This window comes from Stenella coeruleoalba (assembly GCF_951394435.1).
Source record: "Stenella coeruleoalba genome assembly, chromosome: 17".
NCBI classification, from domain to species: domain Eukaryota; kingdom Metazoa; phylum Chordata; class Mammalia; order Artiodactyla; family Delphinidae; genus Stenella; species Stenella coeruleoalba.
The window spans coordinates 16,466,277-16,538,365 of NC_137163.1; the positions used below are offsets into that span (position 1 = coordinate 16,466,277).

General features: G+C 36.6%; 2 pseudogenes across 2 annotated transcripts; both read left to right on the top strand.

Annotated features, from left to right (window-relative positions):
* The first annotated feature begins 5,045 nt into the window (after nucleotides 1–5,045).
* LOC307176062 (metalloendopeptidase OMA1, mitochondrial-like) lies at nucleotides 5,046–46,595 on the top strand (annotated as a pseudogene). Its single transcript has 2 exons — nucleotides 5,046–5,132; nucleotides 45,857–46,595. The product of its transcript is annotated as a metalloendopeptidase OMA1, mitochondrial-like (transcript).
* Nucleotides 46,596–46,983: 388 nt separating this feature from the next.
* On the top strand, nucleotides 46,984–47,717 carry LOC307176063 (metalloendopeptidase OMA1, mitochondrial-like; annotated as a pseudogene). The gene is made up of 3 exons: nucleotides 46,984–46,988; nucleotides 47,047–47,158; nucleotides 47,280–47,717. The product of its transcript is annotated as a metalloendopeptidase OMA1, mitochondrial-like (transcript).
* The last annotated feature ends 24,372 nt before the right edge of the window (nucleotides 47,718–72,089 follow it).

The following is a 72,089-nucleotide window of genomic DNA, read 5'->3' on the forward strand; positions in this document are numbered from 1 at the left end:
TCCGGATGTAATTTATGATATTTTATAATCTCATTTATAAAAAGTTCAACAGCAGGCAAAACTAATATACAGTGTTAGAATTCAGTATAACAGTTATATTTGTGTGATAGATATTAGGGAGATGGTGACAGGGAAGGAGCATGACGGGGACATTTGGGGTATTGGTCATGGTATATTTCTTATTCTAGGTGTGTACACAGTGCACACCTAGAAATAAATTCAACATTTATTTCTTACATGCTTTTTATATATGTGTTGAATTCTAATATATAATCTTATAAAAAACAACAAGAATGTGAAAGGGAATGGGTCACTGACCAGTTGTAATGGAAGTTATTTTCAAAAACTCAAGTAAACAATTATCTTTCTACTGCAAGTCACAATAATACCTAGAAAATTAAAGGGTTAAATCCAATTTGAAAGGAAAACAAAATATAGGTAGATATTTGACTAAACCTTATGGAAGTAAAAATTTCTGTGTAGAAATGTGATAGAAAAAATTATAAAAATATGCATATATTTAACTAAATGTAAACTTCAAATGTCACTACAACAAGATAATAATGAACAAATTAATTGTCCACTTCACACTGGGAAAATTATTTGTCAAAATCATGATAAATTAACACTTTAAGATATTCTTATTTATTTAAAAAAGAACTAATATGAAGCTTTTAAGTAAGGCTAAAAACTGAATAAACCATTATCTTTCATTACTTGGAGACTTCCATTCTCTTGCTCTCATCTGAGCCAGATGCTTCCAGATGGAATATCTATTTACTCTTCTTACTGTTAGACAGATCTTACCTCTTCTTTTATTATTGTTTTTCTCTTATTTCTTCTTCCCTCATTTGCTGAAACACATCCTAGAGTACCTTTCTTAAAATAGGTACGTGTGAGATAAATCTTAAATATCTGAATGTTTAAATATATATTTTGCTTTCATATATTTTCTTACACGCAAATCTCCTGCTAAATAGTAGCCTGGCTGCTAGACTCCTATATGAGTAGGTAAAAAGTAAGCTTGCGTGTTCTCGTACACGGACTTTTACCTGCTATCTCTGTTTCTACGCATGTTTAACTTCCATTTCCCATTTCATCTGTTGCTTTCAAAGTGCAGCCCTTCCTGCAATCTCTAGCGTGCATCACCTCTCCTTTCATACACCTTCTTCACTACATAAGTTCCAGTTGTATAGTTCTCTCTGTTCTGCTGCATCTATGAGAGACCCAGCAAGAAACAGATGGATTTTACAAAATTAGATCATTTGAAGAGGATCTAATAAAATTAACAAAGCTGTGGGTACAGTGTAAGGAACCACAAAAGATAGGCGAGACCCAATCGAATGGAGGAAAAGAGTAATGAGGAGAAACCAATAGGAGAGAGGTTTTAGGGAGGGTTGTCTTAGATGTAGGAATGAGTCAGTCCATAGCAACCCCAGAGGGACAATGTCAGGGAAAATAAATCCCCTAACCCTAAAAATTTCTTTCTGAGACTCCCTATTGGATGAGCCCTACCAGAAGTCAGGGGACAAGGGCACTCTTTGATTTAGTCCATGAAAGTCAGGTCCTAGAACAGAGATCAGAGTGGGAAGAGGTAGAAAGTAGATTTGCAAGGGCAAAAAGAAGACATCCAACACATCTGCTAAATCAATTATCACTCTTTTATCTGGATTCTTTCTTTAAAAAAGGAGTAAATATTTCTCATTTGATACTATCCTATTCCTCTAAATAGTTTTGTTTATGGGAGAAAAAAATAAAGGTCTTTAATCAATCATCAGTCACCTAACCCATTTTCATTCTTCAATATATGTTTTATATTTTAGTAAATCATTATGTAAAATAAGATACGGTTCATTGTTATCTATTCCAGTCCATTTTTTTTTTTACCCCTGAATAATGTTCCAGTAGTCCATTTATTTAGCATTTAACATGATACCAACACAATGTAATATATTTGATTTTATAAATAGTCTTCTTTCTAAGATCTTTATAATTATGTAGGCCTTCTTGTAGGCATTTCAATAGTCCCCCAGAGATGCCTGTGGGCTAATCCCGGACCTGTGACTATTACCTTACATGGTAAAAGAGATTTTGAGATGGAGAGGTTATTCTGGATTATCCAAGTGAACCAAATGCAATCACATGGCCTCTCATAAAAGGGAGGCAAGAGGCTCCGAGTCAGAGGAAGAGATGACAAGACAGTGGAATCATATGTCAGAGTGATGTCATTGTTGGCAGGGGGCCATGGGTCAAGGCATGCAGGCAGCCTCTAGAGACAGGCAAAGGCAAAGAATGGATTGTTAGCTAGAGCCTCCAAAAGGAATTCAGTCTTGTTGACATCTTGGCTTTGATCGCATAAAGACATAACTTTGGACTTCTGACCTCAAAAACTGGAAGATACATTTGTTCTCTTTTAAGCCACTAAATTTGTGCAAATTCGTCACAACAGCAATAAGAAACTAATACAGGTTTTCTTCTTTTTCTCCTTCCTGGGTGTGTTAGCTTTATGGTGAAGTTAGAATCATATACTAAGGTAACCATAAAGCCATCTGAAGGTCCAAACCCTCATCCCTGTTCTCAAGGGTAGGCAGTATGTCTGCTGCCTTATTCTTTTGGCTCACTTTGTGGCCCACTCACCTGCATGCTTGATGGTGTAATTCTAGTCTTCTTAGTGACTAGAATTCAAACATTTCACTTCTTTATCATATAAGGGTTTTCACACACAATATCCTCTCAATCTGAAGCTTTTCTCTCAACTGTTCATTCAACTGCTTCTTCAATTCCTCAGGACTCAGGTATATATCTATTCTCAGGGACTCTCTTCCTCTCCTCCAAGGTCAGGTTCCCCACTCTACCCTATCCCACCTATTTTTCTTTTCAATCTTATGAATTTTTATAATTAAAATGGCTATATTTGTATACTAGCTGAGAGCTTTTGGCATGCCTTAACAAAGTGAGCTTTAATTTTTATCAATAAAATCATAAGTGCTCATCTCATGGGAATATTAGAAGAAAGAATTGAAAATGTATATTTAGATTAATTCTCCAAACACAACCAGACCGTGCTGAACCTACTCACGTTTTTCTCTCAATTTGTGAATGACTCAACCCTTTTCTTCCTTTAGTTTCAAATGTGATCTCTTTAGAGAACAGGTGTCTTGGCTGGAAACAGGAAAGGAGAAGAATTCACCCAAGAGTAGAAAGAAATTCCAGCCACCTGACCTATCTCTCAGGTCCTGTGTAGGGAAAGTGAGTAGCAAGATGAGGAGGTATCAGAGGACCACTTCCTGGCAGCTCTGCTGGGGAAACAATAAAGACTCAGTGAGTGAAATGGTTGTACAGAATGACCAGGCAAATGGGAACTCTACCAAAACATCACTTCGCGCCAAACACAGTACAGAAGCAACAGAAAAAAAACTACAAACCCCCAAAGTGCCATAAATTTCAGACAACGGTAATCCTCAGGCTCTACCCAGACCAGGGCTGAGGACCATAGTGCTGTCCCCACCGTGACCCAAGATCAGTGGTATAACTCTAGAGACATAAAACCCTGGGAAGACCTGAGGCCATTTTCTTCCAGCAGAATGGGACTTGGAAACAAATATTAAGCTCTAGAAAATGAAGTTCTATTTCTTAGACAGCTCTAGACTTAGCAATAATGCCCACTAAAACTAGCTTATTGTCTTTGTCTCTCATGAGAAGTTTTATGATAGCTGGGACAAAAGTTAGCCTGCCACAGTTTTCATAAGTTAATCTTCAATAAAAATTTTTAGATGAATGACTAGAGAAGCTATTTATTAAGCTCTTATCCCATAGTAAGCATTTGTATGTTAATTTACACTATACTTTCCACATAGAAAAAAGAACTTTAGAATTATCTTTGCCTTGGACTTGAACATTTGTTTTATATATTTGTGTGGAGGAGAAAAAAGGGAAAGAAAAAGATTTAGTAAAAAGGTCGAAATTCAAACATGTTTTAATCAAAACGCTTTCTTCCTTGGAAGTGAATCTGAAATTTGGTGTACCAATATATAGTCAAGGCCAACTTATATTGAAAATAATATTGTAAGTTGTGTCTGAGCTCACTGACAATGAAAATATGGCTAGAATAAAAACAGCTGGACAGAATTAAGTTTGTTTTCTTCCACGGCAGTAAAGGAGGTCAGGCTCTGGAGTAAGATACTATGCCTGGTTATATTTAGTCAACCTGATGAAATGCCTCCAACCCTCTTCCCAAATACTGGCGGTCTGAAGGGCTTTACTGCCCCTCGTCCATTAATAAAACTGCTTACCTAATAAGAAGGACATATAGTGACTGACTATTTGAAAATATGGGGTCTTCCAGAAACAGAGTTAAAACAATAAATGCATATTTAAACAACAACATGAACAAAAGACTTTAAAACTGTTACTTCGACACTCCCATTTGATAGATGAGGAAAGTGAGGCACAGAGAGTGATCCTAACATGAGAACTAAGGGTAGAATACAGTCGACCTTTAGTATCTGTGGGTTCCATGTCTGGATTTAACCACTCCGCATGGAAACCAGAGCCAGTTTACATATAAGAAACTTGAACATCTGCAGATTTGGGTATCCAGCGGAGTCCTGGAACTAATCCTCCATGGATACTGAAGGACGAATGTATATATCTTCTAAATTGCAACCCAAAGACTTCTGCAGAGTACTGCTTCTTCACTTCATAACAAGGAAAAAACTATGTGGAAGATTATTTGTATCTTTTATCAGTATTGCAAACATCTCTGCACATCTATTGTTTGGTGGAAGATTTTGTGGTTAGGAGCAAGCCTGGGCTGAGAGCCACATTGCATGGCTGAATAGAAACCTGAAAATATCTTTAATTGTACCATTTTTAAGGTAAACAATTCAGTCAAGTGTGATTAAAAACCAGAACAAATGATTGCATCTTGATGTGGATCTGGCTACGAAAAGGAATGTTTCTCTGTGTGGGATTAGAAAGAAAACCTTCTTTCATTCTTTCTCTCCCTCTCTTTTTTTAAAATAAAATATTCCTCCACAGACGAGATGAAGGAACTCACGGAGCCTGATTGCTATGATTTCAGAAGAAAGGAGAACCCTGAAGTTCCTGACCTTTCAGGAAGTGTACCGGATGTGAGGGATAGTTGGCGGAAAGAAGCTGATATTTAAGCCAATATGAAGTAATTCTTAATTTAGACTCTAGAGGTATTTAGAATAATTTTCAATTAGTTATGGTAATATTTCACAAAGAAGGTTCAGACAGGAAAGTGGGAAAGAGAAGGTCAGAACAATTTTTGAGAAGGATTAAACTGAAAGGAAAACTTGAATACTGAGTTTAAGTAGGCTTCGGTAACTACAAATATTACCTACACAATAGAGGAACATAGTTTTAGAAACCAGAAACAACCCTCCGAAAGGGATATTGAAAGAAATTATAATGGACATAAAAATATAAAACATAAGGGGAAACCTTGATAAATTTAACCACATTAAATTCAAAAACACAAACTCTTAATCACCAAAAGTTACCACAAAGAGAGTGATAAAGCCACATGCAGGAAGAAGATACTTTTAATGCATAGAGTTGACAGAGAGCTCCTCTCCAGAATATACAAAGAATTTATGGGAAAGAAGGAAATGAAAATAAAATGAGAAAAGACACAAGTGGACATTCCTTAGAAGTAGAAACACAAATGACCATAAACATACAGAATATTGCTTAATTGTATTCTTAGAGAAATAGAAAATTTAAACCGCTAAGCCAGTATTTCACATGGACCAATTTGGTAAAACTATGCAGGTGGATTATAGAAAATGTTCATGAGGCTGTGGAACAATGGGGGCCTATTACCCATTGCTAGTGGGGCATACATTGCTACAAGTCTTCTGGGGAAAAAGTGGAATTACCTAGTGAATTTGAACATGTACATGCCATGATACACAGCAGCTCCTCTCTTTGGTACATATCCTGGGTAAACTTGCAGGGAGATTTTTTTTTCATGGATCAGGAGTCAGGTATCCGAATAGTCACAGCAACAGTGTCATTATTAGTAAATACTGGGAAAACCCTAACTGCCCAGCACTGCTAAATGAGTAAATAAACTGAAGCGTTCGTGAAATGAGATAGTAATTGCAGGAAACAGGAATTTATCTATTAGTAGCAGGAATGAATCTCAAACATACAATGGCTAAAATAAGTGTGTAAGATCATCCTACTTACATAAAAGGTTAAAACCAACCAAAACTAAATAATTTATTAAATACAAATACATATTAAGTGGTAAAACTACAGAGAAAAGCCAGGAAAAGATTGAGACAAAATTCAGGATTAGGGTTACCTCTCGTAGGGAGGAAAAGAGATGGATAAATGTATCTTAATGGCTACAAAACTGTTGGCTTGGTATTGGCTACACAAGTATTTGTTTTATTATTATTATTTAACCATTCAAATGAGTCCCATATACTTTTTAATTGTTGATATCTTTCAATATAAAAATGCCCCCAAAGTCAGTAAGGTGGAGAAGAGAAAGGACAGCACAAGTAGTAGATTGGGAAGATAAGACTTTTATATATCCTACTGGATGATGCAAGCATCACTCCGCTAACTCAACTGTGCTATCTCTCAAGGATGCGATATCTCTCGAGGAAGTTGCTATCTCTCAAGAAAGTTCTTTTTTGGCCCAGCCATCCCGTCATCCCACTCAGCCCCAGTCCACACATTTCAGGTTAACAACATTAGTGTTTCACGAGAAACCATGGCAAATAATCAGACTCTCCACTCTACTGTTTCTAACCAGCTCATCGTGATCAGTTTCACTAGTGAGAATCACATGTATTCATTCAGTGTACCACACAGGCACAATTATGGCTAACGCAGATTATATGGGAGATAACAGGATCAGAATTCATTTCGCCTACTCTGACCATCAGAATTTTGGTCGTACCTGTTAGGAAGATGGGTTTGAATCTGGATCCAATGCTAATTTGCTATCTTATATTTGGTAGTTTAATCTACTTATGTGAACTAGAATCCTCATTTGTAAATGGGGTTTCCTAATTCCCAACTCTTAGTGCTGTGGTGAGAATGCAAATAACACCACAGAGCACGTTATCTGGCAAAACTTAAATCACAGCTTTAAAAGGAACTGTCAGATGAGTCCCAACTAGCCTGTATATACACAGTATGTTTCATGGGGAGATTTTGTTACTTTAGATTAATTGAACTTCACACTGTGAGTTGAGATTTTTATAAACTCTAGTGTGTGTGTGTGTGTGTGTGTGTGTGTTCACAAAACAAAATATAAATGATATATAGTATTAACAGTTTCAAATTGCTCAGCACTAAGAATTGTAGCCCCTTTATCTTCTACTTTGCATATTCTGCTGCATTTCCTTGTGCCTCAGTTGTTTTTGCATTTCCAGTGCTGTTTTTATGTGTTAGAGCACATATCAGGGATTGCAGAGAATACTTAATCCCCTAGTTTGCAATCATTTGAAGTTCAGTCCTCATTCTCTGTCTTTAACTACTCTGGAGTCTTTGTTTAAAATTCACTGAATTTAAGAAGGTTCTCTCTGTCCTCAGTACATTCGGCAGCATGTCTGCTGCCAATTACTTATCACCAGGGAATTGCATTTACTTGTGTCTGCTGCACTGATCTGCTCTCTCTCTTTCTGCATTACATCTTCGTCTCTTAACAATGACCCCTCTGTTCTGCTTTTGAGCCAGGATGACTGGTTGAAGTTTATATCCATTCCTTTTGGCAGGAAAAAAATCTAAGAACTCTTCCTGTTACAGAGAATAAAACTGGTAGACCCAGTTGTATACCCTTTAAAAACTGAGGATTTTACTTTCTAAATATTTTATAGTAATGATAGTGGAAGAAAAACAAGTACAATTCAGAATGACCCAAGGATTATTATTCTTTTCAAGTAAAAAATTAAAATTTGATTAAGCTCTGTAATCCATACCTCCTGTGCCTGGCGCAGTGTTTGCTATGTGGTCTGTTGTAAGGCAGCTATTTAATAGTATCCATTAGTTTGAATGAATTAATACATTTGCATGAATTAATAAAGTTAACACATGTGTGAAGGGCAAGGGAAATATTTTATTCTCAACCTTGGCATGACCCCGAAAGCCCTGATTATTGAGAAAAGGTATGAGTCCCTAGGAATTCCGGTCAAGATAATCTTTTCAAAAAACTTTTGATTTGAGGATAGGTTTGTATCTGCAGAAAAGTTGCAGAGATAGGACAGAGTTCACATATAGCCGACACCTTATTTTCCCTGTTGTTAACATCGCTCATGAGTGTGATGCACTTGGCACAGCTAATGAACTTATATTCATACATTATTACTAACTAAAGTTAGCACCTAATTTGGATTTTCTTCTTTTTTAGTTAATATGTTCCAAGATCCTACCAAATGACTCCTCCTTCAAAGGGACACAGTGATACTTTGATTCCTATTTCATTGGCAAAAGCCACCTTTGCAACCATACCCTACTCTGGAAAGACAGAGGACTGCAGTTTTACAAAGCTTATGAAAGAAAAATATTTTGGTCAACAGTATTAAATGGTTACTATAATTAATAGTAATTCACATATATACGGCATTTTTACAGCTCAGAAAGTTGTTCCAGGATGTTTATCAACATCCATTTTAAGGTCAGAGATAAAGTAGCAGAGACTTTGGAAACAGAAGAATCCCAGGTTAAATAGCTTATCCAGAGTTACACAGCCAACAGATAGCCAACCAAAATTCAAACCCAAACCTTTTGACAATGATCGATAAAAATATTCTTCCCAGTAAACCACAAACGCCTCCTGCTTTTGTTTGCAACTTCTTTCTTTTTTTTTTTTTGCGGTACGCGGGTCTCTCACTGTTGTGGCCTCTCCCGCTGCGGAGCACAGGCTCTGGACGCGCAGGCTCAGCGGCCATGGCTCACGGGCCCAGCCGCTCCGCGGCATGTGGGATCTTCCCGGACCAGGGCACGAACCCGCGTCCCCTGCATCGGCAGGCGGACTCTCAACCACTGTGCCACCAGGGAAGCCCTGTTTGCAACTTCTGATTCTCATTCACCTCGCCAGAAGAAATCCAAGGCCCTACAGCAGGGATCAGTGAACTTTTGCGTGCAGAGGCAGACAGTAAATTGTTGAGGTGGTGCTGGCTACGTGATCTCTTCCAAGGCTATTCAATTTTGGCATTGTATATCAAAAATAGCAATAGAGAAAACATTAGCAAATGAATGTGTCCCAATAAAACTTTATTTACAAAAGCAGAGGGTGAGCTGTATTTGGAACACAGACCATAATTTGCCAACTGCTGCCCTAGAAGCTGGAGGAATCTACACAACAATCTGTGATATATTGACATATACAGTCTGTGATAGATACAATTCAAAAGTGGTCGATTTGCTCATCTCGTTGTTCTTTAAAACTCTTTCTTCATGAATGCTTTTTAAATTAAGGGTTGCATCATAAAAAATAGTTTCTGTTCTTTGTTAATCTCCTGTTAACGTCATTCTGTATCTCACTGTTACTTATGATTTTCTCTGGCCTAACAGGATTGCTTAGTTGCTCCTTAAGAAAGAAAGTATGTGCAGATCAAAGTATTGGGCTGGCCAAAAAGTCCGTTCGGATTTCTCCATAACATCTTATTAAACACCCGAACGAAACTTTTGACCAGCCCAATATTTTTGCAGCCACACTTAGGGATACAGGAAGTTGAAATAAGATAGATATAGGGCGAGGGTCAATTAAAACTACAAAGGATTAACAATGCACATGGCTGAAGTTTCCAAAAAATACATCATAACTCTTAAAGTCTTTCCATACTGATCTGTGTTCTTTTTACCCAAAGACGCACTCCGTGTTTTTGCTAATATACCCTACACTGAAATATTTCATAATGTGGCACTTTGGCAAAAAGCATCCAACCTTTCCTTTTATATTTTTATGTGATTTTAAAAAATATATAGATATAAATCCTGTGTGGTCTTTATCATACACATCATATCAACAAATAATGGGAGAAGCCAAAATCCATACTATAGGGGATTTTTGAAAGGCTTTCAGGCTGTATTTATATAAATTACTTTCCCCTCTATGTAATCACAATAAAGGAGTTGGATTGAAACTTTAAAATATTTTTAACTATGGGAATACATTTATATACAGTTTGTGAATAACAGTATGCTTATATGTAAATAATACATGTTTATATATTTCTATGTATATGAGTACCTACATATCTATACATAAAGTTAGGAGTTTAAAAGGAAACCGGTTGGTGGGGTTTAAAACCTAAGATTTCCAAGTGTTTCCCATATGTGTAGGGTGCACCTAACATGACAAAACATTTTATAATGATTAATGAACAGGAGAATATTCACTTTTTAAGGAGTTTCCTTGACTCACTAAGGGTTGTATTTAAGCTCCTCTTATATTCTGATACTTGTTCAAGTGACTGAATAGAGCCCCTTTAGGACTTGGTCTAAAAATCCAACTATACAATTTGGTGGATCAAAATTGGCCTCAAGTTCTTTGCAGCTCCTCACAAGAAGTCTCTTTTTCCAGCCCTTGACTTTGGCTTGACCTTGTGATATGCTGTGACCAGTAGAATATAGTGGAAGTGATTTTGTACAGCTTCTGAGAAGGGCATCAAGAGTCCTTGTAGCTTCTGCACTTGCGTTCTTGGAAGAGTGAGACCATGTGGAGAGAGAGGCCAGACATCACTTAGCCCCAGTCACCAGACATATGAGTGAAGCCTTCTTGGACCATCCAGTTCCTGGTAATTAACTAGATGGCTGAAGTCACATATGTGACCCCAGGTGACCCCAGCAGAGGAACCACACAGCAGACCCATCCCACTGAATGGTGAGACATTTGTTTTTGTTGTTTTAAGCCATATATGTTGAAAAGCAAAATATGATATTTTGAGAAAACCCCTAAACATGATCGGTTTCTGAATTAAGAATATATGAATAGGTGAGTTTGTGTTTCTATGTTTGTATGTATTTGCCTACAAATACATGGGTATTATGTGTGACTAAAAATAATGGAGGAACACAATTAATATTTATTGAACACCTGATGTGTGCAAGGCATTGTAAGATATGTTTATTTAAACCACTACATTGTATGTGTCTATTCTGATTATGGTATCAGTGTTAACCAAAGAATGAGTAAATTTCCCTCTTCCACTTTGGCACATGAACTGTTTAATTTTCTGTGTCAACCAGAGAAGATAACAACATGAAAATAATCAAAAGAAAATATTTACCTTCATAAAAAGTTTGTAAAACTATTGCCAAACATAATAGGCAAAATTAAATGATAGATAAATTAAGGGGGAATATTTGCAACTTGTATCTCAAAAATCCAACGTTCATGGCTTTTAAAATTTTTTCTGAAACGATAGGTGAAATTCAAACACCCAGTAACGTGGAAAAATGCTACTACTAAAATTACAACATACTGATATCTCATGAAGGATGTGCATTCAAGAAAAAAAATCTTGAAGCCAAAATTGACATTATATATTTACTGACAAGGACTATTTTGTTAATGCATCGATTCATTCAAATGACACTGTACAATGCTAATATCAGGAAGTTTGAAGTGAGCAAAACATAATTCTTCCCTGAATTTGTCCAGAGACAAGTTGGAGGACACAGAAAAACAAAATAATCAATATAACATAGTGGGTTGGTACTAAACTGTTCAGCTATGCAAAGAGTATTAAAGAATTTGAGAAACTGCGAGGAAATAACAGAGAAGGCTTCTTACAGGAGACGAAGCCAGCATTTTCTTAAAGAACAAGTTAGAATTTTCCAGATGAAGGAAATGCCAGGGAAGGTAAGGAAGTTATTTGAGGAGAAGTAGTGATCATATGCAAAGGCTAAGAAGAGAAATAGCATACTACATGCAGGGTAACATAAGAAGTGTGATAAGAAGCAGAGCTGAAGAGACTAGAAGTAAAACTGAAGAGATGTGCTGTATACATTCAGTATAGTTCCATTCTAAAGATTCTGGATTTAACCTGAAGGCAGGTGGGGGACTAGGGAAGGAAGAGCAACCAGCAGGTCTGTGACATGTTAAAACTGGATTTTAAATAAACTTTGTTCTCTGGAGGATGATTTTTAGGAGTAAAATTAGGAGCTAAGAGACCAATTCGGAAACTGTGGCAGTAGTCCAGAGAAGAAAGGTATAGATTTAAAAATGATGCTTGAGTTTAGAACTTAGTGTATCCATACACAACCATGAACCTTTTATTCCTTATAGTGGCAGACAGATCTGGATGATATCCATGATCTCTGCCTCCCGGTGGTTACAGCTTTGTTCAATCTCCTCCTATTGCATTTTGGGAGGGACCTGTGATTTGCTACTAATCAATAAAATATGGCAAAAGGGATGAATCTGACATCACTCCCATGATTATGTTAAAATATATGACTCTACTAGTCAACTGGCTCTAGATATTCTCCTTGTCAACTTGATAAATTAAAAGGTCAGTTGGAAAAACCCACATATCAAGGAACTATGAACAGCCTTTAGGAGCTGAGGACAGCCTCCAGCTGACAGCCAGCAAGAAGCTAGGGCCATCAATCCTACAAAAGGAAATACATTCTACCAAAAACCTGTGTGAACTTCTTCACAAAGTGGAAGAAGTGGATTCTTCCCCAGTCTTTCCTCCAGATGAGAATGGAGCCCAGCTGACACCTTGATTACAGCCTTGCAGAAAATCCAGATAAGCTGCGCCCAGACTCCTGATCCACAGAAACTTTGGAATAGTAAAAGTGTGTTGTTTTAATCCCCTAAATTTGTGGTAATGTTTTTTTGTAACAGTAGATTACTAATGCAAGTATTTATTATAAAATTAAATGCATTTCTCTGTGTGGACAGGTCAGGTTCTTCAGAAAACAAAGTATTCCTGTAATCAATTTTTTAAATTTATATTTGCCCACTTAACTTCTAATGGTCTGCATAACTTGCCTATCTTTTGGCCCTCCGTCATGGTTTGGCAACTCAAATCCAATTTATGGAGATTGCCCTCAGCAATATATTTATGTACTTTTGTTTTCAGTGCCAAAATCCCGAGTTCTTGAGTGATATTTCTGGGACTTTGGCTTAGTTGTCAACCAAAATGCCTTTTCTCTATTGCATTGATCTCATGCCAAGAAGGTAAAGGTTCCAAATTCCCCTGAATGCTTTGATAGATGTTAATTACAGTGAAGTCTATTAACATAAATCTAAATACCATTTCCAAAACAGTGTTGCCAAGCATTATCAGAAATCTCTGAGATATGTAGAGAACAAACGTATCGACACCAAGGGGGGAAAGTGGGGGGTGGGGGGGTGGGATGAACTGGGAGATTGAGATTGACATATACACACTAATATGTATAAAATAGACAACTAATAAGAAAATGCCATATAAAAAAATAATAATAAAATAAAATTAAAAAATAAAAAGAGATCTCTGAGAATCCAGGGGAAGTGTCTTCCAAAGGCAAAGTCCATTGAATGGACGTCTTTGTCAGTCAGCACCTTCTCAGGCAGCCTCTTTTTATATCAGCTTTGTTCAATCTCCTCTGAGTGGCATCTCTTCAGCCTTCTGATATTTTGTCCTAGTTGTGAAGCTCTTCTAAGCTTCTGAGAAGATTATGAAAACTCAGATGCAAGACCACTATCATTTAATACTCACCTGTATCAAAAAGCTAGAAAGACAGAAATCTGTAGAAGGGAAGAAAAGGGGACACATATAGAACTCATTTCTCAGAAGGTTACCATCTCACTATCCTTGGACTATTACAATGACCTTCTCTTAGAAGTGACCATACCCTAAATATCTCTGTAGCCCTGGTCCAAGGCACAATAACTGATAATAGTAAGCAAGCTAGTGTTTCTTTAATTGTGGTCAGAGAATGGAAAATTTTACAGAATGATGGTTATAGTCTTCTCCAACTATATGAGAATTCTGTATTTCTCAGGCACAGCCATAGGTGCTGATTCTGGTTTCATGAAAGACATAAATCTTGAACTGGGTTTTATGTGATGAGTAGGATTTAGAGAGGGAGGTGGTTTGGGAAGATTGTATTAAGTGGAATAAGTATTCATAAGACAACAGATTGTATACATAATGAAGGAGGGCTGGTATAGTCAAGGAGTTTAGGATGAGGGCAGTGTCGATGGCCAAAGACAGGGAGGGACTCTTCCTTATTTGAATGTAATATCGTAATTCCAAAGAAGTGGAGATTTTAAAGTGAGGTTATAATTGATTAGAGGGAATTTGAAACACCTCAGTGAGAATTATGAGCTTGATATGGAATATCTCTCCTTAAATTTTACTTTTCCTAGGAAGCTTTTCCTGTTTGATTTAAGAGCTACTCCTTCATTCTCCCATAGTTGCATTTTTCACAAGATAATGTAAATGTCAATTTACTTGCCTTTCTCCCCCAGTGAATTATAAGCAACTCAAGGGCAGAGATAATGTTTTCTTTAGTCAAAAAAATAATAAAAACGGAGGAAAGCAGACAGGTAGGAAGATAAAAGGAAAAGAAAGATAGAAGATACTATACTTTAGAGTCAAAAAAACCTTTAATGACATGCCACATGCTAGCTTAGTTCTTAAGAAAGCCAATCAAACAGTAATCCTTAGTTTTTACACCTAAAAAATAAAGTTAATAATAGCTACCCAATCACCTTCAACAGATCACTGTGAGGGTCAAAAGAGACAATGAATATAAAAGCACTTTAGAAAGTGTAAAACTTTCCAAAGTAACTTGCTCTTTCCAGGCTTTTCAGTAAAATAATGCCATTATACATGCAGTTTTGAGAAAACTAATATGCTATGGGAAAGAAAGACAACTCTAGTTTTGTGGATAGTCATGAAGATGTTGTTTATAATATAAAATGTTGGAAATAAGCTTAATGATCAATGGTAGGGAGCTGCTTAAATAAACATCCAGTTAGTCAAAAGTTAGAGTATTGTATAGCAAAATAATGGTGTAGAAGAATTTTAAATTGTATGCGAAATTGGTAATACCACATGAAACAGGTTTCAAAATACTACTTACAAGTGACCATGTATATATATGTATGTACATGTTTGAGCTCACATAGATGTGCGTATATGCAAAGACATGCAAACAAATGTAACAAAATCAAAATATTAACATTATAGATTAGTTTTACTATTTTTGCATATATATTTTTAATAAACAGCTTGTAAGTTGTAAGTAACAACACATTCCCCCCATGCAGCATCAGCCATCCCCTCATGTACCATCAGCTGATGTTAATTTCATACCCATATCTTAGCTTTTGAAGAGACTGGGAAAGGAAGAAGCTATCCTTTTTAGCTTCTATGTGGAATGAAGGCTATTTCAGAAAAGAAGAGGATGGGGATGACTGCTCTATGAGCAATCAATGTTCTCTACCACAAAAATGTCATAATTACATTACAAACATATTTTTAAAAGAAAACGGAATCTAGTAGCAGATGTAAGAGAGAGATTACAACAGACTCTCCATTTCCACGTTGGGCCAGTCACCTATATTCTCAAATTGACTCTCTAGAGCAGTGAGTTGAAGGAGTACTGGGAGAGAAGCCATAAGACTTGAGTTTCAGCCAACTCTCAACCCTCAATTAATTGTATGACTTGAGGCATATTCGTTAAAGTTGTTTATTTTCTCGTCTATATAGAGTAAAAGTCCCTTCCGACTCTGAAATTGTTTGTTTCTATGAATATGGGAATATATTCTTCTGGCCAGAGACAGTCGTATATTCTTAAAATGTTAAAAGATTAACATTCCCCTCCTCATTTATTCAGAAAACAGGGAGTGTCTAACTCTTTTCAAAGAACAAAGGGACTTGTTCTGAGACAAGCAGAAAAGCTGTAATATGTTGCTTCATGTGTTATGGTTTGTTAACTAGTTTATACTTCACAACAACCTTGTGAGTTTAAAAAAATAACATTTGCCATTTTATACATGAGGAAAGGAGACCCAGGGAAGTGAAATAATTAGGAAATAGTTGAGAAGCATTTATACCCAGGTACATCTGATTACAAAGTCAATGCTTTTCCCACTAATCATGATACTATGTTTCTGAACTTGTTTTAAATAACTTTAAACTTATAAGGGCAGATGTCTATCTTGCATGGGTACTGGAATGTACTTAATAAATATTTGTTTAAGAAAATGATGAAAGAAAGAGAGAGAGAAGAGAGGAGAGAGAAAGGGAAGGAGGAAGGAAGGAAAAAAGAAAGGAAGAAAAGCAGAAAGCCTTTCAGGACAATAATGATTCAAATGCTTCTTTAGCAGAAATGGATGGGTAAATTGAGGTTGAATTAGTTTCATTGTTCAGCATTTTCCACATACGTTTGATGTCAGTTTCTTCCCCTTTTCTAATGGGGTCTATGGTGGGAGGCCAAGGGGAAGGTTGGTGATTGTATTTAATTATGTTCAAAGAAAGTTACAGAATACTCAGCAGATGTTAGGTTTGCAGCTGGAATCCCATAACAAATGCTGCTCTACTATCTCGCCTTCCACATTATTGCACCAAAGCAGGGCTCAGAAAATGCCCAGCAGACCCATTGGCTGGGGCTGAGTGAGAAAAGATAACAAATCTTAAGGAAACATGTTGCCTATTATTCCTCATTATGAGAGCTGCCAGGGTGTACACTGAGCAGGCCTCCGGCTGATACCAGGACACAAAGGATTTTAATGCATCCCACACAAGGATGTCATTTGCAATCTGGAGCAAGAAAAGAGATTGAAGCCTTGGAAGGTGGGCCTTGTTTCTTGATACTGTATATCCCAAGGAGGACAAATAACAAACACAGTTTGCTTTCCCAGGCCCCATAGGCATTCAAAGGAAGCCTGCTGACTGCAATTAGGATACCCCAGATTTTAAAAACTAACCTTCTCAGCAGGCAGTGGGATTCTATCATGGATGATATGGTTTGGGCATGTTTCAGATTTACCATGGAGGCAGACTCATTGAAGGAGATGACAAGGAAGAAAACCCTAATGACTTAAAATTCACAGCCTCTTCAAGGGGGTCTCCACTGTTGCCTCCCAGATAGAATAGGCTAGTTTCACACTTTGTAAAGAAATAAATATGATCCTCTTTGTAGTCCTATAAAACTACAGGCCCACCTAAGAGATCACCTACACACGGCTCTCCTATGAGCTAACATGTCCTCTATCTCTCCACCTAAAGGCTTATCTAATGAGAATGCTCTTAGTTTAGATCAAGCCAGAAGTTCTGGGAAGAATGCCCTAGGAATTACCCACAGTGGATGAAGAGTAGAGAGTGTAGATGAATGCTCCAGATTCCTCATGCTTGGTAGGGCAACACTATGGTCTATTCTGCATCTCCCAGTGAATCCCAAGCCAGATTGAGCCCTAGATGTCACAGTGGTAACCAACTCATTTTGACATCCACTAATGGCTTTCTTCCTTTCCGTTCCTCCCCTCTCCATTCCCTCACCTTGATTCCTGAGATCGCATCCCAAATAAATTACTTGTAACAAAATCCTTGTCTCAGGCTCTGCTTTTGAGGGAAATCAAATTTAGGGACTTGGCCAGAAGATTTCAGGATCTCCTTCGATGCTTCCACGTATGAACTGTTGGAATGGGTAGAAAAATCTCAGAATGATATTTGTGATTCTTCTTGACCTAAACTAACTTACAGACTGATGTATAACCCTTCTTTGTCCACAACACACCAGTTCCAGAATATTCTTGATAATTGCATTATTTTAAGCCTTAATATGTGGACTTCCTTCAATCTGAATTCCTTACTCAACAGATTTATTTTTTTCTTCTTTTCCTTTCTTAAGTGACTTTTTACTCAATTCAGTTTTTTATACTTCCAAAAATAGAGTGGCATTCTCCCCCTTGAAGTTTTCAGAACATTTTGTGGACCCCTCTATTAAAAGCATTACAGCATTCATCACTAAACTATGAACAACCGCAGAAGAGATGCTGTCTTTTTCTTATCTTTGTATTCTCAGTTTCTATCACTGTGCCTAATACTTAATAAATGCCCAAACAAAATGTATTGTCTGAAAAACTAAGTTAAAAAAGAAATGAAATATCAGTACTTCATTTTCAAGAACAGATGTTTGATGATTCTGCTACTTTCCTCTCCCATTCTAGGTAAGGGGAAAAAATAAAATTTTCCATCCTAGGTTATCTAGGCAGTTAATAATTTTTTTCTCAAGGATAGTTGAAATATAAAATATTACAACTTACCAGACTGGATGCTTTGTTGAAGGTTTGGTCTGAGTCTTCCTTTTATAGCATGTATTTCAAAGTGTAACATACTATGTACTGGTGACCCTAATAGGGAGAGGTGATGCTAAGGCAGTAAGCTTGATAAGTGGAATATGAGGAAACAATGGGAGATTTGGAACTACAGTACCTGAAATCAGCTCCTGGTTTTGTTAGAGATTTTAATCAACTCACTTAAGATTTCCGCTTCTACATCTATAAAATGGAGATAATATTTAATTTACAGTGAATTTTGAGACTTTTAATGAAATATTATATGCAAATGCACTTGGTAAAATGTTCTGTGACTACACACACATATATGTGTATATATGTATAAATATGTCTATATATATTACATATATTAACTTATTTATAATTTTTGTAATTTTAATGATAAATTCTATATGTAAAATAGACCTTCAGGAGCCAAAATGAACACCACAAAATGCAACCTACAGATACAGGGCTTGATATGGAGCCAGAAATTTGGGTAGAATTTTTGCCTTTGTTCTAAATCGCAAATAAGTGAGTACCTATCCTAATTTTAAAGACCTCTGGAGAAGCAAGCACCTCCATTGCTCAAATATCCTCATAATTTGAATTGGGAAATTTAGGCACTATACACCTAAATATCTAAAATAATATAAGCATATGTGTTTTTTCAAAATATGCAGGGAAAAATTGCTGTGATCAGGATAGCACAAACACAGTTTTTTTGTTCTAAGAAAAGATGATTCCAGGACTGATACTTGATATCTTCCTCACTCTCACAGAATAGTTCAAGTGGTTTCCCAGGGTGTTGCAAAATTTAATGCTTCTGGTTGTGATTATTTCCAGGAAGAGGAATTGTTCCTGCAAGAACTGTGCCAGCAGTGCTATATGGCATGTGGGATTATGCAATCCCACACACTGACCAGAATGGGATATTTGTCTGCATATTCAGCAGTTAGGATTTATGGGACCCTATGTGTCATATGTCTACCCAAAGTTGAGTGATGCAATGGAATAGGGCAAACACAAGTGCTCTGCGAGAGATGGGCACGGGAAAGAGAGAAGCCACAGGTACCATGAGTAAGTCCAGTCCATCAACATAACCACGGATGCAAAAAGTTAATTACAAAAACGGTATTCAGGAAGCAGTTATTATGAGATAGGGATTGGAGGAAGTAAATAGAGGGGCTTACTGAGGGGATGGGAATCCAGAGCAAATAATTGTGAGGAATCTGGGTAGCTTGGTAGGTATCAAAGAAAATCTGCAGTTGAGTAAAAATGCCTCAGGCATACGGGCAAGGAACCGGGCCAGAGCTTTAGTTCCTGGAAGCTGGCTTGAAAAGAATAAATTCAGATCCCAGTTTTAGAGGTATAGGTCCCCCAATATAAAAACAAGTACAGGATACAAAAGAGGACTCTTGTTACCATATATGAGGAACAAATATGGACCATGTCTCAGAAGTAGAGTAGAACTGAGTACCCAATCAGAGCTGGAGGCTGAGCCCCAAGTTATATCTCTTCTATCTTGAGTTAGGAAAATCCCTAAAGACAGGTCAGGCCTACAAGTGAGGCTGAAATTGTTCTGGATTTGGAAAACAGTGGTAAGTGAGGACTGGCAGCCAGGCAGAGATTTATATTGTGAGTAATGCAGGATGAAAATAACAATTGTCCATCAATGGTTAGAGAATCATCATGGCATAAGGCATTATCTGTGTCTTACTGATCAATCCTTTAGAATCACATTCTTTAAGAAATCAGATCTCCAGTGAATCCATTCTCCTTTTAGGAGAGTTTCTTTTTCTCTGGATTTTTGGGATTAGATTTCTATCAGGGGTCTTGAAGGCTAAAGTAATGACTTATTCAAGTTTCATGGTGAAAATTATCCTTTCCCAAATCCAATTACATTCCAGCTGGCAAATAGCACTGGCTGTCTCAAAACCCAAACATTTGAAAGAAGGCTTGAATTGGCCATCTCCCTGCCTCTTAGGTCTGAAACCTTTCTTAGATAGCAGGTTAGAAAACACATTTTTGGCTGGACAAGATAAATATATTTTTTTAACCATCAAATCTCTGAAGTCATGTAAAGAAGACCAAATAAGATACGGAAGGCACAAAAGTCATGGTAGTTCTAATTTATGTAATAATTATGTATCACCTGCAATGCTAAGACCAATGAAACCAAGGGTATGTTGTTTGTAAACTGTATGATTTGACTCTAAATATCAAACTGACAATTCATTTATTTTTAAGCTGGTTGATCACTTGATTGGATGGTTCAGTTGTCCAAAGGCTGGTTTGAATGGAGCTGTTGCTTCAACATTACATAGACACAGGGACTGGAAAGAAAAAACTGAAATTAACATGCTCACACTTAATCTTGACCTTGATTTTCTAAGGATGTCTCTCTTAGGTTTTGTAGGAAACACTGCTACAAGAAACCCTCAGCTTGAGACTCTACTGAACTAAACAGTTCACAGTCACTAACTCTGGCCCCTGATTTCATCATCTGTAAAATATAGATCGTAGTAACTACTACCAGGTTTGCCATGAGGATTACAGTAGGTGATGTACGCAAAGACATGCCAAACACTAGATACCCATTACATGGCAGTTATTTTTCCTATTCTTGTTATTATTAAGCTAAGAAGCAGAGATCAGAGAGACACCATACACCAAGAACATTGAGAGTGGTTGCCTGAAATGACATGGGTTTACAATCTGTAATAATTAGTGAAAGGAGTTAGGAGACAGTTGACATCAGTAGGAGTAAAATGTGTTCCTTTGGATACATCTGGAATTCAGCTGTGGAAAAAGTCCATTTCCTTCCTCCCTTTTAAGGACACCCACATAAATATCAGACAAGAATTAGCCCAATATCCTCTTTCCCAGGTCTCATATGGCAGCAAATCTTGGCTAGAGGTTTCCTGCTGGAGTTTCCAAACGTGTTTACCTGTATCCTGTTGGGAAAATATATCTGATAATATCCACCACTGTCTGAAATTCTTTTTTTTTTTATTCCAGCCACTGTGAGAGTCAGAGTTTGAGAGACTAGAAGATTAAAGGCAGTTTATTTATTCTCAGATTCTTTGCCTGCAATTAAATTTAATAAACTAGTATGATAATTTTATGAGAAATCAAACTTACTCATAATGTAAATTTATATTCCTAAACCCTTATGGAAGCATTTTATCTAACGCAAATATTAACCACTAATATAAAAATCTATTACATCATTTTATTTCTCTTTCCACCTCAATTTTTAAATGGATAAAATATTCTTTGTTACACTTTTCTGAAACTCTAAATTTATTGACTCATTCAACAAATGTTTATTGGGTGACTAATATGCCTTAGGCACTGTGGGATCTTTTTTCTCTGGAAACAACAACAGACAAAACAAATATCTTATCCTGTCCTCATGAAAATTAAAATCTAGCAAAAGAAAAATAAATGAAACAATAAATCAACTTAATATGGCAGAAAGAATGCTTTTTATTAAAGCTAAGAAGTGAGGAAAAGGAGGTGTTTTTCTGGTGGAGAGACTGCATTTATTTATAGAAATATTTTTACATGACCTTACTATCCCAGGCAATCTACAGATTCAATGAAATCCTTATCAAAATACCAAAGGCATTTTTTCACAGAACTAGAACAAATAACTTGGAAATTTGTATGGAAACACAAAAGACCCCAAATAGCCAAAACAATCTTGAGAAAGAAGAACAAAGCTGGAGATATCACACTCCCTGATTTCCCACTCTACTACAAAGTGACAGTAATCAAAAGAGTATGGTACTGGCACAAAAACAGACACATAGATCAGTGCAACAGAATAGAGAACCCAGAAATGAACCTACACTTACATGATCAATTAATCTATGGCAAGAAGGCAAGAATATACAACGGGGAAAAGACAGCCTCTCAAATAAAAGGTGCTGGGAAAACTGGACAGCTACATGCAAAAGAATAAGACTGTACCGCTTTCTCACAACATGTACAAAAAGAACCTCAAATGGATGAAGGACTTAAATGGAACCTGAAACCATAAAAATCCTGGAAGAAAACATAGGCACTATGCTCTTTGACATCAGTCTTAGCAATTTTATTTTTTGATTTGTCTCCTCAGGCAAGAGAAAACAAAAGAAAAAATAAACAAATGAGACTATATCAAACTAAAAAGGTTTTTCACAGCAAAGGAAATTATCAACAACACAAAAAGCTGCCTACCGAATGGGAGAAGATATTTGCAATTAATAAACCCAATAAGGGGTTAATATCCAAAATATACAAAGAACTTATATAACTCAACATCAAAAATACAAACAACCTGATTAAAAAATGGGCAGAGAACTTGAGAAGACATTTTTCTAAAGAAGACATACAGATGGCCAACAGACACATGAAATGATGTTTAACATCACGTATCAGGAAAATGCAAATCAGAACCAAAACGAGATATTACCTCACACCTGTCAGAATGGCTATTATCAAAAAGACAATAAATAACAAGTGTTGGTGAGGATGTGGAAAAAAGGAACCTTCAGGCACTGTTGGTTGGTATTTAAATTGGTGCAGCCCCTATGGAAAGCAATATGGAGTTTCCTCAAAAAACTATAAGTAAAATTACCGTTGGATCCACCAATTCCACTTCTGGGTAATTTTCCAAAGAAAACAAAAACACTGATTAGAAAAGATATATGCACACCTGTGTTCATTGCAGCATTTTTTTTTTCTTTAACAATACCCAAGATATAAAAGCAACCTAAGTGCCCATCTATAAGTGAATGGATAAAGGAGATGTGAGATATATATATATATATATATATATATATATATATATATATATATATATATATACACACACACACACACACATATACACACACATACACATATAATACATATACATATATAAATATTATTCAGCCATAAAAGATATAAATCTTGTCTTTTGCAACAGTTTGGATAGACCCAAATTATATAGTGCTAAGTGAAATAAGTCAGACAGAGAAAGACAAATACTGTAGGATTTCACTTATATGTGGAATCTAAAAACAAAAAAAATAAACAAATAACAAAACAGGAACAGACACATAGATACACAGAACAAAGAGATGGTTGCCAGAAGAAAGATGGGTGAGGGAGCTGAGTGAAATAGGTGAGGGAGATTAAGAGATACAAACTTCTAGTTACAAAAAGAATGAGTCATGGGGATGAACTATACAGCATAGGGAAGACAGTCAATAATACTGTAAAATCTTTGTATAGTGACAGATGGTAACTATACTTATCGTGGTGATCCTTTTATAATGTATAGAAATATTGAATCACTATGTTGTGCACCTGGAATTAACATAGCCATTGTAGGTCAATTCTACTTCAATTAAAAAAAGAGAAAGAAATAGTAGGTTACAGGATTTTGTGTGACTTTCTCCTTCTATGTTTTGGATTCTGTATTTGAAAAGGGGGATAATAATACTACACCTCAAAACATTTGGGGAAAATAATTGAGGTAATACATATTTTAGGTGCTCATTTTAGTCCATTATCATGATGGTAATGTTAACATATGATGATGTAATGCACAATTATATGAATTGTTATTATCCTCTGAGTAATTTGCAGCATTTGTATAAAGTGATATGTATTGACTTAGAAACATTGTTATCCTGTTAGCCAGGCTCCTCTAGTTATGGGATATGGACAGAAAGAACTTAGCACACTTTTCATCTCAATTGTTTTTATTAACTTTTTAACTGAATTAATTATTCAAATGTTAATTGAACCTATTTTTTAAGACATTGTCTTAAGTGTTGAAGCAACTGCAGTGTTAAATCACCAACGGCCATTCCCCTTAAGCCACTTGTAAACTGAAGTGTGAATTATAAAGGTATAAAAATTTCCAAATTATAAAGCAATACACAGTCAAATGCCATAAGAAAGCTAAAAGAAAACAAAGTTAAATCTCAGAATAGGGTTAAGAAGGAGTGATAAAATTCTGGTAATTCATAGTACCTGACCTAAATATTTCTCTTATACATATAGCTGATTCACTTTGTTGTACAGCAGAAACGAACACAACATTGTAAAGCAACTTTACTCCAGTAAAAAAAAAATTAACTTCTGAAAAACTTTCTTTTATTGTGAATACCTGGGCCCTCTATTAATGGGCCCTCCAGATGCAGAAATGATTGAAACAAGATTGCCCTTTGATAACTAAGCAGTAAATCAACTCATTTGACTGTAGCAAAAGTATGACATTAGTTCAAAGTAACATAAGAGCTAAAAATAGCATAAGTAGATCAAAAGAGGAATCAAAGGAAAAGGAGGCAAAAAACATGAAGTGGAAACAGTGTAGAAGTGAAGGGCAATCGTTAGCCTTTGTTTTCACTTTGAGTTTTTTTTATCCTCATGATTAAGGCACTCCAAATCTGGAAGTGGAGATAGCTTACCATAGTGACAATGATTTTAGCTAAAGATGGACCATAGCGTATCTGCTCCTATTGCCAAGAGAATCACATTGTGAGATGTACCACGTGATGCCTGAATCATCAAACTCCTTACATCTGATTCCATGTTCACAAAGCAACTTCTGATTAAGATTTGGCTTCCGGTGTACATCTGCCTACAGGGACTCACGGGGCTGATTATATAGACTTTGAGTATATCCAGTTCTCATAAAACTGTGCAGTAGCGTCTGATTACAATTTGGCATCCTGTTTATCTTTACTCTGCAAAGAAAATAAATTGGTTACATGAACTTGAGTGTCTCTGATTGTGTGACAGTGACTTCTCATTGTAAACTCAAAAATTGACATTGTTTTTATACACCAATCTCGTGATCTTGGACCATTTTAATCTATCTCAACAGATGTGTCTGTTCTTTGTGTGATGATGACAAAAGTAGATATATGAGCCTGCAATACTGAGATTCTGAGACATGGTACATTCAGTAGAGTATATACCTTTTCCTTATAGAAATGATAAGCCAGGATTTTGCTGTTGTGACAAGACCATGATGTTGCTTACGAGGATTTTCTTTTAGCTGAAACTTCAGTTCTATCTGGTTTAAGAACTTCTTAGCCTTTCCCAAAATACTTGGTAGAAGCCATGGTTTTTTTTTTTTGTTAGAGCACAAAGTAATGTCCTGTAATTACAGTGGATTAAATAAGATAAAAAATTCTTTTCCTTAGATGCAACAGCCCCAAATTAGGTGGTTGGTCCAATGTGAGTAAATGTTTCCACTTCACAAGGTTATCCAAGGATCCAGACTTGTGCCCTGGCTCTGCTCTACAGAGGCTGGTTCCACTGTTGCCATTCTACATTTCCCACAGGAGGTGGGAAGGAGGCAGAAAGGGTATTAAGGTAAGCAACTATGTAGTTTTGTGACATTAAACTAAATTTAGCTAAGATTCAGTTCCTACTTTGGGCTAAGGAAAAGAAGTATACCTATTTGTAAGATTTTTCATGAAGATTAAGTAAGTTTATACATGTATATGCTTTAGCAAGAGTATCTGACTATATAGCAAGCACTGTATAAGTTATTATTACCCTTAGTTTATTGTTTTGAAATTGGGTTAATAAGAGGTTAATAATGAGAAAATGGACATGCATCTTTGAGTAAATTTCAAAAAGTAATATAGTTGTTACTGTTACATTTGGAAAAGAAGTTACAGGTGTTCTCGGTGAATTTAAGGTTCTTGCCTCGTTGAGAAAGAATTCGGAGACGAAGTGATAAGTAAGAAGTGGATTTATTTAGAGACAAACACACTCCTCAGACAGAGTGTGGGCCATCTCAGAAGGTTAGAGAGCCTCAAAATATGGTGTGGTTAGTTTTTATGGGCTGGGTAAACTCATAGGCAAGTGGGAGGATTATTCCAATTATTTGGGGGAAGAGGGCAGGGATTTCCAGGAATTGGGCCACTGCCCACTTTTGGGCCTTTTGTGGTTAGCTCTGAACTGTCATGGTACTGGTGGGTGTGTCAGTTAGCATGCTAATGTATTACAATGAGTGTATAATGAGGCTCAAGGTCTACTGGAAGACAAATCTTCTGCCATCAGGGACCCAGCTGGTTCTAACCAGTCTTTGTCATGGCCTAGGGCTGTATCATTCTTTTAAAGGTTGTGCCTTGCTCTCTTCCCTACTGTTTCACAGGTATCCCCCTCTTTTTGTAGGTTTGCTTTACACCACTTCGCTTTTATGAAATATCTGCATTAGCACCTATTTTCACTAACTGAAAGAAAGGGCATCCAAAGGGCATCTTCACTTTTACAAAAAACAAAAGGCAAAAAGTGAAAATAGTGTTCACCATTTGTTTTGCAGGGAGCTGCTATAGAGGCAGCACACCCCCCATGCAGTGAGAGTGGTCCCGCCAAGCTCCTTCCCCGGGGAACTACCCTCAGCATCTCAGCACTGAGCTGCCATAGCTTTAAGCTGTGTCTGTGGGCATTTGTGCTTTATCTCAATTTATTTTCTGAATTCGTTAGCAAGGGGTGTCCTAAGGTAATTGCTTATTCACTTTATGCCATTTTGGTTCAGGAAAGGTTTCATAGGAACTCTCTACTTTCGGATAGTGGGGGAAACCTGTATTATCACATCCTTTTTCATATATTATATAGGTTCATATATATATAATATATGTGAGGCTAAATTTAATGACTATTATCCACATATTCCCCATACATTAAGTTGTAATGTCTTTAATATTAGTGTTTTTACCATAAGTGATATTTATTTTTTTCTCTTACTGAATTTGTTACCTTTTTTTGCAAAAAGTTAACCCCTGCTTCCTAATGCTTTATTTCTCTTCCTCTTCTCCCTCCCTCTCTCTCCCTTTTTCCTTCTCTCTCCCTTTCTCTCTCTTTCTTTCTCAGTACACACACTTACACACACGCACATGTGCACAGTTGCACTGCAATACAGTCAGAAAAGGTATCTCAGATTTCTTTCAGGAATATTTATGATTAGGAATAAACTGGGGACTGACATGATTCTAAAGACCACCAGAATGATAAATGTAGTCAGAAAAATTGCTCTGGAAATTCTAGAATTTTTAGGATGTTTTCAAAATGGCATTTGATTGTATTTTGATTGTTATGTATTGTTAAGTCCATGAATATTTATCAAGCATCTACAATGAGCCAATATTTATGTTCAAGACTGGAATTCAATGGTGAGAAACATCTGGCAGTGCCCTTGCTCTATTGGAATATATAGTCTAGTGGGGATACAGATATTAATGAGAGAATAATACATAAGAAGGTGAAATTATAATCAATGGGCATAAAGTTTCAATCAAGCAAAATAAATAAGCTCTAGAGATCTGCTGTTCAACATTATACCTCTAGTAAACAATAATACATTGTACACTTAAATATTTACTAAGAAGGTCGGTGTGAAGTTGTGTTCTTTCCACAATTATTTTTTAAATTAACGTGTAAAACCTGACATTAGAGAAGTCCTATTTGCATTCCATTCCACAGACCATGCAAAGGCGTGGGTATTAAACGTAGATTGAAGGTTCAGGGACCTCTCTGAGGAAGGCCAACTGAGCAGAAATCTTAAGTAAGAAGAGGTTTTTTTCTATTGGTTTTACTTAAAGAATGCAAAGGAGGAATGAGGAAGAATGTTCCTGATGATAGCCTTGGGGTCAAGAAACATGTTGCATATTACCTTTTTTTTTTTTTTAACATCTTTATTGGAGTGTAATTGCTTTACAGTGTTTTGTTAGTTTCTGCTGTATAACAAAGTGAATCAGCTATATGTATACATATTTCCCCATATCCCCTCCCTCCCACCCTCCCTATCCCACCCCTCCAGGTGGTCACAAAGCACCAAGCTGATCTCCCTGTGTGTTGCCTATTATCTTCCAGATTGTTTTTTCTATGGTTATTTATACATAAGTACATATCATACTATATATTCTATTTTGTAACCTGGATGATAGACACTATAATAAATACAAGGCCTTAGTTTCTTCAACTATAAGTTGAGGGGTTACACAAACTGTTTCCTTAAGTGTCTCTCAGGTTTAAAACCTAAAATTTCATGATTTTGTAAGTTTCCACAGATCATGCAAAAAAAAAAAAGTCATATTGGAAGAACAACACATGTTAGATTCTTCTTCCACTAAATATCAAATGTAAGCTATAAGAGTACTGTTCAGTCATTATCAATATCTGACCATCAAATTAAAGCGCATTTTCCCAAAACATCTCCTGTTTTATGTCCTGTTCTCACATCCTAAACTCACATACAAATGCAACAATTCCTAATAATGAAATCAATAAATGCTTGGTAATTAAATTATAGCAATAAAAATAAAATTAACATAGGAAAATATGATAAATAAAATATATTTATTATAAATATAAAAATTAATAATCTAATTAAGATTGTGTGTTAAAAGAATGTAAGACCCACAAAGATATTTTCTGGGACTTTGGCAGAATTGAGAAGAAAATAAATTATTTTGGGTAAGGCAGGATAAACAATACTTTGTAGAAGACAATTTTCATATACTATTTCATTTGATCTCCACCAATTCAGAGAAGTATGTACTGTGATTACTTATTTTAAAACTATGGACATTTTTATTCTGATGGATTATCTAGTCCAAAACAATGCTAAAATTCAGGAATTTAAACCCTAGTGAATCCTTGAACTGAATCAATTGCTGTCTGATTCAAGTATCTTCTTTCCACTTAATTCCTGCTTTGTAACCTACACTTACATTCTGAAAGTGTTAACTCCTTCTTCCAATATTCTCTTCTCCACTAAAGATTTTCATTTTCCTCTCTCATTAAAAATTGTTTTTTGGAAAGGAACAATTAAATCTCTATGTTTGTAACCAGAAAAACAATCAAGCAAATCTGTTGATATTGAAGTTCCATTAATATTGTCTCAATACCACCATTTCAAAAGACCAGAAAATTATCTGCATGACATGTGTTCATGTTGGTATACTTAAAGCCACACCCCTTGGGCAGCTGCCCAATCTACACAGATGTGCAAAAACTCACAAGGTCCACCAAGAAAAGTACCCAAGCCATCTCGATCAAGTTTAACTTTTGTAGCCAGCTTTCCAGGCTTTCAGGGGTGATCTCTTGCCTTCTATGGATATAGTTTGACTAAAGCTTAACTAAATACTTGCTGAACAGAATCAGTCCCAATTTTTGACAATTATAGGGGCCTTTCTGGCCCCCGAGATGATGATGATAAGCAGATAAGATAGATAGAGAGATAGATAGATAGATAGATGATACAATTTGCAGATCAATAAACTTATTGATTTGAATTGCTTGGCCATTATCACTACCATTAGCAGCAACAATATCACCTCCACCATGATCATCAACATCTTCAGCACTCCATAAATTTGCAGATCACTGGGTTATTTATAAAGTATCTTCATATATGCTATCTTGTTTTCTTTTTTACCCTGGTCAGTAATTACATAACTTAGTCAAGATAATATTTTCGTTTTACAGGGAAGGAAACTTATTCATGGTAGGTGAAACGGATTGTCTAAGTTTACAAAGATGAGTAAAATAGATACAGCATAGTATAGCTAGCATAACATAGATAGCAAAATAAATTTTCTAATTCAAGTCTTGTAACTCTAGATCTCATGCCACATGACATGTTTTAAAAATTATCATCTATATACTATTTATCTCCTTAATGTAACTACTCTATTAGAGACTTATTGTAGTTCCTATAAAGTTATTTATACTTTCTAAGTCATTTTAAAACTAACCTTCTCATGGTATGCTTTAAACGTCATTAGATATGTATTTATGGTATGGTCATCGTATGGTATGGTCATATGGTATGTATAGCCATCTTCTGATCCACAGCTGTGTCCTTCTCTTATTGTCTTCAATTATTTTTGCAAATTATTTTGGTGTTCTAAGACCCACTTCCATATGATGGTGGTGGTGGTGTTCCTTCACACTTCCAATAAGCAATTCTGGGACACCAGCAGGGTGTCCAAGAATTCAATCCAATTCTGACACTACCAATCCAGAGACAGCATCAGATTCCACAGGTTATGTGTTCAGTAGCCTCTCCACCCACACCCACACACTTCAGACACCAGTCCCAAGCCCAGGTTGTTATTTATACTTCTGACCAACTGGTTATAGGTTTGAGGTTCTCACAACCCTCTCCTTGGGTTTAATTAATTTGCTAGAGCAGCTTACAAGACTCAAGAGAGACATTTTGCTAACTAGATTATAGGTTTATTATGAAATGATATAACTCGGGATTAGCCAGATGAAGGAGATGCACAGAACATGGTGCAGGGAAAGGGTGTGGAGCTTTGATGCTCTCTCTAAGTGCATCACTCTCCCCCATCTCCACAGTCACCAGCCAGGAAGCTCTCTAAGCCCCATACTTTGGGGTCTTTATAGGCCTTCATTACATAGGCATGATGAATTACATCATTGGCCATTAGGGATTGATTCAATCTCTAGCCTTTCTCTCTCCCTAAAGGTCAGAGGGATGGGATTGAAAGTTCCAACCCTATAATCACATGATTGGATCCACTGGCAACCCGCTCTCATCCTTAAGTTCTTTCCAAAAGCCGCCTCATTAACATAACAAAAGACGCTTTTATTGTTCTTATCACTTAAGAAGTTCCAAGATTTTTATGGAGGTCTGTGCCAGAAGAGGGGACAAAGACCAAATAAGCATTTCTTATTATAAATCACAATATCACAAAATACTCCCAACTTTTACCACCATGTGATTGGCATCACATCCCCAAAACTCTCCAAATGTCCATGTGAAATAAATGTACTGGGGTCAAGTAAGACCTCCATGACATTGAATCTAGACTCTGTACTTTAATAAATCTTTAGCAACTTAAGTGAGGTTATACAAAGTCTAATTGAGAGTTACCTTGTACCTCCAAGTTAGCTGTCCTACAAATCCCATTGTTATCCCCTGGAAAAAAATTAATAAAAAGAAACCTCAATTAAATAGGGTTGGGAGACCAGAAGGGGGTGCTCTCACACCTTGTGAACATAGCAAAGCCCAACAGGAAGAAGAGATTCCTCTTCTTTCTTTGCAAGGACTCTGGCCAATGAAAAGCCATAGGCTCTTTGTTTAAGATAGACTTCCCAAATTCCTCTTCCTCTCTATAAAAACATTCTCCTTTGTGTGGAGGACTTACCTGTGTCTCATGGTTGCAGACCCCAAATTACAATTCTCTGCTGATCATGAATACAGCTGTCTTTGCTGGAGAAATATCTGGCAGTCTATTTGTTTCTGGTCAACACCTTCCTGTAATTCAACATACCTGAGATCAGGTCATAGCTGCAAAGCTCTTTGTGAACTTACTCAGTGTGATTCTCCAAAAAATAGTAATAAGTGTTGGGTTGTGAAAATTTAATAAGATAATCCATGAAAGCAATTAACACAATAACTTGACTATAGAAAGGAGTCAGTCAATAAGTAATAGCAACAATACTAAAATGATTAATAATAATTTATTTTTTCTTTTCTTTAGAATGAAGTAAATTTTGTTTCTCCCTATGGTTTTCTTCTTTGATTCTTATTTTGTCCTGGAATTCACATAAAACAAACCTATTCCATCTCTATGTATGTATAGACTGTCTATAGAGAACACTCAATAAATGTTAGCAGGTCACCTAAAATAAAAACAATAATAGCTACTAATAATCATGTTTTGTTTTGGTCTTTTTCTTACATTATGTAACATATTCATGACAGTCTTGTAAGATGCGTTATTGAATTAGGTTTTAACATGTGAGGATACTCTGGTCCAGAAGTTTTCATTTCAATAAGAAATGGATACAAGATTTAAGCCTGGACTGCCTGGTTGTTCCCTTCCCAATATGCTTTTCTATCTACCAGGTTAAGCTAGATTTCTGTTTCAGGGAACAAATTGCAAACACACATCCATCATTTTGTAAGCTGTAAATCTTGAGCACAAAAAAATTTTTTTAATTTAATGGTAAAATTTTAGGTACCAATGAGGATCAATGGGAAATGTATTTATTTTGAATAGAGTAATTTCTAGAATCTTTTAACTCATACAAAAAAGATATTAGTACTTCTAGACATACGTTTGAAGATGTTTACCATGTTTGAAATCTTGGAATGGATTCTGTTGATGTTACTGAAACTGGTTTAAATGGAGAGTTTGGGGTTTAGGGCTTTTACCAAGCAGCTTGACCAGCTGAAGGCAAAACATGTTTATCCAATATAATCTTGTAACATTTTGAAGACCTGGAATTTGAAGGTGACATTGCATATTTCACAAGTTTGCAGTTGCTAACAGCCACAAATGTTAGACACTCAGGAAGAGTACAGGTTGGATGTTTCAATACACCTGAATTCAAGGTGATAACAAATGCAACATTTCTTTGTTTAGCTATAAGATTTTGAACATGAATATAGTGGGCCACAAAGTTCTAGACTTGAATTTTTACCCAAGAGGATATATTACCTGGAAGTATGATGATTTAAAAACAATTAATCAGTGTATTTTTTGCTTGCTAGTTCAGTAAAAGTAAAGGAGTTAAATTCTTCCCGTAGGAGGATAAAAGACAATCATGTGGTTCTCTCTCCCTCCTCTTTGGCTCAGGCAGTTGTGATTACCTTTTCAGGATAACAATAGCAAGAATTGACAAAACAGACAGATATGCTGGAAACCCTGAGTATAAGGATCACTTTGGGCATGAAACACACAAAGGAGGAATGTTCTGGCACCATCACCACATGTGGTCACAATAACAACAGAGGGAAAAATCCAAAAAAAATTTTATGTATATTCATTATGCAAAATAAAATTCTGTTCTGAAATGTTGCATGGCTTCCATAAACAATTGTATTATTTGAAAAATAACAGAGCTACATGCCTCTGATTTATGTGAAATCTTGGCTTGGTTCTCTCATTTTGAAGAAGTTTTAGACTTTCCTTCATATTTAATTATTTAGTAAATTGAAGAATACCAAAGAAAGATTATTTTGTCCCACTGAGAAAAATCTCAATATTATGCAGTATATATTAGCTTCTCTTTTTTAAACAGAAAAACAGAAACAGATTTATAATTCTCTCCAATCTACCTCTCAAATAGCCAGAATGGCAAGAATCAACCTGGCAGAATGACAACCAAAATTGCTCTTCTAGTAGAATGTATATTCTGGGGTAAATACTGAAATAAACAAGAAAATATATAACTTCAAAGTTTTAAGCTATGAAGAAAATAAAATAATGCAGTGTAATAGAGAGTGGCTTTGGGTGTATTCATTTTCTATTTCTGCATAACAAATTGCTAGAATTCTAGCAATTTAATGCAGAACAATTTATCAACTCACAGTTTTCCTAGATCGGGAGTCTAAGCATGAGTTAACTGGGCCATCTGCTCAAGGTCTCATCAAGCTGAAATCAGGATGCTAACTGGAGTTATAGTCTCATGTGGAGCTCAGGGTCCTCTTCCAAGCACATTCATGTTGATGGCAGAATTCAGTTCCTTGCAATTGTGGGACTAAGGTTTTTGTTTTCTTACTGGCTGTTGGCCAGAGGTAATCTCAGCATCTTGAGGCCATCCTGAGGTCTATGCCATATGACTCTCTGTGGACTCTCTCACAAAATGATTTTTTACCTCTCCCATAGAAACAGAAGAATATTTCTGCTTTCAAAGGATTTGCTTGATTATGTCAAGGCCACCCAAGATAATGGCCCTTTGGATTAATTTATAGTCAACTTACTAGGAGCCTTAATTACATCTGCATACTCACTTGTGCCAAACAACATGGCATAAATCATGACAGTGATATTCTAACGTATTCACAGGTCTTATCCACACTCAAAAAGACTGGATTGTACGTGGGTATGGGTAATTGTGGGTCATCTTAGAATTCTTACTATTTCAGTGCATAGTAAGCCCACAACTCTAACTAGCATAGCCAAGAAAGACTTCCTAGGGATGTCATATTTGAGTTGAAACTTGAATGTTGAGAAGCAGCCAGCCATATAATAATCATAGAAAAAATATTCCAGCAGAATAAATGACTGTGTGAAGTCTCTGCTGTGGGAGATAACTTTGTAGGTATGGGAAACAGAAGGCCTGAGTGCCAAGGGAAGAAGGGTAAGATCACGGAGGAACTTGCAGGTCATGCAAACTTCAAATTTTAAGATAATTAATGGGCTGCATTACAAGATTCATATGAAATTCGAGTTCAGTAGGGAGCTCAATAGAAAGTATTAGGATGATTTAAGCAGTAAAGTACCATAATCTATTTCTTTATAAAATTTCAAAAGCTTTCAGGTTGCTTTTCATAATTACTTTATACATTTAGTAATTAAAAATGCTTGCAGAGTTCAATTACTTAGATGAAATGGAAAAATTCTTTGAAAGACAATAAATACCAATGCTCATGAAAGCAGATATAAATAACCTGTACAGCACTATATTTATTTTAAAAATTGAAATACAGTGAAAAACCTCACACGAAGAGAACTCTAGGCCATGCTGTTTTAATAGTGAATTATACCAAGTATTTAAGAAAGAAAAAGCACAATTCTTTAAAAATTCTTCCAGAAATTTGAAGAAAGAACACAACACAAATCTTTCTATAAGGATAGTGTTCTTTGAATACCAAAGCCAGACAAAGAAATTATAAGAAAAAGAAATTACAGATTTATATTCCGTATGAATATGCATCCAAAATTTCTTAATATAGTTTTGCTAAGTTAAGTCAAATCATATATAAAAGGATAATACATCATGATCAAAATTGTTATATCCTAGTAATGCAAGATTGGCTTAATATTTTAATATTTGATTTCATCAATTTAATTAACCAGATTAACAGGCTAAAAAATATGATTATCTCAGTAGATGCAGAATAACATGTATCACTATCCAATATCTATTCCTGAAAAAAAAAAAGTTTCATCAACCTAGAAATAGAAGTCACATTCCTTAGTCTAATAAAAGGCATCTATGAAAATCATATACTTCACACCACATTTAATGGTAAAAAACCCAAATGCTTTCCCTTGAAAGTTAGGAACAGAGAAGAATACTCAGTCACTTCTATTCAATATTGTAATAGATGTTTTAGCCAGTGCAATAAGTCAAGAAAAATATAATGACATGGGTGTCTATATATGCAGAAAAAAACTGCTTGAATTCTTTTCCTTCCTGAAGATCACCAGCTTGCTTGGACGTGTTTGTATGACCTCAGTCTCTTTTAGAATAAGGTAGGCCTTGGTATCACCTCAATCATTTTTTTACTTCAATAGTTGAGGTAAAGGTGGAGGAGAAGGAAAGAAACAGGTGCATGGTAGATGACAGTGGCACCATTCTGATAAGCAAAGCACATTTACTTTCTTGTTTCCAGCAGCATGGCTGATGCACATCATTTAGTATTTCAAAGATACTTTATCTTTTCTCTCCTATTTAAAAACAACAAATGCTTTTGGGAGAAAAAGACACTATTTATTAAATGTAGACTGTATTACAAGTATTAGTATATAGAAGCTACTCATATTATTTTCAATAATTATTATTTTCAATCTTATTTCAACCTTATTTACTCATATCTATCCTACGACGTAGGCATTACTAACCCCAGATTTCATTTTCTAACATTAGTATGACAGAGATCATAAGTGGCAGAGCTAGAATTTGATCCCAGTTCCTTTTGACTCCAAGTCCCCTGCATGTTCTCTTACACAAACATCTTGTTACCCATGTCAATGTTCTCAGTCAGCTCTCTCCAGCCAAAGTTTTAAATATGTATAATTACTGCTTCTAATGTAGCTGTATTAAAGCAGTTTTGAAGTTAAATGAACTAGATAATATATATTAAGTCATATACGTGTGGGTTTTCCAATATCCTTCTTTCATTTTCAGCCTGAAATAGAATATTTGAAGGGTAATATTTTTATATTCCCTTGCTATTTCTATGCTGCGATTTATGTATATATATATATATATATATATATATATATATATATATATATCTTTGGTCTGTGTTCTGCCTTTAATAGATTTGGAATACAATACAGAAAATATAAATTATACATTGGACATAATAATATTATAGAGCAACACAGGTGGCCTGGTGGATCAAACACAAGATTAAGTGTCAAGAAACTTGAGTGGAACATCTCTTGATATTTAATGCTTACTTTATTTCTTTTTTGTTCTTTTTTCTTTCTTTCATTTTCTTTCCTTTTTTGGTTTTAAGCTGCATAAGCCTTCTCTTCAGACAACTTCTTTAACTAATATCTTGGCTGTTTCCTTAGCTCCATACCTTAGCAAATCTGCCAGTAAAAACACTGTGACTTCACTCTTTGATTTTACCATGAGAACTCTTCATTTTCTCCTAAACATCTCCATCTTGGGATTGTCTTTCAAACAATCCTTGTTAATGTGAATAATTGACAAGGCAACAAGCATTATACCAGGCATTTAGGAAGATGCTAAATAAACTAAATAAATATTAGTTTTGCTTCTATTTCTATTACCTTGAAAATTTTATTTCACAATCTTTTCTGTCACTGCGTTATGAGCTAAAGGAGAAAAGATAAAGAGAAACAATTGCTTTTAGCACTACTTGCACTCTGCTTCAGATTTTCCTCTTGTAAGAAGAGATATTGATGATTTTGAAATATATAGAAATAGCTTCATAGCCTAGGATCAGTGGTCCAACTAATTGATTTAAAAGATATGAATGGATTTATTAAGGGTATATTGAGTACACAAACACTATATGTAATTTATTTCTTATAGAACTTACAATCCTTTTAGTTTCTATTATATGAATTTAACAGATAAAAGAAAAGAGAACCAGAGATTTAAAGAAATCACCCAAATGAGTAAATGCCAATGCTAAAATTTGAAATTGGAGATTTCAAGTCTCTCTGACATCAAAAACCCTTATTAGTAACATGACATTTGGCATGTTGCTTTGAGCTTCAGATTTCTCAGTTGAAAAGAAAGGTGGGTGGTGGTCATTCATTTCATTCTGAAGTATTTATTGAGCTATTATATGCTAGACATATGCTAAAGATATAATAGTAAGCTAAGCACAGAAATGATGTGTAACCTTATAGGGTGACAAATATTAAAATAAGCATACTGAAAAATGAATAACCAGAAACTGATTTCAGATACTCTGGAAGATAGAAACATGATTCTATGTTTCATTCCTATGCACATAAGGAATGTTTGGAGTAGGGATAGAGGGGGAGAGGGTGGGCAATTTTCCCTTGGGAAGTCCTGAAAGAGAAAATAGTGGGAGCAGATGTTGGTGGTGAGAGGAGCATGGCTTTTTCAAGGACCCGAGTTTTGTCATTGGTACTGGATGGAGTGTAAGGGAGATTTCCACAACAAACTCTTTCTAACCAATGCAGTTGTTCTGTGGTTTAAAGTCAAACAGGGGCAAGGCTAGCCAGGGGAAAGTGCTTTGTAAATTAGGAATCACTATGTTAACATGAAGGTTTGTGGAAGTTTTGCTGATTTCTTATTTTAAATGACTAGAACGTTTCCCCCTAACTATTCTTAACGTCTTAGCATAGAGTGGAGTCTTTTCGTGGCATAAAAGTGGGGTTTATGGAGGAGCTTCTGTTTCAACAGTGACAGAGCTGGAGACAATTCTCAACAGACGTTAGCTTAACTCCTGGGGTGAAAATGTGCTTCAAAGCATCAAATATGCAGCCTCTGGCTCTTTCTAAAGAAGCCACCCAGAGACTGACAATTCTGCATTTGTAGTTTGATTAAACATAAATGTGGGCTTCTTAGCTGAAGCGGGGAGAGTCAGAGAAACCCAGGTTGTTTCATGAGCCAAAGGACAGAGGAGAATTCTCCCCACTGGAGAGTGAAGGAAGCAGTGGAGAGAAACATATAAGCTGGTGACTGATGGGCTGGTAGGTGAGTGGTCCTGCAGCAAAGACAATAAATTTCCGCCTGGGAGTCTTGCCCACCTTCCTCCCAGGTTTGCTTTCTAGTGAGGACTGCACCATACCCTCTTTCCAATGCAAGATATGGGGATAGTGACTCATCTCCTTCCCGATCAAAACTATTTTCTTTTACTCAGAGCACCTAAGAACAACTGCTTGCTGAATACAGCTTCCAAATATGTATGTAAATGTTCTTAAGACTCCTGGCTTGACTGTGTTGGGGGTTTAGGAGTCTACTGTCAGGTACTGCGTGAAGTGTTTAATGTTGCTTCTGAAGATTGTTATCTCTTGATTTAACCTGGTGCTCTGTAAAGGAAAGGCAGCACGGGGCCTGGTGACATGCATGGGCAAGGGGCTATTGCACTGGTGCTACCACTGTAGTTCATTTGTCACCAGGTAAGCTATTTATCAACCACTCAGAGCCTCAGGATCCAGCTCTGTGAGACGTTTAACCAGAAAATTCCCTTCTAGCTATAAAAATATATTCCTTATTTAGATTATTTAATTTTAGGTTTAAACTAAAAGAAAACAAGCTATCTAAATGATCATGAATGTAACAGGTAAGGTTACCCTTTTGTAATGAAAAAACACCTCCTAACTAAAGTTCATATGTTGTTACATCAGAGACAACCTGGTTTCTGAGGATGAGCATGGGGGAAGCAAAAATAAAAACAGACTGGGGTGAAAGTAACAAGACCAGGTTCTAGAACTCTGCTGCTGGTAAGCTGTGTGCTCCTTCATCTCTGGTCCTTGACCTGGCTGAGACTGTTTCCTCATTTGAGAAATCCTATCCTACCTTTTTTTAAAATTAATTTTTATTGGAGTATATTTGCTTTATCTTGTTGTATTAGTTTCTACTGTACAGCAAAGTGAATCAGCTATACATATACATATATCCCCTCTTTCTTAGATTTCCTTCTGATTTAGGTCAATTACACAGAGCATTGAGTAGAGTTCCCTGAGCTATACAGTAGATTCTCAATAGTTACCTATTTTATACATAGTATCAATAGTGTATATATGTCAGTCCCAATCTCCCAATCCTATCCTACCTTAAGGACAATATCAAGATAATAATCAAGACGTATTTCTGCAGCATTTGACATTCTATAAACTCCTCCTCATTTGTAATCTCAGTTCCTTCACACACCACCTTTCCAATGAGGATGGGAATATCCAGGTACGGGAAAGTTACAATGTTTCCCAGGTAACAAAATCTCATTGTCCTCATGGGGCAGATGCACACCCTAACACAAGCTCTTCAGTGAAAATGTGTCATACTCATGTAAATATCTCTTACTGCTCTAAGATAAGAAACTGTTCAATTTGCCCATGAGAAATGAAGGTGAGGACCCCAGGGAGGGGAGCAGTGACTTGCGGGGTGCGGTGTGGTGAGGCTGATCCATGGTGCCTATGGGTCCCTGTACACCACCACTACACCTCTATTCCTCCTCCTATATCAGACCCTCCACCACGCATGCTACTGTCCATTATACCTCCCTACTTGGGACCAGAACCCACCTCATCTGTTTTATCCTCTCCACATTTTTTTTCTTAGCAGCTTATATCACTGAGACTTCCAAGGCCCTTGTTAGAAGGAGGTAGTTAGGGATAGGGGACTATAGTCATTGTAAGTAACATGGTCAGAACCTATGCTTACTTAGTCCATGGACTATTATCCCTACTCGGTGCACAGACTTCTATTAAGCAATGCTTGAAGAACAGATAAGGTCATGATCAAGGTCATTGATGCTGGAAATAAGTTGCTGAAATTAAGGGTCATGCAATATAATTTAAAAAGTTTCTTATATCACAAAGTCATTGAAAATGCTAATAGTAATGGACAGTTGCAGGAATTATAGAGCTGCAACCATGAAGATTGTGACTTTGCATTCCTGCTATGTATCAGGTTAGACAATCTTCATTCATTCATTCAAAAGCCCTCTGTAGATCATATTCAATGTGTCAAGTAATGTGCTGGGGGTTTTAAGAAGAAAGACATAGGCTCTGTTTTGGGGGAGTACAGACATTAAGTATACATGACACATGTGTCCCTACTTATACTTTCATTCTTCTGGCAGACCTCATGAGTCACAGCACAGTTGCACTCATAAACTATCTCAGCATAGTGTAACTGGTTTGGTTTGAGTGGTAAAACTATTTCTTCTAGTGACACTGCAGAAACATTCATGAATATATCACTGAGCTCCTACACTGTACTTGAAGTCCACTAGAATGCCCAGTTTCTGCTACATGAATATACACACCAAGAAAGGATAAGTTCCACTATCAATATTTTATTTTATTTTATTTTTCCTTATCAATATTATACTCAGCTTTCTAAGTGGATTTCTCTTCAAATGCTCAGTTTCTGACATTTCTAGTGCCCTTCACATTGGGAAGTTTGCAAATGATTTTAAGGAAGAGTTGCATGGATATTAAAGACAAGCTTTTTGCTTCTTGTATGAGGATAGCAATCTCTTCCCACTCAAGCATGTCTTCAGTGAGAATTTATGAAGTGCTTTGTGCCTATTGGACACAGCAGATTTTGCGACAATGAGAAACCATTTTTGACCTCAGTTTAATGGAGGAGACATGTATGAAAATAAATACCAATCATAATAAAGCAAAGATAGAGGAATGTACAAAGCTCTAGGAGAATCCAGGGGAGAAAAAGATTAATTCTGCCAGTGAGCATCATAAAATGCGTTTAAAAGGAGGGATATTTGAGCTGGATCTTGAAGGGTAAGTGGAGTGCTGTAGGCTGAGAGGATGAAAATAAGCTTCCTAAGAAAAGGAAGAACAGGAGATCCAAATACACTGAGGTTTGAAAACACATCATGCAAAACTAAGGATGATAATATAGTTTGGGCTCAGATTATGAACAGACTAGAATGCCAGGTTCATAATATTATAAATGAAAGAGCAAATAATATCCCTGACTTGTTTACTAACATTATTTCCAGTTTGTGTATTTTCTAGGCTGATTAAATGTCCACAAGCCAAGGAACTATTGGTTTCTGCCACTAAATGAGCTGGTTCATCAACATGGGAAATCTTTTGTGACCTCCCAGAAGGAAAAGGAAGAGAAGGAAGGGAGAAAGGAAGGAGGAAAGGTAGTAGGGAGGAAGGAAGGAAAAAAGCAAAGAAGGGAGGAAAGGAGGGAGAGAGGAAAGGAGAGAAAGTGAGAGTGAGGGAGATCGAGATAAATTGTAACTGAGAGAAAAGAAAAAAGGAGAAAGTAGAGAGGGAAAGAAAAAGTAAGAAATCATTTGGGTTCACTGCCAACAAGAGTTAGGAAAGCTGATTTCTTAAGATAAACTGAAGTAAAATAAAATATGCTCCATATGTTGAAACTGTATACTTAGTTTGAGATAAACAAAAACATGTTTGGAGAATAGCTGCCATAATTAAAAAGAAATTAAAAGAAAGAAAGAAAAACCATCTGGGGATAAGTACATATTTAAACTCACACACACACACACACACACACACACACACACACAAACACACAGTGATTCCAAAACTTGAAGTTTTTCTTGATTTAAGTAAACTCTCTTGTTGCAAAAGGGCATTGCATCAGTCTTTGCCCAAGCACCAAACAATTTATGTTCCACACTGGAGCTATACAGAGCTACTCAGCATTACTCAAACACCAAAAGACCTTTCAAAATCCTGTCCTTTGCTCCTGCTTTCTTCTGTGCTATAAACACACATACTCCCTTTTCTCTCTGGCTGACTCCGACTTCCTCCTGAGTGCCCAACTCAAATGTCAGCTTCTCCCAGCAGAGTGCCAGACACATGGCAAGGTTGATAATGGCTTCTTCATCTGTGAACTTTATGCATGTGTATAAGTTTCCTGTGGCTGCCGTAACAAAATACCACAAACTGGGTGGCTTAAAACAATAGTTTATTGTTTAACAGTTCTGGAGGCTAGAAGTCTGAAATTTGAGAGTCAAGATCAGGTTTGGTTTCTTCTGAGGACTCTGAGGGAGAATCTAGTCCATGACATCCTCCTAGCTTCTAATGATGGCTGGCAGTCTTTTGTATTCTTTGGACTATAGGTGCATCACTCCAATCTCTGCCTCCATCTTCACACGGTGTTCTCCCTGTGTCTCTGTGTCTTCACATGGCCATGTTCTTATAAGGACACAAATCATGTTGGATTAGGGCCCCACCCTATTCCAGTATGACCTCACTTTAATTTATAAGACACATCTGCAATCACCTTATTTCCAAATAAGGCCACTTTATGAGGTACTGGGGGTTAGAACTTCAGCATGTCTTTTGAGGGACACAATTCAACTCATAACAACAAGACACTAATATAGATATAGTTTCACTGAAGATGTATGCATGTCTGCATCCCCAATCCCTAAAGAAGTTGATAAGAAACTCCTTTGCAAGGATTATATATATATATATTTTAACCTAGTGTTTACAAACTAGCATAGTCAATTTAGTAAATTCATAGCTCATGTCTTCTAAATTGAATTACATTTTGAAAATTATGGACAGAGTGTTCCTGATTAAAGCTAAAAGGAAGTTAAGAGGTAGTTAAGTCTACACTTGAGGGGAAACACACAGCACATGGTGACACTCTTGTCATTACAATTCCAGACAGAGATTTCTACCTCTACAGTGGGCAATGTGGCAGAGGAGAACTGTTGCCTAGAATAACCTAAAGGGATGAGCATCTGAGAATGAAAGACCCATATTCAAATATAGTTCTCTCTAGGTAGCTATATAGTATTGATACTATCACTTCTCCTCTGTTTGCCTCAGTTTATCCTCCAAAGATAAAAATTAGACAAGAAAGAGAGTGACTTTAAAATTTAAAGATGTCTAAGAACTCTTTTTTCAAATGAAATTTTCTCAAAGCCCCAATTTAAATAGCAGTTCTTTGTGAAGCTGCCAGAGATCAGGTGAAGAAAGTGAGCCTGGAATGCCACTGGATTAGTCATCCCCAAGGAGTCTCCACAGAAAGCTCTAAAGAATTCTGGAAACATAGATCTAAAACTACTCAGTCAGATGAAGGTCCAGTTCATATATAGTCATAGACATAGAGGGTCATCCACTAAAAAAAGAAAAGAAGGAAGAAGAGAAGGACAAGGAGGAGGAGAAGAAGAAAAAGAAGCAGAAAAAGAAGAAGGAGAGGAGAAGAAGAGGAGGAAGAAGAAGGGGAGAGGGAAGGGGAAGAGAAAGGAGAAGGAGAAGGAGGAAGGTAGAAAACTTATTAGAAAATAAGCTGCTAGGGAGGAAAATTGTAAGGAGAACCAAAGATCTTGGACAAATTCTTCATAGCCATAGAAAGGCATTTCAAAGCATCCTCCCAATTTTATCTTTGTAGTCATATAGTAAATTCTAAATTAGGTTAGCCATATTTTTTACAAATAATGAGTTCTTCTGGAGCAGGCTCATTTGTGTTTTAACCCCCCAGTACTTATTCACTGTGCAGGACACATGATGGGCATTGTAAATGTTTGCTGAATGAATTAATTAATGCATGTCTCAAACTGTTTTAAAATTTTCAGGTAATCTTGGAAATGTATCAGGATGAGAGTAGGCATAATTTGAATGTCAGTATTCTATTGAATTTGTATAAGAGAAATGAAATACTGTGGTCAAATCTCTAGTGGCTTTATATTCCAGATTCAACACAGTTGTGAAGAGGGAACACAGAAAATAGACATTTTTTTGATATTGTCTTGGAAATTAGCCCAAGAGCCAAATGTTTTACTTATTGGTATGTTTCTTATCTCAGACCGTAACTAGTAAACATTTCAGATCACACATACACACAATGTTTGTTTGTATTTACTGTAATTCCCTATGCAACTCCAGATGCTTGGACCATTTAGGCATCTAATACATGTTTGATGAATTAAGGAATAAATGAAGGGACACTTGAATAAAATGAGCTAAGATTCTGACTTCCATTAGCAAGCTGTTACCAGTTTTCATTGGCCTAGTTTAAATGTAGTCCATCCATTTGGAAAAAAGGAATGGAAAAACATGGTACAAAGAACTGATCTGTCCAATGCTTTTTAATCAATACTTAAAATATAATCACTTGTAAAACATTTCGTACTGCATGAGGTAGAATACTGGGTTTTGGCTCCGGGCTTGTCCCCACATTACTATGTGAGATTAAGTTTTTGGCTAAGAAGATTGAGCTTGGTCTCACCTACATTAATATATTCTGACTTTATAGGACAAAGATGAGATTTTCTTTAGGTCTGATATAGTCCAAGATGATTCTGACATGATTATATATGAGGTTGGACCATTACAATATGTGTACATCCCAGGCAGCCTTTTGATTTGGTATCTTTGGTAGGCAGGCATCATCTCAAAGTTTTACTTTAAAGAAATAAAATTTTGTCTCTTTGATTAATTTCTAGGGAAAGTTGTAGAAAAAAATTCACCCTCTGTGCCTCAAGCAACACACCTCTGGCTCCATACTTATATTGCACCCTATTTTCGAAAGATCTGCAATTAAGTGGAGACCTTCTTCTTTTTTTTTTAATTAATTAATTTATTTATTATTTATTTTTGGCTGTGTTGGGTCTTCATTGCCGCATGTGGGCTTTCTTTAGTTGTGACGAGCAGGGGCTGTTCTTTGTTGCAGTACGCGGGCTTCTCATTGTGGTGGCTTCTCTTGTTGCAGAGCACGGGCTCTCGGTGCACGGGCTTCAGTAGTTGTGGCATGTGGGCTCAGTAGTTGTGGTTCGTGGGCTCTAGAGCACAGGCTCAGTAGTTGTGGCACATGGGCTTAGTTGCTCTGCGGCATGATCCTGGACCAGGGCTCGAACCCGTGTCCCCTGCATTGGCAGGTGGATTCTTAACCACTGTGCCACCAGGGGAGTCCAGTGGAGAACTTCTTCTTACAAGAAAGTTTTATTGGGTATTATTTGAAAGTGGAACATGAATGGGAGTGGTAAGGGATTGCACTTACAGCTCCTGTAGCTTATCAAACATTTTTTCCAACTATATACCATACTGCCCTGAAAATTCTGGCAAATTAAGCATTCTCTACCTCCTGACACTTCCCACTCACTTTGTAAATTATTTCCCTGATTGATGTCAGTGTGACACGCCATGTTGGATCACGCATTTATACAGCAGCTTAAAACTCACAGTGCTTTCATTGGCCTTATGTAGATAAAGTCTCCAGATCTTAGTAGAATTAGCTGGTGAGATTGATTTCTACTCATTTTTCAAGTAGGGAAATTGAGTCTCAGAGCTTTCACGATTTATGAAAGGATAGATAATAAAAATGGATGGAATAGTGCCTTGAATCTGAGTATTTGATTTCTAGTTCAAGGCTAATTCACTATACCATAGTGCTCTAATGAGCGTTCAAGAATCAGATTTGCAAAAAAAAAGAAAAACTCAGCTTTACTTGTTCATACATTCTTTCCTTCAACGTATTGACTGAGCATCTATTATTTGCAGGTATTGTGTCTGGTGTTGGTGTTCTAATGGGAATCAAGCCAAAACCCTTTCTTTCATTGAGTTTACAGTAAGGGAGAAAAAGATATAGACAATTGCAAAGCTTACTAACTCAACCAGAAAAGCAAATAAACAAACACAGTCACTAATTGGAGGGACTCATCACTTTTGCCACTGTTAGGATAAATCAAGCAAAAGAAAGATAAGCTTCATCTGTGGATTGTAGTCCGCTAGTAGAAATTGTGTTTTCTTCTGATTTAATTCACTGGCCAACTGGAGAAAATGTAACACACTAGCTGTAACCTCACCAGACTGTCATTTAGTGCAAATGAACCATATAGTAAGTCAGTATCAGGGCCTGGGAATAAATCAGTGTGGTGAGTTGACTTTTCTGCTTGGAAACTTTTATTTCCATAGGATTTTCAATAACAAAAGAACAGGATGCCTCTAGAGTACCAGAAGTAAGGAAATTTGGATGACTACACAAAAATTACTGCATAGAATGACTCTTTTTCAAGGCACCTACTGATAAAAGAAGTTGTGTTCATTCCTGCTCTTTCAATATTGTGTCCTCCAAATTGTTCTCCCATAAGAGACATCAGGAGTTTCCACATTTCACAGTTTCAACTTGACCGATTCCTCTCTTATTGATAATTCTTAAACCAGTGCAGAAACTACTTGTAATCATTGTAAGTATTCAGGGAAATAAGGAAATGGTGGCAAATACTTCCTCCTAATCAGAAGGAACTATCTAAAGAAAGTATAAAGAAGACAAAAATTGGAAGTTATTACTTGGATTGCTACTTGCAGTTGTTTTATTTTACTCAGCTGGAGTAAGTCCAGTCATAGGAAAGAGCAAGCTACTATAATGGGGAAAAGAACATTTCAGAATTTTATCAGTACTGGAACATGAAACATGAATGGAAGAATTTTAAAATGATATGCTAACTCAGAAAGATGCCCCAAATCCCAATCCTTCCCTCCCTCACACCCTTCCCCCTTGGCATTTGGGATTAGCAGATGCAAACTAGTATATATAGGATTTATAAACAAGGTCCTACTGTATAGCACAGGGAACTATATTCAGTATCCCGTGATAAACCATAAAAGACAAGAATATGAAAAATAATATGTATATATAACTGAATCACTTTGCTGTATAGCAGAAATTAACATAACATTGTAAATCAACTATACTGCAATAAAATAAGAAAAAGAAAAACAACCAATACCACTGTTAAAGACAAGACGTGGTTTATCATCTAACTGAGCACAGTAAAGATATCCTAGGGATCTCTGAGATTATTCATGTGGTTGATTCCCCAGATAGATGCCTTTGTGATTCCAATTTTAGTATATGTGCTGAGCCAGCACTTCCTTTGTGATTCCAAATGGACAAATGTTTATCTTCACTGAGCTTTTACAAAGTGGAACTGATATTCATCAACTTTTCTTCCTTCTGGGCTATGAAATAGAACGTGCAGTACTTTGGCAGGCTGCAATAAAAGACTAGCTTGATTGATTTATTGGATTTCTTAGGTTTGATTTTTCACACAGTGATTTGGGCCGTTTGTCCTTGAGATAGTTGGGCACTTTTGAGAAAGTCCGCATTGCAAGAGTATATGTTTGATTGACCAAACAGTAGAATATTAGAGGCTGCAGTTGACAAAATTGGACTATAGTTTGCTGCAAAGTCTTGTGTGGATGTCAGAGCCAGTCCAGTGTTTCAGAAGCAGATGAAATTTGCAGGTAGCCTCCATGGTCATCCCAAGTTTCCAGAATGGTTAGGCACACACCCTTCTCATGGAAATTGAGCTGAGCACTTTGATAGATTCTTACCACTGGCTCTCTGTAATTGCCTACTGCTTTCTGGACCAGACCCTCAATTACTATTCAAACTTGGCATGAAGCATTTTCTTGAAGAAGCGGAAAAAGAAGACCTAAATATCACTGTTAAAAAAATGGATACTCTTCCCATTTAAAAACAGGAGCAAATGCCATTAACATACAGAGTTGAGAAAAAAGACTGGAAGTTGATTTGAAATGTTTGAGTCACAGGACGTGTAGAATGCAGCAATCTATCATTTTTATATTACTTTATTAAAAATGTTTGACATGAAAACAAAAGTAGATAGTCTGGGTCAAGCCATCTATGTTACAGGCGTTAACTAAGTTCCTCTGATGTATTTATTTTTTATGAAACACTGATTATTTTAATCTATTTTAAAATTTTTCGATGAGAAAAATGTCACAGAATAAATTTATATTACACTTTAAAAAAAGTATTAATTGCATCTCTACTGTGTGCAAAGGATTACTCTAAGCCTGTGGGGAAAGTGACCCAGAAATCAATCCATCCTTGCAGAAAGCCTGTTACTCAGTCTCTGAAAAATCAAGCAGCTCAGTCTTTAGCCTCCATTTGGAGGATGCCATGCACCTGGCTCGAGAGTGGAAGAGAAGCTAAAGATACCTTGGGGTATTGTCTTGATATTTAAGAAAACATTCAAAATTAGGTCTTTTGCTCAATTAGCAGACCACCTCAATGAAAAGATACTACTTCAAGTGAACATATTTACCACTTAATTAGAGATCTTACCAGAACCTGTTTTTCCTTATGTCTTTTGTTTGCCAAATTCCTTTTGCTTTACTTTTCAATGGATGGTAGCTATTCTCTCACAAATGCTGTGCCCAGAGTGGGGAAACAACATTCCTACACCTTTTCTTTATCTTTCTATGCTTAATTTTTTTAACAGAACTTCTTTTTTAGAGCAATTTTAAGTTCAAGCGAAATTGAATGGAAAGTACAGAGTTTCTATTGTGTCCCCTGCTCCCCTCTCCCACATACTCCCTCCCCTGCCATCAACATTTCACACTGGAGGGGTATATTTGTTATAATCAATGAGCCTACACATCATTATAACCCAAATCCACAGGTTATATTAGACACGCTTATGGTGTTTACATTCTATGCATTTTGACAAATACAAAATGACACGTATCTACCATTATAGTATCGTATAGAATAGTTACACTGCCCTAAAAATCCTCTGTGCTCTGTCTATTCATCCTTCCCGGGCCCCCAACCCCTGGCAACCACTGATTTTTTTACTGTCTCCATACTTGTGCTTTTTTCCAGAATGTCATATAGCTAAATCATATAGTATGTAGCTTTTTCACTTAGTAATATGCATTTAAATTTCCTTCATGTCTTTTCACAGCTTGATAGCTCATTTCTTTTTAGTGCTGAATAATATTCTGTTGTATGGACGTACCACAGTTGATTTATCCATTCATTTACCGAAAGACATCTTAATTGCTTCCACATTTTGGCACTTATGAATAAAGCTGCTATAAACATTTGTGTGCAGGTTTTTGTGTGGACACAACTTTTCAACTCATTTGAATAAATACTAAGGAGGGTGATAGCTGGATAGTGTGATGTAAGATTATGTTTAATTTTGTAAGAAATTGCCAACCTATCTTCTAATGTGGCTGTACCATCTGGCTTTCCCACCAGCAATAAATGCGTGTTCCTGTCGCTCCACATTTGTGTATTGTTAATGTGCTAGATTTTGGCCAATCTAATAGATATGTAGTGGTATTGCATTGTTGTTTTAATTTGTAATTCCTTAATGACATATAACGCAGAGCATCTTTACAAGTGCTTGTTTGCCATCTGTATATCTTCTTTAGTGAGATATCACTTCAGAGATTTTGCCCTTTTTTTTCTTTTTTTTTTGCGGTACGTGGGCCTCTCACTGTTGTGGCCTCTCCTGTTGCGGGGCACAGGCTCCGGACGCGCAGGCTCAGCAGCCATGGCTCACGGGTCCAGCCGCTCCTAGGCACGTGGGATCTTCCCGGACCGGGGCACGAATCCGTGTCCCCTGCATCGGCAGGCGGACTCTCAACCACTGCACCACCAGGGAAGCCCGATTTTGCCCACTTTTTACTCAAGTTTGTCCATTTTCTTATTGTTGAGTTTCAAGAGTTCTTTCCATATTTCAGATAACAATCTTTAACAGATATGTCTTTTGTAAACATTTTCTCCCAGTCTGTGACTTGTCTTCTCATTCTCTTGATCTTTATTTTTTATATATGTTTTCTATGTGTAGAAGAAACATGGGTTTATTTACGAAATTTTGGGTAATATAGATAATTTATATGGGAAAAGTGATACATAAAATGTCCTCCGTCGTAACTGGCTTGTTATCTGGTCTATCACTAAAGGACCCTCAACTTTACAGGAAGCCAAGTAATGTTTCCTTCAGGCGGGACAGACACACAGACAAACTAGGAGCTCTCAGAATAAAAAAGAATATTCCTGCAACTATAGGGTAGGTCAGGCTAAACCTGGAGAAGTAAACTGAATAATTATTTGTTCTTAATATCTATAGGCAAGCTGATAGAGACAATTAGATATTTCTGGCACACAAATTATTACCCCAGAGGACATACAAAATCTCCAGAAAAGGAGTCATTTTTGACTCCTAGTATACTTTAGGACTATTTTATTAACCACACCCTAGGAAGTTCTTCGTGTATTATCAGCAGTTCTTAACTGTGCTCATGTAAATAAAGAGGCAAGTAAAACAAAATACCAAATGAATCATACTGATTCAGAAGATTGTCAAATTAATGAATGCTGTGAAATCTTTGCCTTGAGACAAGAACTTGAACACAAGCAGAACTAAGATCTGACCCTGCTCTCATAGAAGTCAGGACTCCACATACTATGTCAGAGAGAGAGAGAGAAACATTTGCACTCTGAGACAAACCAAAGCAAAATAAAACAAATAAAATAAGCACACAGAAAAGTATTATTCTGTCAATCACTAGCTCCAAAATAAATACAAACTTGAACTTTTTCCTACAATGTTAATTAAACAAACATTACCCTTGTAGATATAATAATTATGTGAAAAGAACTGCTGTTTTTTCCCCTCCATGAAAAGAAAATCAATAATCTTTGTAATCCTTATAAGATCTTTTTTCCTTTAAATTTTATTTGTATTAAAAAAATGTCTGACATCTTCCATGTTACAATTACAAAATTAAAACCAGTATTTAAAAGTAAAACAGAATTGAAATAGTACAGACCAAAAACAAGTGTCTGGCACAGGATCCCAAGCTATTAACTTGACAACATGTTTCTTGAGCACCTTTGCCATACTAGGCACTAGGAATGAATCTGTGAACAAAAATACAGTGACAAAAACATAAGGGGGTGAACATGAAGCATGATGACATTTCACATCAGATGGTTAGAGAAAATCTCTCAGATAAAGTGAGATCTGAGCAGAGATGTGAATAAAAGAGAAAGTTAAACAAGCAGAAACCTGACAAGAAGATTTCTAGTACAATGAACATTCAAATCCCTGAGGAGTTTGCCATATTGAAGGTACAGCATAGAGGCCAGCATGGCTAGACCAGAGTGAGAGAGGCTGAAAGTAGCTTGAGATGGGCCAGAGCCAGATCACATAGAACTTTGTAGGTCATGGCCAAGATTTCAGATTTTCTTCAATTTAATGAGAAGCCATTGGTACTCAACAAATATTTGTAATTGATTGGAGCAATAATATATCAGGGGGGAAAAAGCTCTTAGTGTTGATACACATTTTCAATGGTCATCTAATCCAAGATTTCTCAGTCTTGGCACTATTGACATTTTGACCTAAACAATTGTTGTAGAGGCAGTGCTATGCATTGTAGGATGTTTAGCAACATCTCTGGCCTCTATCGCTCCATGGCGGTAACATACTTCTTCCAACTGTGGCAAACAAAACTGTCTTCAGACGATGACAAATGTCCACTTGCCGCAGTTGAGAACCACTGATCTAATCCAATCCATTTTACAGACTGAGTAGCTGTGAGGTTAAATCACTTACTTTAGGAAAACAAAGTCAGTTCTACCATTAAAGAAGAAACTAATAAAATTAGACACACACACATGCACACATATATGTTTTTAAACACATATAAAACACATCATCTAGTGTTTTCAACTACCTTGTGAGAGTGTTACCTTTATTCCCATGTATAGATAAATCACTTGACCCTCAGAAAGGTGAAGTGATTTGAAGTCCACTTGTGGCTTGAACTCAGATCTCTAAATTTCTGTCTACTTTAGTACTAAACTGTCAACTTAGGATGCATTTGAGAAGACAATAACAGAAGCTTCCTTGAGTGTTTTAGCAGAGCGTCATTCAATGCCAATTCAAGAGATTGGGAGACAGGGACCCCTGGTCATCCAATCCCACTTTACTAGAAAGGAGAAATAAAAAAGAATTGGAAAGTTAATGCAAATTCTCATTTCCATTTGTTTAATCTAAAAATAGTACGAAAGATCTTACTCTATGACTGTGCCATACACCTGGGCTGCTGTGTGGTTTTTTGTTTGTTTGGTTGGTTGGTTGGTTTTTTTGGCGGTACACGGGCCTCTCACTGTTGTGGCCTCTCCCGTTGCGGAGCACAGGCTCTGGACGCGCAGGCTCAGTGGCCATGGCTCACGGGCCCAGCCGCTCCGCGGCATGTAGGATCTTCCCGGACCGGGGCACGAACCCGTGTCCCCTGCATCGGCAGGCGGACTCTCAACCACTGCGCCACCAGGGAAGCCCGGCTGCTGTGCTTTGACCAGAAGTTGTTTCAAAGGGGCCTGTCTGAAACCGTATTGAAAGGAAATTCTCAGTCTCTGTGGTCTTCAATGAGAGAGGTGCTTATTCTACTTGTTTCTAATTCACCAGAGGTTTTATTACTTCAACTCCCGACAGATTATTGGGTGGATCTGGTAGGAGGGTTTCAAATCAAAACAATTTGTGGGTTGGGGGTTTAGAGTTTGTAGGACTATTATTTTCTCTGTCCTCCTCCTGAGAGAGACTGATGTGTCCAGGAAGCTGAGAGAGGCCTCTCTGCATCTCTGTTTACGGTACAGTATTGTGCCCTGATGGATGCATTCCTAAGTTGCTATGTAACATAGAGGACTGGCATGGGGAGTGGGGCAGCGGTAGGAATGAGTGGCACAATAGCATTAAGATAGAAAGAAGGCTGGGCAGAAACTGTTGGTGTCTCGCTCACGTCACATCAAATTTACTTCCACACACAGATGTCTGCTTACTACGAATCCCTGTGTCTCTGACCAAGGACTTCTTTTCACTGCTACAAAATGCCCTGGCGAGAGCAAGTACTAACAAAATCTTCTAAATACAGCTCTCAGATTTAAGAATAACATTCATGCATAATTCTTATAACCTGGCATTCTAAGTGAGTGAAAAATAAAAGAAATATTAGAGACCATACCAATAGGTAGAATGTGGCTTTATCATGGTAGCTTATTTAAGACCAAGAAGTGGAGGTGGTGAATGTGGGGAGGCGGTATCAGCCCGCCCATCTGCATAATGACTCACATAAATCTGAGTCTTCCAGGCTGACATGATATTTATGGTGCATCCTCTGTTAAAAGTGGCCAGATATGAATGCTAAGTATGAATTCACAGAGAGATATGAATGGACCAACAAATGGTCCAGTACAAAATTGAAAGCCTTTGCTTTTTTAAACAATTTTTAAATTGAAGTATAGTTGATTTACAATATCTTGTAAGTTTCAGTTGTAAAGCACAGTGATTCAGTTATATAGTTATATATCTATAATATAGTATATAGATTCTTTTTCATATTCCTCTCCATTATGGTTTATTACAGGATACAGAATATACTTCGTGTGCTATAGAGTAGGACATTGTTGTTTATTTTATATGCAGTAGTTTATATCTGCTAATTCCAAACTTTTAATTTATCCCTCCCCCCTTTCCCCTTTGGTAACCATAAGTTTATTTTCTGTGTCTGTGAGTCTCTTTCAGCTTTGGAAATAAGTTCATTTGTGTCTTTTTTTTCCTTTTAGATTCCACATGTAAGTGATATCATATGATATTTGTCTTTCTCTGTCTGACTTCACTTAGGATGATAATCTCTGGGTCTATCCATGTTGCTGCAAATGGCATTATTTCATTCTTTTTTATGGCTGAGTAATATTCCATTGTGTGCGTGTATGTGTGTGTGTGTGTGTGTGTGTGTGTGTATACACATACACATAAATATATATACATACCACATTTTCTTTATCCATTTATCTGTTGATGGACATTTAGGTTGCTTCCTTGTCTTAGCTACTGTAAATAGTGCTGTGATGAACATTGAGGTGCATGTATCTTTTCAAATTAAGGTTTTCTCTGGATATATGCCAAGAGTGGGATTGCAGGATCACATGGTAACTCTATTTTCAGCTTTTTAAGGAACTTCCATACAGTTCTCCATAGTGGCTGCATCAATTTACATCCCATCAACAGTGCAGGAGGGTTCCTTTTTCTCTACACCCTCTCCAGCATGCTTTTACTTCTGTTATGTTTGCACACGCAAGTAGAGCTTCCTTCCAATTTAGCTCGCACAGGGAAAGTGAGTTAGGCTAAGCTGGAGGACAGGATCAAGTACTCATGCTTTGGAGGGAAAAGCAGTGATCCTGGGGACAGGTGGAAGGGAAATCCATGGGGAAGCAAAGAGCAAAATCCACACACAGCTGGATTCATGTGTGACAGAGGCTTTCTCTGTGTTCCCAGGGTCATGGTTTGAACATGAGTTATTTAACCTGGGCTGCTGATCCAGCCTCTCCGTTCACCAGGGTGACTGGTAAGGAAGCTGAAACAAAGCAAACAGCAGGCCAGTCCTCACTCACTTCCCCAGTGATGGGTGCAATGCATTCTAATGGTTGTTTCAACTATGATCCTCCCTGGGCCACACAGGAACTAGCCTGAGCAAGACAGAGTGACGTAAAGAAATAAAGTGACTTTCCTATAGCACTGAGTTGTCCTTCTTGCTGGAGAAAGAGATATTCCTCATTCTAGAAAAATCCGACACATAAATATCTAAGCATTCAGAGCACTTGCTTTGTTTTACAAAGTGATTCACAGCAGGTTCCCATTAAACTACCAGTGGAGAAATAGCCAGATAGGTTTATCGGATGCCTATAAGTAAGGCAAGGGGCATTTCATAAGCTTTTCCTACAAATTAAAAATGAAGGTTATCCTATAGGATCTAACCATATTTGATATTTAAGAATCAACGTAATATTCAACTTGATAGTGATATTAAGTTTAATAATATTGAACAATTGACTTAATATTCAACTTAATAGTATTGATATTAAACTAGACTTTCCAGTATGTGGCCTTTTTTAGCATGGATTTTTCTGGAGAATCAAAAAAAAAAATTATTTGTGAAGAAAAAGAATCACCAGAGCCTAGTGTTTGTGATTCTGTTTAATTTTAAACACTCATTCAGAACAACATCAAGATTTCTTTTTCCCCCTTCTTTTCCTGTTCTCATGATTGATTTATAGATTAGGAAAATTGCCAATCTAATAATTTAAAATTCCATTTCTCCATTTCTGAACTGTTTCTCTGCTATGATACATAGGATGGATATTGGCCATAGGCCATACATTTATCTTCTAATTCCAACATCTCCCTCTTAGAGAGACCTCTAACTCCATCCCTACTGGAAGGGTAACCTTGAATCCAGGTTCACTGAAGCCTACATCCAAGTTGATCCTAATGGGACACTGCAAATGAGAGCAAAGTGTTCTTATTTTGGAGAACAGCAACTTAGTGGCCAAAAAAAAAACAGACCCACATTCTCTCTTCCTGAAATATCTTCACCTGGCTATGATCTATTCACTCCCTCATCTTCAAAACAATTTCTCCAATGTTACTATTATAGTAAGGCTGTTTCTAACCACACTACTTGAAATAACTTTCACTAGTACAGCCTATCTTGCAGATTTACCTCTTTTTCATCTTTCAGCACACTATGCATTTATTTAATTGTTATGTTTATCTTTTTTTCACCCCCAATAAAGGGTGCCTTTCACAAGGTCAGAGATTCTTGTCTGTTTTCTTCATTGCTATTTCCTTGGCTCCAGAGAGCGTGTAGCTTGTAATAGGCACTCAACACATGTAGAATATAAATGAATGAAAATTGCCATTATTCCTATTTTATACCTGAAAAAATAACAGCGGCGCTTGGGAAGGACAAATAATTTGTCAGCTGTATGGCTAGTGAAAGGTAAAGCAGTTCTGAAGCCCCACAGTCTGTCTGCCTTCAAGCGCATGCCTCACTGATTACACTACATTGTTTTACAAGCTCTTCTCTGACTGTAATCATTCCACTTGCTAGATGGGCATTTTGTTTGGTTGTAAAGAAAATCCATTCTTTGGGCTTTTCGTTTCCTATCATTTCCTTATTAGTGGCCTAATTGACAAAGCCAGGGGTGTACTAGGTTCATATGTCATGAAGAAAAAACAAAACAAAACTATTTTGTGGGTTTGTTTTAATGTTAGGTTCACAAAGTGCAAAACAAGCTAGCCAAAAAATTTTGCATTATTTTGGAAACCCTTGCATAATCCATAGGGAAACAAAATACAAATGTTCTGGTTATTTTACATGGGGTTTCAATAATATTTGATGACTAGAGTCCGTAGGGCTTTTTCAAAAATAAGCAATGGGAAGTTGGGCTGAGTTAAGAGAGAAAGAGTTGCAACCCCTCCTGCACAATGCTCAATCTCAACAAGCTGCCTAATAAACCTTCTATGAAAGATTTTAAAATATGGCGACTTCTTTTATAAATCTCATAACATCAAAAATATCTTGAGATAAAAATGTTCCAAGTTCTAAATCTATGTAACAAACTACTGTTCCACCTAACTATGGGGGCGGTGGATTATTCTTCTTGGAGGACAATCATCCATCAAAAATAGGCCCCCTTCTCCCTGCTCATATCTTTTTTTGTTTGTTTGTTTGTTTGTTTTTGCGGTACGCGGGCCCCTCACTGTTGTGGCCTCTCCCGTTGCGGAGCACAGGCTCCGGCCGCGCAGGCTCAGCGGCCATGACTCACGGGCCCGGCCGCTCCGCGGCATGTGGGATCTTCCCGGACCGGGGCACGAACCCGTGTCCCCTGCATTAGCAGGCGGACTCTCAACCACTGCTCCACCAGGGAAGCCCCCTGCACATATCTTTGAAGCTCCACAGGAGCCAGTCCCAACCTGGACTGACAAAATGCCAAGTGCCTAAGGACGAAGAGGTTCTCTCTACACCATTAGCGCCCTCATTTCTGGAGTCAATGAGCTCACCTCTTACAAAACTTGAAACCACAAGATCCATCTCCTGCCCTATAGCATAAAAAGGCCCTGTGAAGACTCAGGAATTATGACAAAGGCGTCTTTTTTTGTTGGTTCCATTTCAAAGAGTAACATGCACTTTCAGACTGGCGTTCTTGCTCTTGTTAACGTACCTCTAGATGATCAATGTCTCTTGTATCTGCAATGTTATTTATTAGGTTGAAAATTAAAATAGAAATTTAAAAATTTAAAAATTCAAATTAGAACAGGAAAAGATACTCCTAGTAATATACGACAACTTATCCAGTTCTAAGTCTCTAGTGGATGGATGTTTAATCAATCTAAACATGACATATAAACTTTGAAAACTACCTCAAGAATCACTTTCTCCAAGAAACTAAAATAAAAATTGCTTGCAGTGTGTAGGTATATGGTTTTAAATGTTGATAAGTCTGGGATGTCAATTTATGAGTAGCTTAGTAACTTAGCTATGCCATGTGATAGCTGGTATAGTGAAAAGAGATATTGAAATATAAAACAGCTGTGTTGGAATCACAGCTCTTTCAAGCCTAGGTTTTAAAATTGAGATTAATAATTGTTACTCTAAAGGATTGTTGCAACTGTTTGTGAATAATTATTGATAAGTGAATTTCTTCCGAAAATGTAGAAAATAAGGCTATGAGGTTTTGTTTAAAAACACAAGAATTGAAATTGTAGAGTTTTATGATGAAGAGTGACATCTTGGTATTTTTTTTCTGAAAAGGATAATTATTTAAATATGTAGTTATATTTAATGTGAAATCTATAAGACAACTCAATCTCTTTACAATTTATGGATGAGGAAATATGCTGCCCCTGTACAGTATGTATTGGGAATCTGTGGTATTGCTAAATAATCCTATCATAGATAAATTACCTAGTACATTTTAATTGTTATTTGATGAATTGTCTTCCTAAAATATTTTATATTTTTACCATTTTGTATTTATATTTGCTAGTAGTGACACTTATGGAAAAATACTCTACCTATCAGTGAAGTGGTCACAATCTGTGAGGTTGAAAAAAAAAGGAGGAAGCCACGAATATTATATTCAATCTCTGATAAGAGAATAGCTATGCCAAAGTGTTGCTTTAATCTGGGATATTTTCCTCTAAAATTCAGCTTCAACTAAGACAACATACTTCCCAGCCTTTTATAATAAAAGTTAGCAATTTTAATGTTTTTTTTTCCTTTTTAGACCCAGAAATGTATCAGTAAATTGGGCCTTATAGAAGCCAATCAAGGTATAGGTACATGCTGACAGGCTGATTGACTCAGACACATAAATTTACTGCTGAGAACTCTGACCATAATTTCATTTCAGTTCAATGCACATTTACTCATCAAGGCCCTGAGCTATGTGTTTGCAGTAGAATTCTAAATATAGCCGATGGACCCTGGATGAGTTTACTGAATTACAGAAGAGATACTCCAACAAAGAAATAATTCAAAATAAGGTAGGAGATATAATCGTTTTCAGAGACAATTAATGGGAACATGGTGCAGCACTGACTAATCCTTAAAAAATCAGGGAGAAGTTAGATATATTTAAAGGCTCATTTTATTTCATATATATATATACATATACGTACATACATATATACATACATACATATAGATCTATATATGTGTGATATATATTATATATTCTTATCTGTGGAAAAATGAAGGGTGGATTAGCAGTCTTCTCCAGGTAATAAAAGTGATGGAAACATCCTTAGGTTCTTTAACTGCTCTGTGTTAAACCCTTATTGATCACCTTTTAAGTAGAATAAAAGGGATCAGTGGGATTACCGTGAAGGGCAGGGAGTCTTGAAGACTAAAAGTAGAGCTCACATGTCATGTATATACTGCCTTAAACATTGTTTTGTTTAATATGATTTAAAATGAAAAATGAAACATTGAAGTCCAATAAGATTTTTTTTTTTCGTAATCGAGGTTGTTTTAAAATCCAAGACCAGTAAGTTACTGTGAGCTTCCTGCTGTGGTTAACTGTGAATAACCTTCACAGTTAAATCTCACAGACTGACAAAGTTTAGGCAGCTAGGATACATGATCCAGCTCTCCTGGCCTTATCTTACGTTTGGATCTGTTCACCTTTACAAAGTCACTCATCATGAGATTGACAAAGAGCCCGGTCCTCTCAAATTCCCAGTGTTTACTATAAACACAGGAAGTTCATAATTTTCAGAATTAAGCCTCACATGGAGCCTGTCTTCCGTGGGATGAATTCTGAAATTTCACAAACAACCCAAGTGAAAAATACTTGGAAGAACATGTACGCTGATGAATATCGTACTGATTCAAGCCCCATTAATTTAGAATCTGGAGTCATTCAAAGATTCTGTGTGACATACATCTTTTTATCTGCCTATGAAGAAAAATCTGATAAGCAAGTCAATAGTGCAAATAAAAGTTCCCAAGAGATATCTGACATACAAGAACTGACCAACTGTCTTTAAGTCGCTTTCCAACATGTGTTGTTAATTGGTGTTTTGTTATTTTAAGATAATTGTCATCACATGCTAGGTGGTTATTATCTGTGAGTAATCTGAAAGCTTCTGAAAGGCAAAAAAATGCAAGTGTTTATTGTTCTATATCATACTCATATTAACTTGTAGAGCACCATTCATCAAATCTTAGTTGAAATACCACAAATGAAAGCCTGAGGGGTGAACAGGTAGACAGTCATGAGCCTGAAAACAAAGGTATTTGTTTGACTCATCTTCTGTCTGAACTTCTGTGGTTTACACTGAGGTAGAGCTTACAAAGACTTTCTCTGAAAGAGGAAAAAACCTATAAATGCTAAGAGCTACTTGCATGCTTTCATATACGTCATATTATTTATAATCCTCTAACAAACACATGAAGTACATTTAGTAATTTCCACTAAATTGTTGTTAAGCAAATATCTCAAGGTTGAATGATAGTAAGTGGGGAAACCCATCTATGAATCCCTTCTGTGGTCTCCAAGGTGTATGGTTCTTGCACTCTGTCACACTGCATCCAGGGCACTGTTATTCACCTATTAAGAGCTGCTAGGGGATGGCTCTTCATCCAGGCCTTCAGTAGAACCCTTATCACATTTTGTCATAGTGGTTTGTGTATCCATTTCCTGCACTAAAATACAACTTCTTTATGGGCCACAGACCTTGTCTTCTTCAAGTTGGTATCTAGAGAAAGCAGTATATATCTTAGCCACTAGTGTGGCTAAATAGATTTTGATTAAATTAATATATTCAGAATTAGATAAACTAACCCAGAAGCTAGTCTCCAGTTTTCTGGGAGTGATGTGGTACAGGAAAATGGGTTACATTTTGTAATGTTTATTTAAATACAAGAGCAAACTCTGTGGGCAGTGTTTCAATGCTGCTGATACTACCTGCCTTCCTCAGAAGACATCCTGTGAGTTCCACACACAGTGTAACAGGCGGAATTCCAAGTCCCCCAGAAATGCCTTAATCTTTTGAATACATAAATATATCTTTCTGGTGATTACGTATATTACACGGCAGAGTAGACCTTATGATAAGGGTGGGCCTAATCTAATCACATGAGCCACTTTAAAAGCAGAGAGTTTTCTCTGGCCAGTGGTAGAAGGAGGAAATCAGAGAGATTCAAAGCTTGAGGGGCGCTTGACTCACTGTTACTGGTGTGAAGATGGCGGGAACCACTGGAGAAGGAATGTGAGTGGCGTTAAAAAGCTGAGAGAGGCCCTACCGGACAGCCAGTGAGGAAACGGAATTCTGCCAACAGCCGGAATAACTTGGAAGAGGACCCCAAACTCCAGATGAGGTTGCAATCAGCCAACACCTTGGCATCAGCTTTGCGAAACCCCAAGCAGATAACCCTACAGAGCTCTGAACTAATAAATGGATGTTGTTTTAAACCCCCCCAAATTTGTGGTAACAGTAGAAAACCAATGCACAGGATGACACACTTTTTTCACGAGGACTAATTCCATAATAAATGATACTCACCATCCTCTTAAATGAAACTGTAATGAAACCTTTAAAATGAAAAATAAGTCGAGGACACAATCCCCATCCATTTCAAGGGGCTCAGCAGGAAAGACCTTCCTTACCCAGTTATAAATTCACATCGTGCAGCTATAGTTACTTTCCATCACATGACAATGAATGTATGCTCTAAGAATTTAATGTATTCTATAGGCTTCTGAGTGGCATCCATATTAAAGAGGCAAAAGCCTTTTGTGGGGAAGGGGGCTATTTTAATGATCTTTGAAAGAAGCTAAAGCCTTTTTTGTGGCCTTATTCAACTTCTCCCAAGACTTGCCTCAGACTCTGTCACATTGAGAAAATATACGTGACTTTCTTTTATTCTTTCATGTGTTTTGAGTTTAATAACATATGCTGTTTATATTTGGTTTCTATAGAGAGTTCCTTTTTGTCTTGTAAACAGTTGCAAAGTTTTACCTAGAGCTGTGTGGGTTTTCCCCACACACAGTTTTCTAGGTAAAACTTCTCCTCCCCTTGGAAAGTCTGAGTAGTTCCAAGGATTAAAAGCGGCTTAACTTCAGCCATGATTTGTAATAGATAAATGCAGTTCTTGCTCCATTTTGGCTCTTTGGGAGAGTCTGAAATTAACCTGTTGTCTTATTCTTTCCTCACTGTCTACGTCTTAATAGTCGCTCCTATTCAGGTTTCATTGACTTGTCAGAAAGTACTCATAAGTGAATCTGCAATATGAAATAAGGCCCAAAGGTCAAGTTATTCTCCTTCCAAATGAGCTAGGTGCTTCTGGAAAGGGAAATCAACGCCTTTCTCTTAAGGAGAGTTACTGAACTACTCAGATAACACATGCTATTTCTTTGTGGTTACTAAATATCCTCATTTTTCAGGTTAGGGCACTGACACTCAAAGAGATTGAAACATTTGTCAAAAATCTGCAGATGCTAAGGATCTACACAGAGCTTAATCCAAGACAACTGTACATTGCTGGCACTTAGATAAAGGTTAGGCCTCATAAATTGCCACAGGACTGCATACATGTTGTCTCCCAGGTAATGTTCTGTCCTTGACTCTGACACTTTGATATCTATTGTGAGAGAACATGATAGTTCCCTTGATCTCAACATCGAATATATTAGCTATAGAACTATATAGTCATCTGAATGCTGTTACTATTTCACCTAAGATTCTTCTTGAAAATAATATGTTCTATTATCCCCTCATGTTATAGGTCTGTGCTGTTTAGATTTTGGTTAAATTTCTGAAAATTAAATAAAAATTAAAATGTAGCTCTTCAGTCACACTAGCCACTTTTTGAGGGTTCGATAGCCACATGTGGCCATTGGATACCATACTGGATAATGCAGATTTACAGAACGTTTCCGTCTTTGCAACATGTGGACAACACCCTTATAGAGCCATAGTGACACTAATTAAACAGTGGGTGAATTGCTGGGTATGCACTGGAAATTTAAAAAGAAGTAAAACGTCTTATTGAGCCTAAGGTCTATAGTGTTTCAAAGTTCACAGTTCTTTTATGCTACTAAACATTAAAAAGTGATTTTTTTCAGAGTTTCTTGTAGCAGGCCCTATCCAGTTCTATTTGAGAAAGATATGGGGGAGAACTTGCATTTCCTTTTATCACGGCTTCAGGTTTTAATCATATACCTTAACTGCCACCATGAATAGTACTCATCATTTTAAATTTCCTTCTTAAAATCAGTTTATCAAGTGCTCACTGAACCTAAAATTTGAAATATAAAGCTTAATTAGATAATATCCCCTAACCAACATTTACCTTTACTCCTAGCTAATTCCTAAGTATCCCTTGAGTCTCAGGACAAATGCCAATTTTTCTGGGAAGCCATTCCTGATTCTTTAGAAACTAAGTTAGGTGCCCTTGCTCTGCATACCCACCATAACTCAAACTTGTCTTATCATAATACTCATCTTCCCTTATTCTCAATTTTAATATCATCAGTTGCCTTTCCTCTCCACTTAAACAGTGAGCACCACATGGGCATGAGCTCTGCGTGCCCTGTTCATCATTGGATTTCAAACTCCTAGAGCAGCGTTGGGCACTTGGTAGGGATTTTTGACGTGTTTTACTCTTGAATAGGTTTTGGGTTTGTTTTGAGAATATAGGCAAAAGTTAGCTTTTTCAACATATTAGGTACCCTATCTACCCATCACAATATCATTTCTAACAACAGTTAAAAAAAATATTGACTTTAGTTACACTGAGAAAAATACTATGTCTTAGTTGTGTCTTCTAATGTAAAAACAAAAACAAAAAACATAATACAGAGCATTTTTTCCAGAAAATTTAAAGCAGCAGGAATAGCATGCTAAAAAGGGCATTGGAAGCAAAGGACCCAATTTAGATTTTTTTTTTTTCCTTTGGCTGCTGCCAGATTTACTTTGTGACCTTCATCCCATCAATAGATCTTTGTTCTCTAGCATCCTCACCTGTAAAATGGGCATCAGTAAGTCTACCCCACAGGGCTTCCAAAAGAATTAAATTAAATAATGCAGGATTAGTGTCAAATGCATAGTAGAATGCCCAACAAGTATCAGTGTCTTACCTGTTTTCATATACTTAGAGATTGACCCTGTAGAAAATTATTGGTAATTTGTTTTGTTTCATTTTTCTTCCTCTTCCTCTTTGGTTTCTTTTAGAGATTCTTAAAATTTATTTAATTTTCACTCTTTTTTGTGTGTGTATCTTAATATCAGATCTTCCTCTTTCAATCCATTTCTCCCCCAGTAGCATCCTCCCTTTGTCTGGCTCAGCTGATGATATACAGAATATAACTGAGCATTGACCTCTGGCACAAATAAGCATCTGTCATGCACATTTAGGGTATTACGTTGCCTGTAATCCCTTCCAGCTCACAATTCTAAATTACTTTTGAAATTTCTGTGTAATTTCAAGTTGGTAGATTAAAATTGCAATTTTATTTTGGCAGATAATGTGTTTTAAAATGAGCTCTTCTTTATGTGTATATTAGTTTCCTCATATAGCCGAGTAACTTTTTGTTTGTCCTTAACCACACCAGAAATTAGAAACTATGACTTACTTGGCAAAAGTTCATTTACTTTCTGGAAGAAGCTTAAAATCTTACATTTATTTTGTATTGTGTTCATATTGTGCTGGTTGTAAAGGTACTGTGATGTCTTGGTTTTTTTTTTTTTTTTTTTTTGGAAAAAAAAAGGAACGGAAGAAGTCCTTTGAAAGCCATTGCTTTCAAAATTATTACTTTCTTGAAAGTTATTTATTTTTCTTTTTTGCCCTTACTTAGCTTTTGATGTCTGTGGTAGTCTGAATGATGGATCTCCAAAGAAGGTCACATTCTGAGACTCAAAATCTGTGAATATGTTCTCTTTCGTGGCAAAAATGACTTTGCAAATGTGATGAATTTAAGGATACTGAAATGAGGGGATTATCCCAGATTATCCGGGTGGATTCAGTGTAATCACAAGGGTTTTTAAAAGAGGAAGGCAGGAGGGTCAGAATCAGAGACAGACACGTGACAATTGAAGCAGAGGTTGGAGTGATATAGGGCCATGAGCCAAGGTACGAAGGTTGGAAGATGGGAAAAGCAAGCAGCTTCTGTCCTGGAGCCTGCAGAATAAACAGAATTCTGACACCTTGATTTTAACCCTGTAAGACTCATTTCAGATTTCTGATGTCCAGAACTATAAGATAAAAATTTGTATTGATTTAAGCCATTAAGTTTTTGGTAATTCATTATGGCACCAGTATGAAACCAATACAATGTCTGAAAAAAGAGGATTTTTCTTTAATTGTTTCAAAAGTCAAAAACCAGCTAAAAACTCAAAAATGTACCTTTAATGTCAAAGTGGGCTACGTGTGCATATAAGCACACATCTTCCACAGACTGCTGGACCTGAGCATTTGAGTTGAAGGAATCCTTTATTCCTATAAGAAGGGGGCAGATACCAAGTATGTTCTGGAATGTGAGTACTAAATAGTTTGGCACAACCCTCTGAGAACTAATATATGGAGAATACATATGTACTTATATGTCTATTTTCAATTGTTTCTGAGCTAATATGCAAAGCTTTCCTTTCTTCCTATACTAAAAATCATTTGAGGAAAGTTTTGTTGTGCCCCAAATTTATTTGTTGACTGAGGGGCTTGGGGAGCTCAGTAGACATTTAAATAAACGAGGTTGAATGAAGTCAGTTTTGACAGCTGCAGTTAGGGACATTCTTGGGGGAAAAAGAAAGACAATTTTACATTTTAAGCATAGTCAAATTGCCCTATTAAACATCGAAAGCACACCCTTTGGGGGGAAAATAATTCTCTCCTCACTAGCTTCACTGACTTTTCATAATAGTATTAATGAAATTTAATCAAAGTACATTACTAAGCAGTTAGCTTGGTTACCCTTGGGGGACCTGTGAAAATGTGTTTGGAACTTCACATGCCACGTAATAGCTCAATTTATTTTGGCCATTGTCATTGACTCTTGGGCTCATGAATTAAACCTCTCTGAGTCTGGGAACAATACGTGATTTTGAAGATTCTTTCCTATTCTAAACATTCATTGATGCTATGATTTCATTTTAACTTACTTTATAAAGCAAACAACCCAATCAAAAAGTGGGCAGAAGATCTAAATAGACATGTCTCCAAAGAAGACATACAGATGGCCAAAAAGCACATGAAAAGATGCTCAACATCACTAATTATTAGAGAAATGCAAATCAAAACTACAATGAGGTATCATCTCACACCAGTCAGAATGGCCATAATAAAAAAATCTACAAAAAATAAATGCTGGAGAAGGTGTGGTAAATTGGTACAGCCACGATGGAGAACAGTATGCAGGTTCTTTAAAAAACCAAGAATAGAGCTACCATATGATCCAGCAATCCCACTCCTAAGTATATACCTGGAGAAAACCATAATTGGAAAAGATACATGCACTCCAATGTTCATTGCAGCACTATTTACAATAGCCAGGACATGGAAGCACCTAAATGTCTATAAATGGATGAATGGGTAAAGATGTGGTACATATATACAATGGAATATTACTCAGCCATAAAAAAGAATGAAATAATGCCATTTGCAGCAACCTGGATGGACCTGGAGATTGTCATACTAAGTGAAGTCAGACAGAGAAAGACAGATATCATATGATATCACTTATATGTGGAATCTAAAAATAATGGTCAGGGCTTCCCTGGTGGCACAGTGGTTGAGAGTCTGCCTGCTGATGCAGGGGACACGGGTTCATGCCCCGGTCCGGGAAGATCCCACATGCCGCGGAGCCGCTGGGCCCGTGAGCCATGGCCACTGAGCCTGCACATCCGGAGCCTGTGTTCTGCAACGGGAGAGGCCACAAAAGTGAGAGGCCTGCGTACCGCAAAAAAAAAAAAAAAAAAAGGTACAAATGAACTTATTTACAAAACAGAAATGGAGTCACAGATGTAGAAAACAAACTTGTGGTTACCAAAGGGGAAAAGATAGGGGAGGAATAAATTGGGAGATTGGGATTGACATATATACACTACTATATATAAAATAGGTAACTAATAAGAACCTACTGTATAGCACAGGGAACTCTACTCAATACTCTGTAATGACCTATATGGGAAAAGAATCTAAAAAAGAGCACACATATGTATATGTATAACTGATCCACTTTTCTGTACACCTGAAGCTAACACAACATTGTAAATCAACTATACTCCGATAAAAATTAATTTAAAAAAAACCAATTTGAGGAAAAATTAACAAACTCTAGCTAATATCAATACATAGCCTCCTAAGGAAATCTTCCCTGACTTCTCTGTGTTAAGTTTATGTGACCCCTCTGTGTTCCATTAACAACCTCAACAATCCTCTATTATACGCATGTCCATCTTTTATTCGAAATATCTCCTTATGGGTCTGCCTTTCTCTTTGGGCTATAAGCTCTCAAGGGCACAGATCAAGTCTAATTTGTTTTTGTTTATTATGGAACCTCAAATAAACACACAATATATTGTGTGTTTATATACATTTGCTGAACAGTTTCTTTCCCCACTCCCTTCCTCTTATTGAGGGTTATCAGATGCCTTCTCTGAGTCAAGCGAAATATCTTCTACTTAAATCTCTCACCCTTTTGTGTTCAACAGCGAAGGACTCTTCATAATACCCAATTTCCTGCTTTTTTTTTTTTTTTGGTTTCAAACACATCAAAACCCTTATACAATGATTTCAAGCCCCCTTTGTAATCTGTAAAAACAAACATCAAGAGTCCATGCTTTCTATCATTATCTAAGTCTCTGCCAGCCTTTCAGATTATTAACAATTAAGCCACTTTCTTAGCAGAGATCACAAATTTTGCTGAAGCACTTATTGCCTTTGGTGAAATGGCGATAGTCTTTGGTTTTACTACCTGTAAATAATCTGGGAAACATGATTCGGATGTTTCCCTCTTTTATAAGTCTGTATTTTCAACTCTGATTGTGCTGGTGGAGGCTACCTTTGATAACTAAGCAGAAGGCAGAGAGGGTTTTAAAGAAGGAAGCAAACAAACCCATACGTGCTTAGAGTCATTGCCTTTGGATTCCAGATTTTCTCTGTGGCTAAAGCCCAAATAAGTATGCTTTTGATGAGCTGCCATTTTGGTTCTCCGAGATGTGCCCACAATATGCCTTTAAAATGTAGTCCAAATTGTGTATTTCTGAGTATTTGACATTGTTTTCCTTGAATCTATTTTAGGGGTTAGTCAGCCATTGGATATTCTAACAGCTTGTCTAATTTCTCTTTGTCAAGCCATCCAGTGGCCACTACAATATAGGCATTCAATACATAATACAAAATTAGCCAACAGTGTCACTTCAGCTTAGGGGAGTTTGACTATTCCAATGCTTTACACTAGAATCAGAAAGCTTAGCCTTGCCCTGGGCTGAGCCCCAGAATCAACATGAAGCCTTAAATGACTCATTTTTTTTCAAGGATTCAATTTCCTCATTTCTTAAAGTTAATGGAAAATATGCCCAACTTGAGCTACAGTATAAAACTTGCTATGATGTAGGCACCTAGTATTCCAAAGAGATTGAGTAATTATTCCTCTTCCTGATTTAAATGTATTTGATCATCTAGTTCCACTCTGTAGGGAACGTAATGGTATGTATATAAACTTGCTCACGACTAAGCAAGACCAAATTAAGAAGCTTTTGCTGGTTGCTTTCTCAGAAGGGAAGGGCAGAACCATTTTTCGTGGAATGATGCCTGGCACTGGAGGACCAGAGCCCATCTTCTGTTATGGCTCATGCCACACTCTGTCCAACCCATCACTATCTTTTATCAACCTAAGGGACCTCCTTACATACACAGAGGCCTCTCTAAGTACCCATTAAAGAAGCCAGACTGTCGCACTGCATCACATCATTCTTTTTAAACTTTCTGCTTGGAACTTATCACTGTGTGACATTTTTTCTTGTTTATTCACAAAATATTTCATTCTTCCTTTAAAATATAAGCTTAAGGAAATCAGGAACCTTGTCAGCCTGGTTTATTGTTGACTCAAGAGTGCCTTAGAATAGTGTTTGGCATTTAGCAAAAACTCAATTCAGGTATGGTGACTGTTAATCGTTCTTTAAGAACATAGCTAAATATAGCTAAAATCTAACCACTTCACACAAAACCTTGCCATCATCTTGAATTACTAGGATGTAATTGAGATAACTCATCAATGCAGTAACAGTGGTTGTCACCATCACTCTACTCCAGTGACTACTTCTGTTTCCGTATCTGTGACCTAAGCGTCACTCTTAGTCTACATTTAAATATGCGAATGCCTAGATTACTTTTTCTAACCTATTTATCTTTTCTTCCATTTCTCTTACTTCCTTAGTACCACTCATGTCCTTTGCACCCCACTTTTCTTCCATTCTATGGATACACACTTCCTGTCTTCACTCCCTTCTCCACAGTCCATGACTTCAATCACAAAGTTCTTCTCTTGGTCCTCTTATCTTTCCACTCTTCTTTTCTGGACCATGGAATCACTCATAGCTCTAAATATTATCTTAGCATAGTGAATTCCCAATTTTTTTTATTTTGCAACTTTTTGTTCATTTCTTCACCAGACAATTTATATGTCTCCATTAGAACATGATGACTCCCTAAAGAGAAAAAAATGGATGAATAAAATAAGCAATGAATCCCAAATTTATGTAAGTAATGCTAACGTCTTTCCAGAGTATTGCCAATTAATAATTAGACATTCAAGACTGTAGCTAAAATAGCAGTATTTTAAGAAATAGCCTGTATTTCATTTTTAGTTCTTTTATCCTAGGGCTTGATGGAGATAGTAAATTATGATCCTATTCCCCATCGAAGCTCAAAAATATTGAGAAACACAGAGGTCAAGCAGATGGAGTATGGTAACAGTAGCTTGTCTAATATTATAGCCAAATTTAAATATATACCCACCCACACGAATTCCTTCCTAGAAGTCTACTCTCATAAACATATGTCATGGAAGGTCAGAGATGAGCTGGGGCTTCTTATAAGAATTTGAATACCAAAGGGAAAAGGGAATTCAGTCATGCATGCTCAGTACCTTTTATAAACTTCACTAATCAAATAATTCATCTCCTTTTCCATGGAAAAATGTAAATAAGGAGACCAGAACATTGCAATAATAGATGTTCCCTCACTATGAAAACATATTGCAAGGGTGAGGAAATTATCCACCAAAGTCCCTCATCCAAAAATGTTATTTGATCAACTTTTATTGTTATAATAATTCATTTCTAAATCTGTGACACAGCAGCAAGGATAATTTTTCTCTAGCATCACTTTTACTTGCATTATTCTGTTGCTCATATTTCTATCTTCCACTTAAAACCTGCTTGTCCAGCATTCATCAGGTGCTCTTTCCTAGCCCTTTCTCTCCTCCAACCTTATTTCGCATTACTTCCTGTTGTGTTCCCTCAGCCACTGCAGAGAATATCTGCTATCATTTCCCCTTGGAAGATCTCTACTCAAATTTCACATGGCTTTGCTTTGTAATGCTCTTCCCTAAACTTAATCACAGTTGCCAAGAAAAGCCTTCTTGCTTTCTATTACTTTTCCAAACAGTACTCAAAACTTTGCCTGTTTCTGAAACGTATCTATTTTACTTATATATACATATATACACATATATATATTTGTATTTATATGTTTAATTTTCTCCTATTAATTTCATAATATATATTTTATTTTCTCTTGTGAATTTCACTCTTCTTTATAGCCTCTTATGAATTCATATTACACCAACCACATTTACAGCTCTATGGTCTCTCACATGTCTTCTTGATCCTCTTGTCATTTCCTCACCAAAGAAGATTATATCCCATTTGTGTTTATCCTGCTCCCTGTTCTCTAGCATATATATATATATATATATATATATATATATATATATTTTTTTTTTTTTTTTTTTTTTTTTTGGTACGCGGGCCTCTCACTGCTGTGGCCTCTCCCGCTGTGGAGCACAGGTTCCGGACGCGCAGGCTCAGCGGCCATGGCTCACGGGCCCAGCCGCTCCTCAGCATGTGGGATCTTCCCAGACTGGGGCACGAACCTGTGTCCCCTGCATCGGCAGGCAGACTCTCAACCACTGCGCCACAAGCCCTCCTTTAGCATATTTAATCCAGCCTTCTTCCTTCTTCTTATTTGTGATTGCTCAGGGTCTCATCCTGTCTGGTCATCAGTCTCTCCATTTCTTCTCTGTTTTCCTCCTCTGTTTTGGCTAGGACAACTTGAATTCCTCTTCCTGAAAAAAGATTATTATGTAGATCAGCTTTTGGCCAAAAGAAACACCAAGTTCTATGGTGGCAGGTTATGTCTATTTTATTCCCCACTACATAACCACCCTAACTTTATTGTCCTAAACATAAATGCTCAAAAAATATTTATTAAATGAATGAATGAATGAATGACCCTCAGAGTTCATTATCAAATCATTTTCACAGTGAAAATGATGGTAACACAGAAATCCTGATGGTGACACTTACATTTGTACCCACTTCTCCATACTTACCTCCTACTCATCACATGCTCTTTAATCTCATACTTCTTATAACAAGATACCTGTGTTTCTGTCATTTGTTCTGTCAGTTTTTGCTTCATGTATTTTGAAGCTCTGTTATTAGGTGCTATAGCTTCCTGATGTATTGATCTTTTATATCATTATGAATTTTCTCTTTTTATCTCTAAATAAATAAGCCTGTCTTGAAGGCTGTATAATTTAACATCAATATAGCCACTCTAGCCTTCTGATATTTTCGTTTGCATTTTCTCATTCTTTTACCTTCACACTCTTTGTATCTTTGTACTTAAAGTGAATTTTTAAAAGTATATATAGTTTTGTCTCCTTTTACATTTATTTTGGCAGCCTTTGCTTTTGATCTATTTAAATTTAAAGTAATTTCTTTAATTGGGGGATTTAGGTCTGCCACTTACTACATTGCTACTATCTGTGTAATAAGTTTCTTTCCTTTGTTCTTCCTTTACTTCCTGTTTGGTATTGGAAAAAAATTTGTGTGGAACAATTTTTTGGATTCTATTTCATTTCCTTTATTGCTTTATAGGTTTGTTTCTTTGAATTATTTTTAAAGCTTGCTCTAGGAATTATAATATATTTAAATTATCAAAACCTAATTAGATTTAATATTGCATTACTACAGGTGTTAATTAGGAGCCCTGCAAAGTAGAGTTCCATTTACCCCACTATCTTTCATGTTATTATATTCATATATGTTACATTATGTATAAAATAAACCAACCAAAATTGTGTTATATGTTTTGCTTTATGCAGTTACAAATTAAAAGAAGGAAACTATTCATGAATATATATTCATAGATATACAGGTACAGATATAGATCTAAAAATAATTATACTGGGTATAGAATTCTAGGTTGACAGTCTTTTTTTAGCACTTTGAATATTCCACTGGGTTTTTTTTTTGCTATTTATTTTTTCTGATAATCATTTTCTCTTGTTTTTTCAAGATTGTTCAACTAAATTTGGCTTCAGTAAATTGACAGCGATGTAAAAATTGATACATATATGTGTGTGAATATATATTCTTCTATTTTCACAAAGTGAATTATGAGCAACAGTCTTCAATATCAAATATTTTATTTGTTTCACAATGAAGTTTCATTTCACAGGCTAGAGATCCCTTTCTTTATTAAAAGTCAAGAATTTTTTTTTCTTTAAA